Raw genomic sequence first — 72,089 nt, 5'->3', positions numbered from 1 at the left:
TGGTATGGAATATCCCTTTGGTCAGTTTAGGTCAGCTGTCCTGGCTGTGTCCCCTCCCAGCTTCTTGTGCACCCCTGCCTTCTCCTTGGCAGGGCAGTATGAGAGTGTGTTGGGTTTGCGTGGGAAGGTTTTGGTAGTGGGAGGGGCTACAGGGGTGGCTTCTGTGAGAAGCTGCTAGAAGCTTCCCCTGTGTCTGACAGAGCCAATGCCAGCCGGCTCCAAGATGGACCCACCTCTGGCCAAGGCCAAGCCAATCAGCGCCTCTGTGATAACATATTTAAGAAGGAAAAAAAACAAGTTAGGGGGAGCTTTTCCAGCCGGAGAGAGGAGTGAGAAGATGTAAGAAACTCTGCAGACACCAAGGTCAGTGAAGAAGGAGGGGGAGGAGTGCTCCAGGCGCCAGAGCAGAGATCCCCCTGCAGCCCATGGTGAAGACCATGGTGAGGCAGGCTGTCCCCCTGCAGCCCATGGAGGAAGGATGAGGGGGTGTAGAGATTCCACCTGCAGCCCGTGGAGGACCCCACGCTGGAACAGGTGGAGGCACCTGAAGGAGGCTGTGACTCCATGGGAAGCCCACACTGGAGCAAGTTCCTGGCAGGACCTGTAGACCCGTGGAGAGAGGAGCCCACACCAGAGCAGGTTTACTGGCAGGACTTGTGACCCCGTGGGAGAGACCCACGCTGGAGCACTTTGCTCCTGAAGGTCTGCACCCTGTGGAAGAGATCACACTGGAGCAGTTCGTGAAGGACTGTAGCCTGTGGGAAAGACTCATGTTGGAGAAGTTCGTGAAGGACTGTCTCCCATGAGAGGGACTCCGTGCTGGAGCAGGGGAACGATGAGAGGAGTCCTCCCCCTGAGGAGGAAGAAGCGGCAGAAACAACGTGTGATGAACTGACCATAACCCCCATTCCCCGTCCCCCTGTGCCGCTGAAGGGGGGTGGAGGTTGAAGCCAGGAGTGAAGTTGAGCCCAGGAAGATGGGAGGGGTGGGGGGAGGTGTTTTAAGACTTGGTTTTATTTCTCATTCCTCTACTCTGTTTTGCCTAGTAATAAATTAGATGAATTCCCTCTCTAAGTTCAGACTGTTTTGCTCGTGACGATAATTAGTAAGTGATCTCTCCCTGTCCTTATCTCGACCCATAAGCTTTTTGTTGTACTTTTTCTCCCCTGTCTAGTGAAGGAGGGGAGTGATAGAGCAGCTCTGGTGGGCACCTGGCCCCCAGCCAGGGTCAACCCACCACAGAGAGGCTGAAAAGTCCTTGACTGCTTGGCAACAATTAAAAACATGTGTGTTATCAATATTATTCTCATGCTAAATCCAAACCACAGCACTATACCAGCGGCTAGGAAGAAAGTTAACTCTATCCCTGCCAAACATAGGACAAGAGGTTACCTTTTCCAGGAAAAGCTGGGGTAATTAAGAGGGGACAAAGGGGATTTTTTTTTGAGGAAAAGATGATATATAGTGGTGACGTTTTGGGGGGAAAAGTTGAAGTATCTTAGAGGGTACAGAAGGGACATTTTCTGTGTGAAAAGCTTGGAGGGGACAAAGGTGATTTTTTGGGGGGGAACAGGTGGGGTAACTTAGAGGGGACAGGGGGGACATTTTTTTGGGAAAACCTGAGGTAATTTGAAAGGGATAACAGTGACATTTTTGGGGAAAACTGAGGTAACTTTGAGGGGGCAGAGGTGACTTTTTTGGGGGAAAAGCTGGAGTAACTTAAAGGTGACAAAATGAGCATTTATTTGACAGAAAAGCTGGGATAACTTAGAAGGGACAGAGCTGTGATTTTTGGGGAAAACCTGAGGTAACTCAGAGGTGATAGAGGGGGCCTTTTTGCAGGGGGGGAAAGCTGGCGTTAATCAGAGGGGACAGGTGCCATTTTTGGTGGAAAAAGCTGAAGTAACTTGAGGAGAGTAGACTTTTTTTGGTGGTGGTGGTGGGAAGCTGAGGTAACTTGATACAGAGGGGCCATTTGGGGACTGAAAAGCTGTGGTAACTCAGAGGGTACAGAGTATGCATTTTGGAGGGAAAGGGTTAAGTTTCTTAAGGGGGATAGAATGAGCATTTTGGAGGGGAAAGATGGAGGTGACTGAGGGGACAGGGCAAGCCCTAGGGGAGAGCTTCATCACTGATGAGAGTAACGTTGAGGTTACTTAGGATGGGGTAAGCATTTTTGAGGGTGACATCTTAGGGAAGACATTGGCAGCATTTTTGTGGGAGAAACTATGATGTTGCAAGATAGTGAAAGTAGCAGAAAGGATGAAGATTTTTAGGCCATGCCGAATGAGCTTCTTGGTTTGTGTACTTATTTTGCCTCTAGGCACTCTGGTCCAGGACAGATGAAGAGAGGGTCATGTAGTGGGATTTTCATGGAAAAGAAGCATCATCATGGGGACTGACTCAATTTAACAACTGAGCTATGACATTTTTCTTTAGTTAGAGTTCTGAAGCCCAAGAGCAAGAGAAACCCATGGAGACATTGTCTCTGGAGGAAGGGAGAAGAAGGATCACCAGCACCTTCCAATAAATTGAGCAAGATGTCAGCCTTCAATGTCTCCAGCAACCATTATCTTTTGTCTGGCAGTTACCTCAGAATCCACTAACTTACGAAATGGTACAGACCAAACCTCCAAGCTGGAGGGTATAAAACATCAGCTTACCCCTTTTGAAGCAGATTCAACAGCAGGTGGACTGCCGAGGCTTTTGTGCTTCCCTGCGTGATATGGGGGATGCCTGCACTGTGACGGATGAGGGAGGCTGAGCACTCTCACTGTTGGCTAGGTAACTAATTTTTTTCTTTTGTTCATAGGTGCATATTAAGAGTTTTGTAATTTATGAAACTTTATGACTTGAATAAGTGAGTTCACATGATAGACTAGTCTGGTTAAAAGGGGATTGAGCCCCTCCTTGTGTGTGTTTGTTCTATTTCTCAATGAGTTCAGGAAATAAAGTTTAAATCACAGAGTACATTGTCCTGTAAATTTGCAAGATCCAAATGGAGTGTGACATTTTATTGGTGGCAGTGGCGGGATCTCTCTTGGACACATTCTATTGGCAAGCACAAGCTGCTCTGCTGTGCCTGTTGAGGCAGTCTGTTTGATTCGAATACAAATCTGTGTCTCTGTGTTTGTGCTGTGGTAAAGAATGAAAAACCAGACACTGAGTGGCAACAACTGGGAGAAAATTTTGAGAGGGATGTTGAAATCCCAAGTGGGATTTGTCCTGGGTCAAGAGGCACTGCACGAATGCTGATAATATTTGGCAGGAGTTGCCAGATGGTGGGCTTCTTGTAAGTTAAAGAAGGAAAAAGAAAAAGATGCAATGTGCTGGCTATTAGGCAGCTGTCTTAGAGCAGCAATGGAAATGACTGATGAGTAGAAAGAGGAAAATGTACAGTTGGAAAAGGAAAATGGAAAGAATACTTTGGAATTAAGGTATAAGCAATTAGAAATGCAAAATAGGCTTCTTGACTCAACACTTCAACCCCAGATGATGGCAGAAGCTGAAGAGTGCAGGATGAGGTTGTTGGAGGCTACTATGGTAGACCAGATTAGTCTATTGTGCCATGTATGATGATGATTGGGATGGAGATATCTGGAAACAAGCAGATCGTGATAACCACCACTCAGGGCCAGATGATAAAGAGGATGATTCCCCGTTCCCTGCCCTCTTGGCTCTGGTAATCAAGACTGAACAGAGCATGCCTGCAGGGACAGAAAACCCACCTCCCTCCACAACGACTTGAGGGTTTACTGCCCTAGAGTTAAGAGCTCTGGAGGAGAGATACTGATCTTACCCAAGGGATTGACACCCATGGACTGGCTAGTGTGAATCTAGACAACCAGAGCCAACCAGCTGCAACTTACTCCAGCTGAAACTTGATCATTGGCATTAGGACCAGGAATTTTGTTACATACCGTGCGGCCAAATATTACCAGTCCCTTATGGACTTGTGCTTTGCACTGACCATGGGGGGAAAAGTGCATGGCCATGGAAGTCGGCAGCCAGCCTGCAAACTGCCCTGCTGAAAACTGCGACTTTAGCTGAATTAAAAGGACCGGCACCCATTGCTTTGGATGCTGGACACCCCCCTCCTGCAGAACTGCATCCCTGGGGGGTGATTTGGAGCCAGTACACTTCTGACCTACAATAAAGGGAGCCGAGGGAGTGTTGAAATCTTTAGCTTTGGCCACTAAGACAGGCTTAAATGGTATTACTTTCCAAGAGATCCTTCAACATATGCTAGCAGATTTACCACAGTACGCCCCATGGGATGAAAACCAGAGGAGAACCTCAAAATGTAATAGAAAAGAGACAGCCTGTCTCCATGCAAAAGACAAAAGAAAAAAGGGAAAACTGGGAAATGCCCTCGGTTACTACTGAGCATAAGAGATTATGGAAAATGTGTTTAGATAAGGGGCGCTCTCAGAGTCAGTTAGGATTGGAGTTGGCAGCCCATTTAAGGCAACTAGCCATGTTTCCCTCATTAACTTCTCATGACAGCCCTCTGGGACTTGTGTCAGGTGATGGGGGTGACACCCTAAGATCTAAAGGGATAATGACTAGGGAGCCAGAGGAAGCAAGGGAAGTGAGCTTGGGGATATATCCAAACCTATCAGCACTAAACCTAGACTGTGAATATGTGGGAAACTAGGGGTGGGGCTTGGTTCAGTGGCTGCTACTCCCACTGCTAAGGATCCAAGTCTGAGGTGATGGTCGCAGTCAATGAATGCTACCTTACAACATTCCTTATTGACACAAGAGCCCAAATATCGATGGTAGATAAGGACGCTTACAAAAGACAGCCTCTGCTTAGCAAGCAGTTGATTTCTATTATAGGTGTTAATGGGAAAATCACTAGTCACCCACTGGTCAGGGTTAAACTAATTCTGTCTAATGGACAGACAGTCCACCTGACCTTCCTTTTAGGTTCCCCTAATACATTAGGTATGGATGTATTGAAGGGTCAGTTGTGGGTGAAAATGGGAAATAGGGATGCCGCCCTCTTTTCCCCACAGTTTACCTACAAATGCATCCCTGACTTAATCTGTTGCAAATAGCTGCTCAAGGTTAGGGAGAAAGGATATTGGTGGGGACTATGGAAACAAGGGCCTACTGGTTCCAAAGAACTCCCTATTACTTTTGTCTCCAAATCATGGCAGAATGCTCAGCACAATTACTCGACTTTTGAAAAAGTGCTATTTGCAGCTTATAAAGGCCTGGTTGCAATGGAACCTTTGATTCAGGGAAGAAGCATAAAATTACATATGCCAATACCTATTCTTAAATATATTCTTGGTGGTAAACCGCTGCCTTTAGGTATAGCACATAAGATCACTGTACAAAGGTGGACACTGTATATCCACCATCATGTAACTGCAAATGGCCTAAGAACAGTTACTGGAATAGTGGAATGTATAGTAATGCCTACTGAATACATGGAGCCTCCGTGCTCTCTTATCCAGGATGCTCCTGAATTCAATTCCTATCAAATAGATGGTGTTTGGTTTACTGATGAGAGTGCTTCCAAAATACAGGGTAAATGGCAAGGAATGGCTGGTGCTGTATCTGTAGGTGATGAACTTGCAATAAGTGAATTAGTAGGAGGTTTTGCTCAATTAGCAAAGCTCTAGGCCATAGTATTAGGTCTTAGAAACGCACACTGATTCCTATGCTGTATGGGCTGGTGCTACACAATGGTTAGGAAATTGGGCAAAACACAATTGACAGTTAGGGAATCGAGATGTATGGGGAAGAATGTAGCTGCACACCAGAAAAATACTACTCAGGTGGTCAAATGGAACAATATGGCCACCACCTAGCCAGTATAAATCATAGAATCATAGAATGGTTTGGGTTGGAAGGGACCTCAAAGATCATCTAGTTCCAACGCCCCTGCTGCAGGCAGGGACAACCTCCACTAGACCACATTGCCCAAAGCTTCATCCAGCCTGGCCTTAAACACTTCCAGGGATGGGGCCTCCACAACCTCTCTGGGCAACCTGTTCCAGTACCTCATCACCCTCACAGTAAAGAATTTCTTTCTAACATCTAATCTCAATCGACCCTCCTTCAGCTTAAACCCATTACCCCTTGTCCTGTCACTGCACTCCCTGATAAACAGTCCCTCACCATCTTTCCTGTAGGCCCCCTTCAGGTACTGGAAGGCCGCAATTAGATCTCCCCAGAGCCTTCTTTTCTCCAGGCTGAACATCCCCAGTTCTCTCAGCCTGTCCTCACAGGAGAGGTGCTCCATCCCTCTGATCAGCTTCGTGGCCCTCCTCTGGACTCTCTCCAACAGCTCAATGTCTCTCCTGTACTGGGGCCCCCAGAGCTGGACGCAGTACTCCAGGTGGGGGTCTCACAAGAGCAGAGTAGAGGGGCAGGATCACCTCCCTCCACCTGCTGGTCACATCTCTTTTGATGCAGCCCAGGATACGACTGGCTTTCTGGGCTGCAAGCACACACTGCCAGCTCATGTTGAGCTTCTCATCAATCAATACCCCCAAGTCCTTCTCCTCGGGGCTGCTTTCAATCCATTCTCTGCCCAGACTATAGTTGTGCTTGGGATTGCCCTGACCCACATGCAGGACCTTGCACTTGTCCTTGTTGAACTTCATGCTGTTCACACGGGCCCACCTCTCCAGCCTGTCAAGGTCCCTCTGGATGGCATCCTTTCCCTCCAGCATGTTGACGGCACCACACAGCTTGGTGTCATCGGCAGACTTGCTGAGGGTGCACTCGATCCCACTGTCCATGTCGCCGACAAAGATGTTGAACAGTGCCGGTCCCAGTACCAACCCCTGAGGGACATCACTCGTCACTGTTCTCCACTTGGACACTGAGCCATTGACCACAACTCTAAATGTGGCAGGATTTTCCTAAATTTTTCCAAACTAAATGTGGCAGGATTTTACTCTACCTTGAGTATTGAATGGTTAGGTAAATGGCTGCATGAATGGTTGGGACACAATGGCACATATGACCTATATCAGGGAAAGGAAAGGAAAGGAAAAAGTCCTTTGGAGTACTTGGGAAGTTGACTACATTGGACCTATGACATGTACTGCTGAAAGATGGAAATGTATTATGACTGGAGTTGAAATAGTAAATGGTTTGGGTAACGTTTACCCTAGGTGCACTGCATCTGGATTGGCAACTGTAGCAGGATTAAACCAATGGCTTGCTGTGCACCCAGTGCCACAAGAGATAGTCAGACAATTGTTCATCTTTTAGAAATAAAATAGTACAGGAATGGTGTCTTAAGCGTGGAGTTAAGTGGACTTTTCACTTACCCTGTGGACCTCAGAGTAATGGTATAGTAGAAAGATGGAATGGGTTGTTTAAACAACAGCTGAAATGTCAATATGGTAATGCTAATTGGGGGAGAAACTTACGGGAAACCGTATGTGCACTGAACTCACGGTGGACTCCTACTGGCAGTCCACTATATGAAGGTTATGAACAATCCCCTGTGCTGAACCAACACCAGCAGGATGCTTTGAATACCTCCGTGTGGCATCCAGGAGATCTGGTGAGAATTTGACACCCATCACTTGGAAAAACGCTGGGTCACTTTGCAGCACTTTCAATGGAAAGGAATATGTGAAACTGTGGATGCTGTTGGAATGAAATTAATCATTACTGAGGCTTGGATATGATCCAAGATATATACAAAGCGGGTGATACACAATGCAATTTGCTCACTGACAGGAACCAGATCCCCAGCCCCTGCCTGAGCAGTGACTCTTCTTCCCTGGCTAGCTCCCCCCTTATATATTGAGCACTTTGGCTAGTTTAGGTCAGCTGTCCTGACTGTGTCCCCTCCCGGCTTCTTGTCGTAATTAACTCTATCCCAGATGAAAACCAGGACAATCACAGAGTATGTTGTCCTGTAAATTTGAGAAATCCAAACAGACCGTGACAGGGAGATGGTGAGTGGGAGAGAGATGTCAGAGGAAAAAGGAGAGGATGCCAGCATGGAAAATTACCCTTGATGCGGGCTGCAGGTAGGTCGCAGGCCTCACTGAGGGAGTGGTGCTCCATGAGTCAGTCCATCCCTGGGCGTAGCAGTTAGGAGTTGGCGCTTCTCAGTTCTTAGCGTGTTATCCTTCCCTTGTAGCAGGTGGTGGAGAATAAAGAGGCATCGTGTGGAACTGCGAGGCAAGAGTGAGCATGAAGAGGAGTGGTGCACTGAAGAGGGGGATGAGAAAGGCACCCTGGGCAAAGGGATGTCCCCATCACCAGGGCTACAATCTTGCAAGAGCACCCCTCTGGTTTTTTTGGCCTTTTGCCATGTTGCTCCTTTGGCTGCCTTGAGAGAGTCACAACCCTGTAAGGAGGGTCCCCAGTGTCACTGTCTCTGCACCTAAGTGGGAAATGGAGCTCTCTGGTCCCCAAGCCCACTCTGTAAGCAGGGGAGGGATGTTTCCCCAGTTGCTGGCGGCTTGGCCAGCGTGACTCCCTGTCATCAGGGGCATGTCATGGCATTTCCCCTTTGGCCACCTGTGAAGTCCCTTGGCATGTTGAGTGCTCTGGCCCCCATGCAGCCTGGGGGCAGGTCTGAGGCTCTCTTTCCTGGCTCATGGCTAGGACTGGGTCCCCAAGATGTTGGCTGCACTGAGTACTCTTTCTCCTTTGGAAAGTCATGATTGTCCCTGCCTTTTCCCCTGCCCCTGTCCTTGACCACGTTGGTGTGAGGGTGTGAGCAAGTGAGGTTGTCCTTTAGACCTCTGGTCAAATTGCTGCAGCTTAGCTTGACTTTCCCAGGAGAGAAAGAAGGGCTCTGCGCTGCCATGGGGGGGGCCCTCTCAGCCAGCCAGTGGAGGGAAAGTCCAGGCTTGCCCCTTCTTTTCCTGGATGGAGCCCTTTGGCTCCGTGGGTGTCCACATGAGTGTCTGTAAGTGGGCTGCAGGTCCAGGAGCCTTGGTGCTCCACTGGCAGCTTGTGTGGGGTGACCACCCTGTTAGCGGGGGTCCAGGTCAGGGTGCCTCTGAACCGCAGAGAAGGATCCTCTTTGGGCTTTGGCACCAGGGCTGTCCTGTAAGTCAGGGCGTGGCCAGTGCCCTGCAGTCCCGGGCACTTTGCAGTCCACGCATTGGCTCGAGCCCTCCGTAAGCAGGAGTGCAGCCTCTGCGACCGCTGCTTTGCATGCCCAGCTCCATTTGCCCAGGGTGTCTGTCTCAGAGCCCAGCCCGCTCCAGCACTATATGAAACTCTGCTGTGCATCACTTTGGTGAGAAAAGCTGATGGGTAGGGGATAAGTCAGTGGCCAGTAGTGCTGTGGGGTGGTGCTTCGGGGGTCAGAGTCCCTCTGTCTTTCAGGCAGAGGAATGGAGCTTCCCAGCTGTGCGTCCTCCTTCCTTTGCAGCAGCTGATGCAGAAGATGGAAGAGGCATCATGTGGAACTGCGAGGCAAGAGCACACACAACGTTATTCATGGGTACCCAATAAAATGCTGTAGATTTGGGGGTCAGAAAAAAACCTTGTGTTGTGGTTTTGGGACTAAAAATGCAAGCCTTGCATTTTGATCTTCTGAAAACAGAGATTAAGTGCTGCATTTTTGGGCCTTAAAACAAACTCTGGGGGCTGGTTTGGCACAGCCTTGTGTTTCTGATGCTCTGAAAAAGACTAAAGTCCTGCATTTGCAGTGCTTGAAAACACAGACTAAGTGCTGTGGTTTTGAGGCTCAAAAACTGAGTAAGCATTGCATTTCTGAAGCTCAGAGAAAATTTCAGCACTTGAAAATGCAGGCTAAAAGTCCTGCATTTCTGGGACTTGGGAAAAAACTCAAAGTGCTGCATTTTTGGGACTCGGAAACAGAAGCTAAGTGGGCTGTTTTCAGCCCGCAAAATGTAAGCTTGGGGAAAACTGTCCTGGTTTCAGCTGGGATACAGTTAATTTTCTGTAGCTGGTATAGTGCTATGCTTTGGATTTAGGATGAGAATAATGTTGATAACACTATTATTTTAGTTGTTGCTAGGAAATGTTTGCACCAAGTCAAGAACAAAGGGTAATAGGTTTAAACTGAAAGAGGGTAGATTTAGATTAGATGTTAGGAAGAAATTCTCTACTGTGAGGGTGGTGAGGCACTGGAACAGGTTGCCCAGAGAGGTTGTGGATCCCCCCTCCCTGGAAGTGTTCAAGGCCGGGTTGGATGGGGCTTTGGGCAACCTGGTCTAGTGGAGGGTGTCTCTGCCCATGTTAGGAGGGTTGGAACTAGATGGTCTTTGAGGTCCCTTCCAACCCAAACCATTCTATGATTTTATGATTCTATGATTCTATGACTTTTCAGCTTCTCATACTGCCTCACCAGTGAGGAAGCTGGCAGTGCACAAGAAGCTGGGAGGGGACATGGCCAGGACAGCTGACCCAAACTGGTCAAAGGGATATTCCACACCATATGATGTCATGCTCAGTATATAACTTGGGGGGAGCTGGCCCTGGGCTGGGACTGCAGCTCGGAAACTAGCTGGTCTGCGGGTGATGAGCAGTTGTGCTGTGCATCACTTGGTTTGTACATATATTATTTTTATTATTACTATTATTATTCCTTCTCTGTCATATTAAACTGTCTTTATCTCAACCCATGAGTTTTACCATTTTATTAAGCAGTAAGCATATATACGAACTTGACTTGAAGCACTCATCAACCAGAACTGTATGAAGCAGAAGTATCTGTTTTCTGGAGGGTCCAGTAGCCAGAGTTGCTGTGTAGAACTGGAGTTTCAAGAGGCAGGAGCTGAAATAACCTACGGCTTCAAATATTTTGAGCAGTAACATGCTGGAGCATCCATCAGCAGTAACTGTAAGAAGCAGAAGCATCTCTTATCCCAAGCATCTAGTAGCTGAAGCGTCAACAAAGTGGAGCTGGAATGAGCTGGAGCTGAAACTGAAACAAGCTGAGCTACCGTCAGCTACAGTTGTCAGAAGCAGGAGCTGAAATAACTTAGAGCTTCACATTATTTGAGCTGCAGTGTCCATCATTCAGAGCTGGAACAAGCTGGAGCATCTCGTAGCTGGAGCTGTTACATAGAGCTGGAATTGAAATTACCTGAAACTGAAACAAGCCTGAGTGTCCATTGGCAGGAGCTGTGACAAAGTAGCAGCAGTAAGAAGCAGAAGCATACCTTATCCCAGCTGTGCGGTAGCCAAGTTGCAGTGTAGAACTGGAGATTCAATGAGATGGAGCTGTAAGAAGCAGGAGCTAAAATAACTTGGACCTTCAAATAACTTGAGCCAGAACAAGCTGGAGCATCTTGTGGCCAGAGCTGCTATACAGAGCTGGAGCTTCAATAAGCTGGAGCTGAAATTACCTAAAACTGAAACAAGCTGGATCATCCATCAGCCAGACTTGTATGAAGCAGATGCATCTCTTATCTGGATAATCCAGTAGCCAGACCTGGAATGAGCTGGAGCTGAAACTGAAACAAACCTGAGCATCCATCAGCTGGAGCTGTAAGAAGGTGGAACTGCCATGCAAAAGCTGGAGCTTCAGCAAGCTGGACCTGAAATTACCTTAAACTGAAACAAGCCAGAGCTATAACAATTCCAGTGACTGGAATCGAAGTTACCTGAACCTGAAACAAGCAGCACCAGCATCTTTCATTGCAACCATGCAGGAGCCGGAGCTGCAATATAGACCCAGAGCTGTAAGAAGCCGGAACTGAAATTAGCTGTGGCTTCATGAGTAGTAATGTGCTGGACCATCCATCAGCAAAAGCTGTTAGAAGCAAGAGCAGCTCTTTTCCTGAGTGCAACTGTAACAGAAAGGAGCATCTAAAAGCAGGAATATCTGGCTGGAGCTGAAATTACCTGGAGCTGGGATGTCCATCAACCAGATCCATACTCTGAGGCAGAGTAGGCAGGGCTGTCCCCAACAAGGAGCTCTTCCCAGCCAAGAGCAGCAGGGAGGCAAGTTGTCCTTCTGCAAGCGGGGAGCCCAGCCTGTTACCCCCCAGCTCTCCCAGGGCAGCCATGCTACAAGGGGGTGCAGGCTGCAGGGTCCAGGTGAGGTGGTGGCACAAGGCAGTGATGTCTCCTCCATACCTGTGAAAGGGGAGAGAAACAGGTTGGTCAGAGCTCCTGGGGTGCACAGCACAGTCTCACAGAGCCCTGCATAACTCAGTGGAGGTGCCTGTCCCTGTCCTAGGCAAGGGCAACGCTTCCCTCCTGCCTGCCCCTTGCTTTCAGCAGAGACTGCCCAGCACCACACGCAGTAAACAGGGAAGGGAGGGAGAAATGACAACAGATCTGGGGACTCTGCCTGAAAAAACACATTTCTTCCCGGAAGAGCAGGTGAAAATGAACACTGTGCTAAACCCCTCTGCTCGGCAAGGAGCATTTCAGGCACAAGATGACATGGAGCAATACGGTGGCCAAGGAGGGGCTGTTCCCATCCAGGGCTTGGCCTGGCACAGCACTTGTCCCCCCCTGCTGCCACCAGCCTCACCCTGACCCTGCCTCGGAGCAGGACTAGGGGAGTCACAGGCTGCACTTCGCATCTTGCTAAATGTCATTGCCAAGCAAATACTAAACATCAAATAAAGCTGAAGCAAGCCAATTGGGTTTCAGGAGTGACCCAGAACAACCAGGAGCCCCATGGGGAGCAGGACACGTCCAGCCACAGCTGAGCGCCACATGAGCGCTCTCCAGTGCCCCTTCCCAGGAGTGGTGTCAGCTCCAAACCACCCCTCAACAGGACCGGGACTGGCAGCAGCACCAGAAACCACAAGCAAGGCATGTTTTCCTCCTCAAGCATAGCCAGGCACAGCTTCCTCAGCTCAAGTGTCACTATCAATTGTATTTGATACTATTGTATCAAACCCAATTGTTCACTGCTGAGACCACCCCAGGACAGTAAATGCTCTGTAGTGGTCTCTCGCCACAAATGTATCCCTCCTTTGTCTTGTAACATGCATTGCAACAGTGCAAGTGCTACTGCCACAGAAAAAGTTGAGTTGCTCTGCAGGCTTCTGAGCTTACTTGGTCCTGAGGGGAGCACGTTTTGTCCTGCCAGGCACAGGCCCTTGCCAGAAGGCAGGAACGTGCCAGGTGAGAGCTGCAACATGCATGTGCAGCCCTATAGCACCTGCTTTGGGTCCAAAGGGGCGCAGGGATCACCTCAGGGCCTCACCTTGCATCCTACTGCCCCAGCCAGGGAATAGGGGAGGCTGGGGAGGGGATGGAACTGAGGGCAGCTCCAGTTCAGGACTTCAGGTGCCTATGTGGGGACACAAGTCAGCAGGTCACGGCTGAGACCTGCTGCTGTTATGTCTCTTTGAATCATGAGCTCTGATGACAAATATAAGTTGCTTTGTTCTGAAATAAGAAATGCCCTCACTGAAAGAGGGGAAAGTACAATCCCAGCAGACTTGTATTTATTCCTTTAAGCACATCTGATTAAATATACTTATTGTTCTAAATCTATTGTTCTAAGCCTTTGGTTGAAATCCCATCTCTGTGGTCTTTCTGATTATATTTATACTCTCACTTGAGATTGGGTGGCAGTCCTATAAACACACTTCACTAATCCCTTTCCTCCTCCTCCAATATTTTCACAGTGCCAAAGCAATAAATTGGATCAGTTTATGACATTTGTATGAGTATTTATGCAAAATCTTTAACCAGTTAGCTGTTGTCTTTCCTCTTGATGGAAGAAAAATGCATTTTTGTAAAACTCTTAGATTGAATGTTCTTCAGAGTGGTGGGGAGAGTGAAAAGGCTTTCTCTGGTTTCTGACTTTTTCCTTGCACCTGACTGACTGGCCAGCCCTGCAATGGAAATGGCACATCCATGGTATTTCCCTTTTGAGGTGGTTTGTTTCCAGATGCTCTGCTCCTAGCTGCAAATTTCAGTCTCCCCCAGAGTTCCCCTTGTCCTTAATGTGGCTGCATCAGTTAAATTAATCAATTATATTGCCATTACTCCTTTAGCCCATTATACCATCCCTGCTGCCATCCCCTTCAGGAGACAGCTTTTTGTCCGCAATGAGCAGAACTTCCCTAAGAATCTTCCCGTTTCTCCTGCATCTACAGCAAGAGGACTTGAAGGAAATCTTCAGTGATTTCATTTGCAGTTTAATCATATATTTGGCAACTTAACCATGTATTTTCAGAAGAGAAACTGCTTCTTTTCTGAAACACAATTCTCAAAATGTGGCTGTGAAACCTTTCTGTCCTTACCTTTCCTCTGGAAGACTTCTGGCTCTTCTGCAGCATATGGGAAAGGCCTTTCCCAGATGTCCCAGGTAACCTACCAGATAAATTTTTGGGACCCTGTGCAATACAGTGTTGTGTAATGAGACCAAAACCTGATTTGTTGAAATTCATCCCTGTTTCTAGTCCAGGAAAAGAGGTGGTGCTGCGTATGACAGCTGCAGTCTTGCAATGGACAAACAAGAAGAAAAAACTAAGAGCTGATTAATCAAAAGAAGCATCTTAACAACTGTTAAATGCAAGTTTCTCTTTCCATGGCTCAGTCCCCTGAGGGGATAGGATGACAGCTTCAGCCAGAAGCACCAGATTTTACGATTAGGCTGGGTTATTAGTGATTTGTTGTTTGGGCTGGGGTATTTTGCCTTTGATTTTCATGAATGTTCATGTGATCACCTATTCAGGCAAATCTATTTTCTATTAATCTTACTAAATTATCTCATAACATAATTGTTCAGTCTAAGTCACTCAAAAAAGTAACCTTTGATGCCCATGTCAAAGCCGAAAGAAACCCCAAGCCCCAAATCCATGTACATCATTCACTATATCTAGTTATGCTCCAGCACTATTCTCCTTCATTGACTTAACCACTCTAATTTATTTCTACATATTTGAGTCAAAGGATTTCAGCCTGTGATTTCTGTGACAGCTGTGTTGTTGTGTGATATTTCTGGGATGACAGTAGCAGCCCTTGTCTTACATAGGCCAGGCCTCACAGTAAACTCTGCTTCAATAAAAATCCTAAGGCAGAGCCTTTTTCAGTTCTTTGCCTGCAAGTTCCACTACAGTAAGTGGTACTTCATTCCTTGTGACTCTTAAAAGGAAGATGGGAAGATCAGATGATATGTGAGTTACAGCTGAACACTGACAATTCTGGCAAGCATACTTTTAAACTATGGCCGAGTCTGTGCATCAGTTTCTGCAAACGACTGTTCTTTTCTACTGCCAGTTAGCAAAATCGCTGAATGACCAGACCTCCAGCTGATATAAATCTACCTTCAGTGCTTCCTGTAGAGGTGTGCTGATCTGCAACTTCTGAGGCTCTGGATCTGGAGGAAAGCTACAACCCAGAATAAATAAAAGAGATGGGAAAGATAAAAGCCTCGAATGCAAGACTTTCAGTTTGCTTTTGAAAGCACTTTTAATCCTAGCATTGCTAAAGGGACATGTCTTGCAAATGAGTAGTTTAAAAAACACTCGACTTTAATTGGAGGCTCCCTCTAATGATGTTATAGTAAAGCTATGTAGTCAGAAATTACTTTAAACTTGCTTTTATTGACTGAATTTCAAGTAATTTTAGGTATTACACCTGCCCCTGGGTCAGTTCTTGTGGTTTAAGAACTATGTTCTCTTCCTTTTCAAAATGCCTTTGTTGCGTTATGAAATGCCCATGCAAACGGGAAACCTGCACAGGGAAACCAGCTAGTCACCAACCGCCATCAGCATGTGAAAACCAGTAGGGGCCAAATTCTAGCCTGTTTGAGCTCTAGTAACATTAAGGGTCTTTTGTAACAAGAGCTTTAAAACCATTCAGGCAGGAGATGGTGAGAATGTGAGGTGGGTTTGTGGTTTTTTTTCTTTTTTCTATACCTCTATCAATAAAATGCAAATGGTAGCACCCGGTAGTTTTTAGGCAAAAGGAACTTGAAAACCATTAAGCTATTTGGGCAGGCTGGGCCCACATCTGCAAGCCTTCTCTAAGGCAAATAGGCAGGAGAAAAGTCAGACAATCTGTGTGCAAATCGGACATTAACTAGGAGACAAAAGCTATGCTTTTCTCCTGGCTGAAAAGACAGACAGTTGCAGGCATCAAAGAGCTTTCCACTGCTGTGTCTTGGCAACGAAAAAGAGCCTCTCTAGTATGGAGCTGGGGGGGTTCCTGTCTTGACTTTGAGGACAGTCAGAAGTAGTGATGTGTACAGGCTGACTGTACCATGGGGTTCACCTTCTAACCTATTGGTCTACTCCTGGGCCCGGTGTCATTAGGACATGTGGGGGATGCCACCTGCTAAGCTGGAAGCAAGCTCAGATTTTCAGTAGGCATCAGGCCCTGCAAGCATAAACAGTTGTTTCCAATCGTTGTCTTCCATAACAGCTGCATGAATAAATCCATAGTTGCCAATACATCCCATTTCTTTGTTCAAGGTGAGCTGACGGGTAATGAGTAACAGTCTATCACCAAAATAATTTCCTTTACAATATTTTTGATGCTCTTGAGTTGCACACCTCTTATCCTCAGTAGAAAGGTGAGAGCTGTTCTGTAGCCCTCGAGGGCTTGCTTTCTCCCCATGTTGCCTTCTGTTAGGATTACAGCATGTTGCTTTTTTAGAATAGCACCAGACTATATCTTCCCATATACAATGCAGAGGAGAAAGTACCTTGCAGCTTTCTAATTCCCCATGGGAGGGCTAAGGGGTTATCACACTTCAAATGAGACTGCTGACTTGGAGAAAGGTAATCAGTCCCACAGGAAAATATCTGCTTCTGGTGCCCAAGTCAATGCACCCTGAGTGACTGGCGATGCACAAGCTGAAGGAACTAGGACACAGGTACCTCTCGCTTTGTCCCCAGCAGGATGATGTGCCACAGAGGACATAGTTCAAGATAAGATCTGGCATGTTTCTGTTGCTCTTCCTCTCAGTCAGGGAAGCTGATCAGAAACACCCCTAAAGTAAGCTCTCAGCAGCCAGGCACTACAGCAGTGTAACTGTACAACATTGCTGCATGCCCTTTTGAGTCCCATTAGGGTGGGTTTCAGCTTTCTTTTTCTGGAATGCTTTTTGCTTAGCAAGACAGCATGGAAAACAATCTTCCCAGCAATGGACTTTGCTTCCCTAGTGACTAGCTAGACTATTCAGCAGCTGTGCCTCCTGCTATTAGCCCCATAATTTAATTGGAATATTCATTCTGTCTTTTGCTGTTGCTGTCCTGCAGCTTGGTGCGGGTAACAGCTTTTGGCTCTGCAAGCACATCAGATAAGCTTTAAAATTACATTTGCCACTTCTCAGCTGCCACACATGGATGAAATACTGGCTAGTGGATGTCAGCCACAGTATACCCTTGACTTCTGTGGATCAGGCGTTCACCTTATTTCATTAGCTTTGTCCCAACTCCCACCAACCAGTGATGAGCCACAGCACATCAGGAGTCACAATGAGCTCACATTTGGGAGTTCTGCCGAAGGATGCACCTGAACACTGTCCAGGTTTCAGCTGAGATTGAGTTAATTTTTCATTCTAGTAGCGGGTATAGTGCTATGTTTTGCATTTAGTATGAGAATAATGTTGATAACACACTGATGTTTTTCGTTGCTAGGTAGTTGTTGCATCTACACTAAGTCAAGGACTTTTTAGCCTCTCATGCTCTGCCAGGTGCACAAGAAGCTGGGAGAGCACAGCCAGGATAGCTGACCCAGACTGGCCAAAGGGATATTCCCTACCATATAACGTCATGCTCCGTATATAACTGAGAAGGCTAGCTGGGAGGGAGATTCACTACTCGGAAACAGACTGGGTGTCAGATTGTTTTATTTTCCTGTCGCATGTGGTGAGCAATTGCATTTATGCATCACTTGTATTATTATTGTTATTTTCTCTTCCTTTGTTATCCTCTTAAACGGTCTTTATCTCAACCCACAAGTGTGTTTCTGCATTCTCCTCCCCATCCCCTTTGCGGGGAGGAGTGAGCAAGCAGCTGCATGGTGCTTAACTGCCGGCTGGGGCTAAACCACAACAAAACTGATGTAAATCTTGCTGCTGTCTTACTGCTATCCCCAAAATAGACTCCTGGGCAATATTTGTGTGGCAAACAACAGATCATGGATTTGCAAGAAGATAATTACCCACCTTTTTTGTGGCTGGTGTGAAAATCAATTTGCTCTGAACCTGTAACTCCCTGTCCAGCATCATCTTGCACACAACGTACAGAAGAATGAGGCCCTCATCTCTTGCCTCTGATGACAAGCAGGTGACAAGAGCAGAGACTCTGACTCCCAAGGGGAAAAGACGCTCCTGACTGCTTGATTGTTCCCTGCTGGCCCAACCTACTGAGTAAATTTGTGTTAGGTCTCAGAGTCCCTGTCCTCTCACCTGGAGGTGACTCAGGTTCCCAAGCCACAGGGACATAAAGGTTCAAGGAAGACAGGTCACGACTGTGCATTATTATGGATGCGTTTAATTTCACATCTTCACATCTGCTCTCTGCACAACCTCCTCCTTGCTTTCCACCTTTGAGAGGAATTATCTGGTTTTACTGACGCTGCATTCTACCTCTTTAGCACTGCCTCCCCTCTCTCCCAAAACTGCACCACATGCAAAATAAGTTAATCAAATATGGTGCAAATCCATTTTCCTTGGCCTTTCACCTCATCAGATCTTACACACTTGAAGAGCACCACATCCACAGGAACCATTTATCTGAGTGTGGACATGCAGCCACTTCAGTGGAGAGAAATGAAACTAGTAAACAATGGTCTCTAATAGGCATAGTCAGGTGTGCACACCTATCTGTATCTCTTGATTTACTCCTGCTTGCTCAGCCCTAGATCAAGAAGTAAAGTCAATCAGAAATGCGCAAACCCCTGCCAGGAAACAAAATAAGCGTGCTACAACATTCAAGCACAAGGAACTCAAGAGATACAGAGCACCAGTCTTGTGCTGCCTTGCAAAAAATGGGAAGGGAGGATGAATTTATGGTAGCATGCTACTCTACAGTTGAGAAGACTGGCTTTAATTGTCTTGAGCGATAATCTTGAGGAAGCCAAATTGTCAAACTGTCAAAGATGTCTAAACTCAAAACTAAACACAACTCTCTAGAGGGACTTCAAAAGTCACCAAGGGGCTTAAATCTCTCAGGACTTCAGCTCCCACTTTGTCAAATAAAGATAAAAGTTCTTCTTGCCACTACGCCACAAGGTCCTTGGGCACCACAGCAGGAGAAGGTTGTATCTGTTCAGAGATAGTTTGTTGAGTAGTGGGAGGAGAAAGGGATCTCAGATGCTTTTCATTCCAAGTGAGACCTGTTAAATCTTGTCTGAAATCACAGGATTCTCTAAATGTCAGGACAGCAGTTTCCTCTCATTCAATGCAAAAATTTTACAGGCTTACACTCTCTAACAGCGACCCCCACAGCCCTTTATGTATGAATTCAAACATTTGAGGCACTGAGGTTACTTCTTCCCCTTTCTATTAACAGATGATGCATTCAGGCATTGGGGTGGCCAACCTCACCCTTCTCAAAGCCTGAAGAGGCAGCTGTGAGGATGTGGTGAAAATTCATCACTTGCACTAAAAACTGGATGGAATTATATGTCTGGGAATTTTCTGTTTCACTCTGCTGCTGCTCCTGCCTACATGTCTCTTTGAAGTGCTCATCCACATCTCCACTCTGATGTGGTAGTTGCGGAAAGGCGCTTCCATTTACCAGTCCAGGCTAACAGCTCCTCATTCTCTGTAAGGAAGAACTGTCATCCCTCCTGCCTCCTGAGGCACGTTCTCTTGTGGCAGAAGTATAGGGAAAAAAGCATAGCTATAGCTGGGTCTCAGGGAGCCACACAATAAAAGCAAAGCTGACAAGATAGAAAGGCAAAAAACAAATAGGAACACCAAGGACAGAACTCAATTACTAACATATCCACAGCATGCCCAAAACCTGAATGTCAATATCTGGTTTTCACTGACCTTAAATTAGAAAATGCAACAATAAACATAATCTGATCATCATCATAACTGTTCAGTCAATTCTCCCATGATCTCCTGCATTGTGAAACTACTTGAGCCTGAATCGCTTATTTATCTTGTTTTACAACAGCTACACTGGTGCTGAGCTGAAGTCTGAAGTTCATCTGTACTGTCTGTTAAAGACAGTTTGAGTTAGTTCAAGTACTGTTCAGCCTGTACCGTATCAGCTTCTGCTTCTGTTTCTGGAAAACTTCAGCTCAATCAACTGCATAAATGACAGAAATAAAATGAATCAAATGTACATGGGAACTCTACATAAATACAAAACAACCTGCGACCTCATTTATTGTAGCTTCTTCTGCATTCATTTTCTCAATAGTCACTAGGGAAAACAGTCTGAGTGGGAGACATGGTGCAAGAAATGGTATCAGCGACTCTCTCCAGGCTAGTCTTTTCTACCTCAGTCTCTCCTGAATCATGTGGACAAGAAGTATAATTCAGGGCTAAGAATCTGGACTGCTGTATGGAATGTGATTGTAAAAAATGAATGTCCTGTCCATTGCACTGTTAGCTTACTTTATTTGCACATACTGCAAGTTAAACAAGCCTTATAAAGAAAACATATCCCACAGCTGCACAGACAATGCTAACTGCACTAAACTTACCATATGGCTATTTCTTCACTTAAAAACCATGTATATACTTATATATATATATAAGAAAACTACCTATAAATACAATGGAAAAATACATTCAAAAGGTTTTTATAAAACTTGGCGCAATATTATTTTTACTGTAATAAAAATATTTATGAGAGAAAGACACACAGAGAAACACACATACCTAATGTCTAGTGCTTGTCCAAATCCTGAAAAGAAAATCAGGTCTTTGGTATTGCTAAACAGAGTTAGTTGCAAGTGTCTAAAGCATCTACAGTCCCAGCTTACAGCCTCTGCTCCACCTTCTCTGACTGTGTATGCTTACCATCTTTTGGTACAGGCTCTGCTGCTTGCAAGTTTCCAGAATAGTTTACAACCATGCAGGGAAACAAAACCAGCTAAACTTGTAGTGTCTTCCTCCAAGAGCTTAATCCAACTTTCATTTGATGCAATGGAAAATATTCTACTGTCTTTATTCGGACTGAATGTTATACAAAATATTTAAATTGATTTGCTGTTAAAGCGATGGCCACTCAGCCATAAAAAAATAATTGTAACCATGGAACTGCCCTTATGGCAGTCCCTCCATCATGCAGTTGGGATAAGTCATGACCAGCAGCTAGGAATTCTAGCCAGCAGTCATGGGTAATTAAACCCTGAGCACACATTACAAGTTACCTGGGAGATTTTCCATCCAGCATGTGAAATGCAGTGTGCTGTGGCACCTTCAATATGAAAATTTAGATTGGAATTTGTCCCAGTGGGAGGGCAAGAGAAACAAATCCTAGTAGAGGTTGTAGTGCCTCTAACCCCATAAGCTTGTATGTAGTCCCATAAGCCCAGCATGACATCCAGGAACACCCCTGTTGCTTACAGCAGTTGTGGTTCATAACAGAGCGCAACAGATTTTTTTCTGTATAAACCATGAATGCACAACATACAATTGCATTTATTAACCAATCAACATTTCAAACTAATTCCCCTGTTCTAACAATTTAAAGGTTAAGTGGCAAAGCCCAGACATATATAAACTCATACAGGAACATACATTGTGCTATATTATACAAACAGCTGACAGATAAAAGTAATTCCTAGAATGACAGAATCACTCGGGCTGGAAAGCACCTCGGGAGGTCTCTAGTCCAACCTCCGGCGCAAAGCAGGGTCAACACTGAATTCAGACTGGGTTGCTCAAGGCTCTGTCTGGTCCTGTCTTGAAAACCTGCAAGGAAGGAGACTGCAGAACCTGTCTAGGATCCTCCTTCACTGGGGAAACACTTTTTTCCTTCTGTCAGCTTGGCACCTCTTCTGTTCCAATTTACTCCTCCTTCCTGAGCAGCTCCATAAACGGCCAGGCTCTGTCTTCTCAATAACCTCCCCATAGGCACTGGCAGGCTGCTGTAAGGTCCCTGCAAAGCCTTCCCTCCTCCAGGCTGAGCAAGCCCAGGGCCCTCAGCCTTTCCTCACAGGGCACATGCTCCAGCCTCCTATCTTAGCTGTTTGCCGGACTCCCTTGCTCAGGTTGTTTGGCAGTTCTGGTTAGCAATTTGTTTACCTGTACTGAAGCAGGTGAAGACAGAACTTGAAAAACTGAGCTACAAATCACAATTATATTTTTACATTGTTTTTGAGAGCTTGGAATTTCTTACCTTTCTAAACCTCATTAGTAGCTATTAAAGAGAAGGGAAGGCAGTCAAAAGAAAATAGAATATTTAAACTGATTCGTGAATAGAATTCCTTACAAGAGAAAAAAGTCAAGTTTTTGCTCTCTTATTCTCCCCCCCATATGAGTAGAACTCAGAATAATTATATGTTAATAAGATATCTGATGAAATATGACTTGAAATGATAGTTCACATCTAGTGATATCAACTGGAACATTGAAATGGGTGGAAGTTTTAGCACTGATGGGAACAGATGTAGTATTTCAGCAAAATATCAATGAAAACAATTGGAAAATATATTTGAAGGAAAAAATATGATTCTATACTTACGTATTTTTTTCCTGCAAGGTAAATGCTTTTTGTCCATCTATTTTATCTTCACACTACATAAAAGCAAAATATTTTAAGAAATGGACATCTCTTTGAAGCAGTATGGGAAATACATACCACAGTCTGCTTCTCCAGGCAACTTCTGCTATGTGTATACCTTGTTTCCTACTGAATTTTCATTTGACCTATTATACCCTGTCTCACATATTCAGCCTGGTGCAAAACTAGACTAACAGAGAGGCAGCTTCCACAGTGATATCCATTTACGTGCAGCATCAGATCAAATCAACCTTTCAATAAAAGTCTCTTTTCTACATACTTCTGGATCAATGCAATGCTAGCCATTATGGGGAAAAGTGAAACACACAGCAGACTTAAGATAAAATGAAAAATCATTGCCTATAATGTCAGTTGTTGACAAATGCCAGAAAGTTATTGGCTTCCAATACTCATTCGCTCCATAACCCTGTTAATACCAATGTATTAGCTAGTGGTATTTCCAATGGCAAAACCATACATCCCATCCATAGTGTTTGAAAATGCTCATAGAGACATAGTGTATAAAAAACCCTTCAGGTTACATCTGCTGACTGAATGCATGCCCTTGTTATAAACAGATGCACACAGATTTTGGTGTATCATCCAAACTAGTTCTGGTTGCTGTACTGTCTTCTGTCCTTCAAGGAACACTGTGTTTGTCACAAACCTTGTGTAATTTGTTTTAAGCAAGAAACAAGAGAGCAGGTTTAGAACTGATGCCTATGAATCTCTATAAATGCTCTGGAAGAAAAAAATATCAGAAATCCTTGTCCCAGCCTGAAAGTTCATCTGGAGGGGTTCCCTCTTCAGGTGGATAGCTGTCAAAGTAGCTGTAATCAGTCGGTCCAGACAACTAGGACATTAAAAACACAAACAAATGGTTGTTTCAGAAGGTAACTTTGGAAAATAGTCTCCATTGATTACGCATAATTTTTATTGCTACCAGTGGAGGAACAAAAGACTAGCATGATATGGATGACTTCTTTCAATGGATGCAATTCCTTGTTCTTTAAAAGACAATCCTCCAGTAATTAAATTGTACAACAGAACAGCGGCATCAGCCTCCTTACACAAAACCACTCCTCAAATACTATCAAATCCTAGATTTCACCCAAAGCCCTATAAAGTCAGTAAGAAAACTGGGCCACACTGCATACAATTTTGATTCAAATTTATTTAAGACCAAATCTACTCAAAGCAGATCTCTGAATTATTTTTTTGTTTCAAATTGAGTTCAAAGTGAGTTTCAAATTCTTTACCCTCAATATTTTTTCATTTTAGGGCAAAGACAAATGGGCCATTTAAAACAGGAAGCTTATTCAAGGATGCACTGTAACTCAATAATAAGAAAATACAGGGATTAGTACTCCGCACAGTAATGTGAACAGTGCATCTTAATAATATGCCCAGTACAGAGGAAAATATGGTTTTTTCAGTATTTGTTTCTGACCAAACACCATTTTTTCTAGTAATGGCGAAAATCTAATGCAAAGTACACAGGCAGAACAATATTTTCATTATTTAATAGAATTTAATTTATGTATTGCTGTCTCTCTTTCATTTGATTTTCACTAAAAATGGTGAGCTATAATAATTCAAATGCATCTTTGAGAAATTTTGCTTTTGCCATCAGTTGTTTCTCTGTAGCCAGGCACCTATATATTAGTAAAGCATTATGATATTGAAAGCCAAAGCCAGTACCTCTCTTTTTAAAGGCGATGTTAATTTCCTCACTTTCAAACCATCCCAGTTAAAACCACTCAACCACCTGATTAAAAAGAAATGAGAGACAGACAGGGAGAGACCACTAGAGAAAGACAGATTTTTTTCTGTCATTATACTATTAACAGCTGAAAAACATGTGAACTAGGGCTAGAAGACTTTTTTTCATGACAACTTCTGTCCATGTGACAACACAGTTTTTAGGACGAGGAAAGTTGAGTACTGTCATTGCCATACAAGGGAGTGGTAGCAGGGGGAGCTTCAGAACCACCAGATACATTGCATCTCCTCTGTACAGAAGTGCCAAAGTGACAGGCAGGTTAATATATGTGTAAGCACAGCCAAAGATGTATGTGTCCATTTGGAATTCCACCCTCTTTTAACAGCATGAGAAGAGAGAGACAAGCAGAAAAGTTAAAGCACTTCTTTTCCCAAGCACAAACTGCAGGGCTTAGAAACAACTCAGATAAAAAGAAAAAGCAGGAAATGTTTAATTCACAGATGCTTAATCCTTCTTCATTAGAAGAAAGAGGACAAAACCTTAATATTGCTCTGGAGCTCTTAACCACCATTCTTAAAAAGCACCAGTTTAAGTGGTGGGAGGTCTAAAAGGCAGATGCTGAATTGGCATCGATTTCTCTCAGAACTGAATTAAACTCCTACATCAGCAATCTGTGACAAAACCAGTAAACAACAAGATGTTTCTAGATAATCATTCTAAGGATTTATGTTTATATCGTTGCTTGCTGTAGTCACAAATATACTCAATAGCAACAGAGATCTCTCTTATGCAATCTGTCTGGAAGTGCCTGGAGCTTTATGGGTTTACTAGACTGGGTTCTAAAAATTAACCCCCAAATTTTCTTCTTGGCAGTCTCTTTCACTTACCTGTGCTTCTTGATGTCATTAATTCCATTCCTCAGATTGCCTAATCTTTCTGTAGGGTTTTGCCTTAAAAAAAAGAGAAAAAGAATAAGGATAAGAATTTAAAAAATATTGTTATTTTTTAAAAGAGCATTTATAGGTCCTAACTGCTTGCATTTAATGATTACACAGGGATGGAGCTTACATACAATATGTGGTCTCATAAGGAGACACAATGAGGTGTTTCTCACTGCTCCTTTCTTTTGAGGATGGAGAAACATTCCGGGAAGCCAAAATAGTGTCACTCTGCTGTAAGAAGCAGCAGAGAGAAATCTACTGGTTGAATTTTACTTGTACATCTTTTTTTTTCTTGGCCAGCAGGTCTGGTCATGGGTTGCAAAGGAGGCAGACCAAAATTTGCAGCTACAAAGATCCTTTCAATCCTGCTGCACAAACACAATGTACACTGTTCCTAGTGCCATGGATGACTTCTCACTGGAGCTGCGAGTTCAAAGACAGCAGTGTCACCAGCCACAGGTTGTGCATACCACTATGCACTAATGCTTCTGAGTTATGCTGGCCCTTTAGAAACACCACCTTTTTTGCATGTTTTCAAGGGGGCTTAAGTCGGTCTTTAAGTGCCCTACATTTTCTGTAAGAGCTATATGCCTATGTAATTTTGGAAGCATTTTTAAAAAATGTTGCATTTGATAATAAAATTAAATTCTTTAGCTCTTTCCTCAGCCTACACTTAATAAATTTTCCCTAAGATGTGTTTCAGAAAAAATTCACAGCTACAGAGAAAGCCTAGAGCCTGCATCATAGATGATACCTCTGCAGAGTAAGAGGTGTGACACACACTCAGAAGTATGCATGCGTACTGTATATAATCAGAACACACTATGCTAGTCATAACAGTTTTAAATGAAGTTGTCAGGAATTCAACACTGTAGTCTGGATCTTAAATGGCTCGATCTGTCTACACCCAGGCTCTGACACAAACTGCCTCTCCTACCTGCAGAGCCTGCGTATCAAATCTTCAGGACGCCTTGTTACTATTTTAGGAAAATCCAGCTTTTCAATGCCTTTGAGAATCAAATTATATGTCATCATTTGATCAGCCCCAGAGAATGGTGGACTAGAAAAAGAAAGCAACAGTGATAAATGGAATGGCTGGCAAGAACAGATGTGGCCATTTCTCATCAAAGCAAATATTTGAGAATATGGACCGTCCCCCCCGTCCCCCCTTCCTAGCTTTACAACCTTCAACCTTTCAGTCTGTTTCAGGTATTAGAAAGGTTTGAAGCTGAGAAGCTGCCTATAGGTACGAGGGAAAATGCATGATCATATGTGTCCCTCTTAAGCTAGCTTTGCCTCTAGCCTAACTTGGAGCACCTTACATGTTGTTATACCATTGAGCGTTCACAAAGAGTTGTCATTAAAGCGTGCATGGAGGCAAAGAACAAGCCCTGCTTACAGTTCACTCACCCCACTATACCCTGGCACGCACTAAAGGGGAAAAGGACAATCTGTTGCCAACTGTTCCTCACTGGAAACCTTATCATCAGTTAAAGGTGCTCTGCACCAGCCACTTATAGCCAGTGTCTGGCCCTTTCTTGGATGGATAAACCAGAATTAAGAATATGTCCCACACATTGTCTGTGGTGTTTCTGAAATGATGGAAGATAAGATATGCATAAAAGACAAAAGAAACATCATTTTGCAAGTCACTCCTGTTTACTGATGGGAAAAACCCCAAACTGTTTATTTTAAAACTAACCTTGAAAACGTTTCTAAAACCAAACAAAGAAAGTAAGAACTTGGAGTATGAGGCACTTACCTGCCAGTAAGGAGCTCATACACAAGAATCCCAAGGGACCAAAAATCCACACTGAAGTCATGGCCTTTACTCAGAATGACTTCAGGGGCAACATACTCAGGGGTTCCACAAAACGTCCATGTTTTCTGCCCTGATCCAATCTTCTTTGCAAATCCAAAATCAACCTGATCAAAATCAACATATGCTGTATAATGCAGAGATGTTTTGCACTGGGAAACCTTAAAGTCTTAATTGCTTCCTCACCTCCTGCAAAGATCTCAAGAGTTGCCAGTTTACAGCTAAAACAATTACAGTGTTGCTGTGAAGGAGAAAGAAGTAATTCCACTGGCTCACCGAATGTTATAGAACACATCTATTTATTCTCACAAGTAATTTCCTGAATTATTTTCCTTTTGGATAGAACAACCCATGCTTTCCTTGAGGACAAGAGATTTACAGCCCATGTAAAACAGTGGGTTGCTCATTGTCCTCAGAGTGCACATTTCAAACCCTTTGAAGGGTAGTCTCTTTGCACTTTTCCTGGTCACAGTCAAGTATGGCAGGAGCTCTTTATTGTGTTCCCTCTCTACAGAGATAATGTAGAAGATTTGCTTGCTTGAGGATGGACAGGGAGGCAATTCTGCACCTGTGAAATGTGGTTCTTGCCTTTACATTAGAATTGGCTGCTGGGAAAAAAATATTTTTGCTGTTTATACTGTGACATAAGCTCTCAGAGGCTGCAAATCCTCACTCTGTCTGTGGCTTGCAATGGCTTTGCAATGCCTTTGTTTCTCACTGTGCAATGAGTAGCCTGCCCTCTTTTCTACTGAAGCTTAAGGGTTCTTAAACTCTGGGATCCTGGTACTATAGTTACATGCTGTCTATTTATATCATCCCTGCAAGGAAACAGGATACAGGCACAAAAGGATAACATTACAAAAGGATTATATCCTACCAGTTTTATATATCCTTCGGCATCCAAAATCAAATTTTCTGGCTTCAGGTCTCTGTAGATAATTCCTATGTGATGTAGATAGTCAAAAGCCTCTGTCACACACCCAACACAGAACTTGGTAGTGGCTTCATCAAAGCTGCCTCTGGAACAAAAATAATCACTATCCTTGCAGACAATTCACTTCTAAAAATGCCTTGCTCATTAACCAGATAACATATAACACCCAGAATATTAACAGCTTTTTTGCACTGACATTCATTACATCACTCATGTAGTTAAAAACTGAACCAAACATCTTTTCATCGGACAGCCCTTGAATAGAGAACCTACTCAGCGGACATATGGAGCTGACTGGTGATTTTAAAGGACAACATTCCACTTTGTTTGCTGTTACCTGTCTCTCAGCAAGCTCCACAACTCCCCTCCAAGGCAAGCCTCCAGAAGCATGTATACGTACTTACTATCTTTGAATGTGCGATATAGTCTGTGGAGACAAATGGCAGCAATTTAGGAAAAGCAAAATAAAATGAGACACTTACAAAGTCTTTTCTCCAGAACTCATATATATGCCAAACCTCATTCTTAATAATGCTGTCCAGTGAGTCAACTGGGGGTCAGCTTTCAAGGAAACCTTATGGTCAACTTACTTTACAATGAATGGAGAACATATCTGCTCGAGGATTTTCTTCTCAGAATAGATATGCTCTTGTTGTTTGGTGTCCACTATGTGTTTCTTCTTTATACATTTCATAGCAAAAGCCATGTTCTCATTTTTCACTTTAACCTGTGAATAAAAATGATGAGCACATGTGAGGCAAGGAAAGGATGTTTTACCAATCTGTTCTCAGTAGGTACACTGACACCCATCTTTTTCAACACAGCACAGCACTGAAATTGATGACTGTAACGAGGGACAAATTATAGATTTTCTGCAGAGCTGTTCTGTATAATTTTAAGTCAGTCAAGCATCAGGTCTCTTTAGTCCCCACTTGTAAAATGAAAAGAAATGTTCCCTGGGTTCATTTTATGTATACAAAATATTAGCAGTTTGGATAGGTACTGTGTTTTACAATGAGTTTATACCTCAACAGGTCCTAATTTCAATTTAAGATTTCTAGACACTAGCATAGCACAAAAGAACAAAAAGCAGATGCAGTTTATGAAGAATGTTTACAAATTATTTTGCATTACACTGAAATATTATTCAATATGTAATGAAGAGATGGAAGTTAAAACAGGGCTTCCAGGAAACCAAGGAAGTAGCTTTCATCTAAGACAGAGAACTACTTGAATGTTTAAAACAAACCCTTACAAGCTCAACCCTTCCGAACCCACCAACACCCAGAGTTGTGACAACTTCTAAATTCTGGAATGGGGAAGGAGGTAACTGGGCTACTTTCTCCTTCAGCTCTATCATCTCCAAAGACACCTCTTTGGTCAACTGTCCACAGAAAGATCTCCCTCTGCAATAAGAAAATTAACATAGGTTAGTGCTTTTCTTGCCAGAAACTTGTATCACAGTACTATAAAGTACTATTAAAAAAAAAAAAAAAGCCCCCCCCCAAAAAAAAAAAGCCTTGTTATTTTCTTACAGAATCTTAATTTTATTTTATGCAGAAGCACTTTCTTTCTGGACATCCTATGGGAGTAAATTAGAAGCAAAATGCTACTGAAGTTCACTGAGTACAATCAAACGTATTTTTATCAAGAGCCGATCCATGGTGAGGTTCCTAATTATGCATTCAGCTGCAAAACTTTGAGCACTCCAAGTCGGAGAACCAATTTCTGAAGGACTGTGTACCAGTTCTCGTAGAATGATCAGAGATAAAAATGCAGCTATATTTCTAAACAGAAGTAAAACATACACTGCTAATCTTCCAATAGCGCTCAGGTTGAAATCAGAGGCAGATAAACTAAAAGTGTGGTCCACAGCTAAAAGCAAACTCTTTAACAGCACCAGTGCTACACTGAAACATTAAAAATAAATGATTTCTTTCATCTCTGTTTATTTCTATTTGAAATGGCAATTAGTCTTTTGTACAGTAATGCTGTTTCATTAACTCAATTGGGAGGTAAAGTTGACCTTTAGGGGTTTTACCAGTCAAAGTATTTACTATCATAATGCAAAAAATTATTTGAGCACACTTTCACTTCTTTTCTGTGCTCAGTTTTCTTGGGATAGAGTCGATTCTTGGTTGGAAGTCAATATACTGAGATTCTAATTTGGTTTCAGAAAAAATTTCTTGGACTCCATAAGCATATCCAGACAGTTTTATTATAGTGATTGGGGCCCATCTCCATCAACTACCATCCACAATTTTACTTACATATGTCTTATTCTTTTTTATGATTAGCTACTAAAGATGTGGTTAACAAATGATCTGACTTACTTTGCATGTCGCTTTTCATCAGCCCGGGCCAGATTAGCCACATAACCTTCAAGGTAAGTTTGGAGCTCCTCATAAGTTCCAACAGTTTGATTAAATGTCCTAAAAACATGAATGAAACAGTATAAACTACTAATACAGTGGAAAGAGAAAGTAACTGCTGCTGCACCAAGGCTTTACATTGCCTTTAAGTCATGACCCAGACTGAGCTTTGCACTATCAGTTTGACAGTGCAGATTTTAAGAGCTTTGAAGAGGGAGTAACCAGCTGAAGTACCAAACTTGGTTTCCCAGAGAGCAGGGGGACAAAGTGCCTGATCTCCTCAGGTCATTTCATGTTACGTTTAAATGATTTGGGGCAGGCTGGGTGTACTTTGCCTCCCACACACGCTACGGTTATTAAGTGTGGTTCCACCACCCCTACCACAGCAAACAGCTTGGCATGAACCCAGGCTATCAAGTCCTTCTGTCCCAATGGATAGAGCCGTTGGTACACAGTGCAAAAGCATTTGAGATCACCTCTCCTACTTCACAGGTGAGTAATGGCACTGTGGGAAGAATAGACTTAGAATAGACTAGTTCAGTTGAAAGGGACCTACAGCAATCACCTAGCCCCCAACTGCCTGACCACTTCAGGGCTGACCAAAAGTTAAAGCATGTTATTAAGGGCATTGTCCAAATGTCTCTTAAACACTGACAGGGATGGGGCTCTCTAGGAAGCCTGTTCCAGTGTTTGACCACCCTCTCGGTAAAGAAATGCTTCCTAATGTCCAGTCCAAACCTCCTCTGGCACAGCTTTGAACCATTCCCACGTGTCCTATCACTGGATACAAGGGAGAAGAGATCAGCACCTCCCTCTCCACTTCCCCTCCTCAGGAAGCTGCAGAGAGCAATGAGGTCACCCCTCAGCCTCCTTGTCTCCAAACTAGATAACCCCAAAGTCTTTAGCCGCTTCTCATAGGACATTCCTTCCAGTTCTTTTACCAGCTTTGTTGCCCTCCTCTGGACACATTCAAGGACCTTAAGAGCCTTCTTAAATTGTGGGGCCCAGCACTGCTCACTACTCAAAGTGACACCACACCAATGCTGAATACAGCAAAATAATCCCCTCTTTTGACCGACTGATTATAGTGTGTGTTTGATGCACCTCAGGATGCGGTTTGCCCTCTTGGCTGCCAGGGCACGCTGATAACATACTGAGCTGCTGTCAACCAGCACCCCCAGATCCCTTCCTGCAGGGCTGCTCTCCAGCCACTCCTCTCCCAATTTATACTTGTGCCTAGCGTTACTCCATCCTTGGTGCAGAATCCAGTACTTTGACTTGTTAAATTTCATCCCATCAATCACTGCCCAATGCTCCAGTCTATCTCAATCCTTCCGCAAGGCATCTAGTTCCTGAAAAGAGTCAACAGCACCTCCCAGTTTGGTATCATCAGCAAACTTGCTAATGGTGCATTCAACTCCTGCATCCAGATCGTTGATCACAGAATCACACAGTCACAGAATGATAGGGGTTGGAAGGGATCTCTGGAGATCATCTAGTCCAAGCCCCCTGCTAACGCAAGATCACCTAGAGCAGGTTTCACAGGATCACATCCAGGCAAGTTTCGAGTATCTCCAGAGAAGGAGACTCCACAGCCTCTCTGGGCAACCTGTTCCAGTGCTCTGTCATCCTCAAAGTAAAGAAGTTTTTCCTCATATTCGGGTGGAACTTCCAGTTCCAGTTTGTGCCCATTGCCCCTTGTCCTGTCACTGGGCACCACTGAGAAGAGTCTGGCCCCATCCTCTTGACACCTGCCCTTTAGATATTTGTAAGTATTGATGAGATCCCCTCTCAGTCTTCTCTTCTCTGGGGTAAACAGACCCAGCTCTCTCAGCCTTTCCTCATAAGAGAGATGCTCCAGTCCCCTAGTCATCCTTGTAGCCCTCCGCTGCACTCTCTCCAGTAGTTCCCTGTTTTTCTTGAACTGGGGAGCCGAGAACTGGACACAATATTCCAGACGTGACCTCACCAGGGCAGACTAGAGGGAGAGGATAACCTCCCTTGACCTGCTGGCCACACTCTTCTTAGTGCATCCCCAAGATACCATTGGCCTTGGCCACAAGGGCACATTGCTGGCTCATGGAGAGTTTGTTGTCCGCCAGGAGTCCCAAGTCCTTCTCCGCAGAGCTGCTTCCCAGCAGGTCAACCCCTAACCTGTACTGGTGCTTGGGGTTATTCCTCTCCAGGTGTAGGATTGCTGAACAGCATTAGGTTCCTCTTTGCCCAACTCTCTAGCCTGTCCAGGTGTCACTGAATGGCAGCACAGCCTTCTGGTGTATCAGCCACTCCTCCCAATCATCAGCAAACTCTGTCCAGGTCATTGATGAATACATTGAATAAGACTGGACCCAGTACTGACCCCTGGGGCACAACGCTAGCTACAGGCCTCCAACTAGACTCTGCACCACTTATCAGAACCCTCTGAGCTCTTCCTTTCAGCCAGTTCTCAACCCACCTCACTGTGCACGCATCTAACCCACACTTCCTAAGCTTACCTGTGAGGATGTTATGGGAGACAGTGCCAAAAACCTTGCTGAAGTCAAGGTAGACAACATCCACTGCTCTGCCCTCATCCACTCAGCCAGTCATGCCATCATAGAAGGCTATCAGATTGGTCAGGCATGATTTCCCCTCAGTGAATTCATGTTGACCACTCCCAATAACCTTCTTTTCCTCCACACGGTTAGAGATCACCTCCAGAATGAGCTGCTCCATCACCTTTCCAGGGATGGAAGTGAGGCTGACTGGCCTGTAGTTTCCTGGGTCCTCCTTCTTGCCCTTTTTGAAGACTGGAGTGACACTGGCTTTCCTCCAGTCCTCAGGCACCTCTCCGGTTCTCTCCTGTTTATATTGATAAATATATTGAACAGAACTGGCCCTAGAATTGAACCCTGAGGAATATCAGTAGATACCAGTTGCCAGTCAGATGTAGCCCCATTCACTACAACCCTTTGAGCCCTGTCTTGTAGCCACTTCTTCATCCAGAGCACCATGAACCTGCTTATCTCACAGTTGGACAACTTGTCCAGAAGGAAGCTGTGAGAGACAGTATTGAAAGCTTTTCTAAAATCCAGACAAACGACATCCACTGGCTTCCTTTCATCCACTAGGCAGGTGACCTTGTCATAGAAGGATATTAAGTTAGTTAAACAGGACTTTCCCTTTGTAAACCTATGTTGACTGTGCCTGATGATTGCATTATTCTTTAAATGCCTTTCAGCAGTACCCAGGATAATCTTCTCCATAATTTTTCCAGGAATTGAGGTTAGATTAACAGGTCTGTAGCTCCCTGGGTATCCCCTCATGCCCTTCTTGTAAATTGGAATAACGTGGGCTATCTTCCAGTCAGCAGGGACTTCCCCAGACTCCCAAGACCTTGGTAGATGATCAAGAGGGGTCCTGCCATAACATCCACTAGGTCCTTCAGTACTCTGGGATAAATCCCATCAGGCACCATGGACTTGTGAACATTCAGCTGATACAGCTGGTCCCTTACAGTTTCAGTGTCCACAAATGGAAAGTCACCCTTCCCACACTTATGGTCCTCCAACTCAGTGGACCAGGCAGCTCAAGGTCTATCAATATTGCTAAACAGTGAGGCAAAAAGAGCATTGAAAGCCTCTGATTTTTCTTCATCCATATTAGTCAGGTGACCATCTTCTACAAGTATCAGTCCAATGTTTTCTTTAGATCTCTTGCTATTAACATATTTTAAAAAGGCCTTCTTGTTAACTGACACAACACTGGCCAGTTTCAACTATATTTGAGCTTTGGCCTTTTGTGTCTTCTCCCTGCATATACAAACCACAGCTCTGTAATCTTCCTGTGAAGCCTGACCTTGCTTCCAAAGATCACACAATTTCTGTTTCCTCTTCAGCTCCATGAGGAGTTCCCCATTCAGCCCAGCTGGTCTTCTGCCCTGCTTGCTTGACTTACAACACAGTGTGATTGCCTGCTTCTGTGCTTCTAAAAGATGGTTCTTAAAGACTGACCAGCAATTGTGGACTCCTAAGCCCTCAGAAGCAGATTCCCAGGGTAGTCTGCTAAATAGCTCCCTGAATAGCTTTAAGTTTGCTTTCTTGAAATCCAGGGTAGAAACTCTGCTGTCCTTTTTTTTTCATTACATCAAAAATTTTAAACTCAACCATTTCACGACCATTGTGGCTAAGACAGCCACCTACCATCACATGCCCCATGAGTCCTTCTCCATTCACAAACAGCATGTCTAGGCATCTTTCCTAGATCTTTCTTTCCTCATCTTTCACTGAGTACTTGTGACAAGAAGTTACATCCTACAAACTTCAAGAATTTCGAAAACATGCTTGTCACAGCAGTATCATATTCCCAGTTAATGCCTAGGACATTGAAATCTCCCATAAGGACAAGGGCAATCGATCCAGAAATTTGTCCTAATTGCCTATAGAATAACTCATCAGTGCTTACATCCTGGCTGGGTGATTGGTAGTAGACACCTGCTACAACATCTCCTTTGTTTTCCATCCCCCTAATCCTCACCCAGAGGCTGTCAACCACATCATCACTAACTATAAGGGCTGTACAATCAAACCTCTCCCTTACATATAGTGCAACATCTCCACCTCACCTGCCCTGTCTATCCCTCCTGAACAGCCTGTAGCCCTCCATCCCAGCACTCCAATCATGGGACTCATTCTACCAAGTACCATTCAGTAATACCAGTGATATCGTAGCTCTGGGAGCTGACCAATGCTTCCAGTTCATCCTGTTTGTTTCTCATACTGCATGAACTGATGTACAAGCATTTCAGCTCCATGCTCCCAGGAGCAGTGTAAATGATCCCGCTAGTACTGCCACCCTCTGGCGATGCCATGCCAACCCTTGGTTTACCTACTGCAATCCTGTTGGTATCCCCTTCCCCTAGAATGCACCAGCTTCGGCATGCTTCTCTGCAACCTATTTAAACAAGCTAAAGAAGAGAAGAGGAAAATGCATTCACAGCCCAAGATGCCATTTCCTGGGTTGGGGTAGAATCTTAGCCCTCAGTAGGAGCTCTTGTGGGATTCAGGACAAAGAGGTTAGTAGCTGTGCACATTCCAAGTAAGCATCCTTACAGCTAGCCCTGAGCTGTTTCACTTTCCACTGGGAGCTTCCTTTCTTATATCTTTCATGTGTTCCGTTCTTTTCCACTTTAGGAAGTGTAAAATTGGCCTCTACCTGACAAAACTAGGAATTTGGCTGCGTGTAAGGTGCACAAGTCCATGGGACCTGACGAGTTGCATCCGCAGGTCCTGAGGGAACTGGTGGATGAAGTGGCCAGGCCACTCTCCATCATATTTGAGAAGTCCTGGCAGTCTGGCGAAGTTCCCGCTGACTGGAAGAGGGGGAACATAACCCCCATTTTTAAGAAGGGAAAAAAGGAAGACCCAGGGAACTACAGGCCGGTCAGTCTCACCTCCGTGCCTGGCAAGATTATGGAGCAGACCCTCCTGGAGACTACGCTCAGGCACATGGAAAATAAGGAGGTGATTGGTGACAGCCAACATGGCTTCACTAGGGGCAAATTGTGCCTGACAAATTTGGTGGCCTTCTGTGATGGGGTTACAGTGTTGGTGAGTAAGGGAAGAGCGACTGACGTCATCTACCTGGGCTTATGCAAAGCATTTGACACTGTCCCACACAACATCCTTGTGTCTAAATGGGAGAGACATGGATTTGATGGATGGACTGCTCTGTGGATAAGGGATTGGCTGGATGGTTGCACTGAAAGAGTTGTGGTCAGTGGCTCAATGTCCAAGTGGAGAACAGTGACGAGTGGTGTTCCTCAGGGGTCGGTACTGGGACCGGCACTGTTCAACATCTTTGTCGGCGACATGGACAGTGGGATCGAGTGCACCCTCAGCAAGTTTGCCAATGACACCGAGCTGTGTGGTGTGGTCGACACGCTGGAGGGAAAGGATGCCATCCAGAGGGACCTTGACAGGCTGGAGAGGTGGGCCCGTGTGAACAGCATGAAGTTCAACAAGGACAAGTGCAAGGTCCTGCACGTGGGTCAGGGCAATCCCAAGCACAACTATAGGCTGGGCGCGGAATGGATTGAAAGCAGCCCTCAGGAGAAGGACTTGGGGGTATTGATTGATGAAAAGCTCAACATGAGCTGGCAGTGTGCGCTTGCAGCCCAGAAAGCCAGTCGTGTCCTGGGCTGCATCAAAAGAGATGTGACCAGCAGGTCGAGAGAGGTGATCCTGCCCCTCTACTCCGCTCTTGTGAGACCCTCACTGCATCCAGCTCTGGGGGCCCCAGTACAGGAGAGACATTGAGCTGTTGGAGCGAGTCCAGAGGAGGGCCACGAAGCTGATCAGAGGGATGGAGCACCTCTCCTATGAGGACAGGCTGAGAGAACTGGGGATGTTCAGCCTGGAGAAAAGAAGGCTCCGGGGAGATCTAATTGCGGCCTTCCAGTACCTGAAGGGGGCCTACAGGAAAGATGGTGAGGGACTGTTTATCAGGGAGTGCAGTGACAGGACAAGGGGTAATGTGTTTAAGCTGAAGGAGGGTCGATTGAGATTAGATGTTAGGAAGCAATTCTTTACTGTGAGGGTGGTGAGGTACTGGAACAGGTTGCCCAGAGAGGTTGTAGAGGCCTCATCGCTGGAAGTGTTTAAGGCCAGGTTGGATGAGGCTTTAGGCAACGTGGTCTAGTGGAGGTTGTCCCTGCCTGCAGCACGGGGGTTCGAACTAGATGATCTTTGAGGTCCCTTCCAACCCAAACCATTCTATGATTCTATGTACCCCTTGACAAAAGGACATCCTGAAACCAGGGACATGCAGAGGCTTTTGTTGTTCCCTGAGCCAATGAACAGCACTTAATAAATGTGAAACATCACCAACACAAGGAAGGAAAGAAAAGAATAACTCTGAAATACTCTTAAGCTTCTGTGCTCCTGCACCTTCTGTTGGCCTTTCTTCACTACGTCTTTGTCTAAAGCACAGCCACAGGTCAGTATTCTAAAAGCATAACCACTTGTTCAGCATTCACTTAAGAAAACATTGTGATTGTGCCTACAGTGAAGTCACATCTTACTGTTAACCTACTGAAAGAGGATGCAAGTCTTTCATTACACTGTACCATGATACTTACTCTCTGTCTATAACGAGGCACTCCACATTGTATTCATCTGCAATAACGTTTGCTGATCTGACATCATCACTAAGAATTGAAACAGATTAGAAGAATTCAGAAGCATATAAAAATCCTCAAAGTACCTCACACTGTACTGATAGAGTCATAGCTGCTATAGATGAAACTCCTCGAAGGCCTCTGCAGCCTGCATCTGGATTAATATTGCTGAACCAAATGCACAATTATAATATTTACTAGTCATTGTTGTCTAGCACAGTATTTTTTCCAGTTTCAATGGGGTTTGGGTCATGACTTCCTCTAGCAAATTTGGATGAGATGTAATAAGCATTACATCAGGATTTACTATTAATTTCTGAAATGATCCTCAGATATAAAACATTCCAGAGACCAAACGATCCCTACTCAATCACCCACATAAACATGTGCTATATAAGCTATTTGGCTCATAGGTCCTATCTTCTCTGTACTCCTTTTCTCTGTTTCTTACTATCATGGGCACCAGCACAGAAACAACAGCTCAATCCAGTAATGATGGAACTTATCCATGCTAGAAGTCATATAGACCCCTTCACAAGTTTTCATCACAGCTTTTACTGAAATATAAACAATAAGCAACAATGCAGAGAGGGCCAGCATTTGACTTTTTCAGGGAAAACCAAAGGTAGATGACAGTGTATACTTTCAAGTTCTCTCTGCAAAACCTGAAACATTAAGACAAATTCAATCATTGCTTTCATCTGCTGACTTTACAATCAAAACAAAGATTATATGCAAAACAGCCATGCATTGTATAATCCGACGCATAGTGATAGGTGAATTGAAATACTACACATTGTGAATCAGACAATGTGAACTAACCTGATGAGAGCCTTTTCTCCAAAGTAATCTCCTTTATGTAGATTTTTAATCAGCTGAGGCTGTGAGTGATCTGCAGTACTCTGGGTAACTATCACCTGGAAAGCACAGGAACGAAAATTTAGCAAGGTAAGTTTCAAAGTATTGCATGGTTTCCCCTTCTTTTCTGTGTATTTCATAAATGTCTTAAACTCAGTAATGCCGCAGAAAGAGTTACAAATATATATAATTACTCCCTCCTCTCAAAAATTAAAACCATCAAACATTCCCTGACACCTCTCTGATTTTTGCTGAGATGGAAAAATGAATATATTCATTATTACCCACCCCCCAACATTTTCCCCTCATACCTTTTAAAACAGAGCAAAATAAATCGCATTTTAATGAAAAACTGAAGAATACTTCAGTTCCCACAATGTGTAGGCATCATATGAGCTTTTTGTCTTCTCAGCTAAACAGATAGCCCCCAGAACATTAACTAACATTTCCCCCATCATGAAACTGTCCTTCCACTGTCGCACACATTCTCCTGATGCCCACACCTGTCAGCAAAAACCAAACCAGAATATTGCCAGACACAGACATATTTTGGAAACCTGAAACTCCTACTGGAAGTTTATTGATGAAAATTCTCCTGATTTGATTCTTTAGAGTCCTGTGTCAGCCTCCAACGTAACAGCTAATGGATTAAGGCTGCTGCCTTACTCCTCCAGGACTAACAAATGAAAGGAATAGATCCTGAGTCATGAGGCCATTCTCCATTAAACCTACAACTCCATTATTTCTTAGATATTTCACAAGTCTATGTTTTGCCCATCAGATACTGAAACATCCAGGAGAAGACATAGGATCAAATCTCTTTTACAAAAAATTGACTTTACATTTCTGCTACAGTGTCAAGAAGCTTCAGGACATACATTAATTACATTATAATTAGAACAGTGTAACTGTTCATTGTGAATGAAAATTAGGCTCCCTGAATCTCTGAAACACTGCTCCAGGCTTTTATCACAGTACTGTGAACTTAACAGCATCCCCAACAACTCTCTGCACATATTTTACTGAAGACCACACCCCTCAAGGTAGCTTTTGAAATACAGGTGTTTGTATATGTTACTTTCTAAGTTAGGTTTATTATATCTTACCTTTCCTTTTGCTATTATAAAGAAGGTATTTCCTTCTTCTCCTTCCCGAATAACATAATCTCCCTTGTCATAGTATTCCTGTTGGGGGGGCAGAGACAGACAATATTGTCCAATATATCATTAGCGTCTTTGAAAATTCTGATTACTTTGCAGAGTTCTTAATACACCTGGGTGTTCCAATGATATTCAACTCCCTATCTACTGCATATGTTGCATCCTGTAATAATTTGCAAGCATTCCACTATATAAAGCATGGTGGCCAATCTAACATCTCTTAAAGCAGCAGAACTTTATTTGTTTAAATAAATATTAACACTGGTATCATCCTTATGAAGCAGGGGAAAATGAGGAAAAAAATATCAAAAGCTCTTAAAAGAGTTCTAAATCAAAACCCCATTTCCAAAAGTAATTTTGGGCTTGACACCTCAGTGGGAATACCTAAATCATCTATTGCAAGCTACCAAAGCACCAACTTTTCTGTCTCTGCTAAGGAACCTTGCCTTCATTACCCAATTGTTTAACTTTCAATCAAGCATTTTTTCCATGCTAACTTTCAACTTTGTGATCTATTCCTCTTAAACAACAACAACCCCATTTTTTTTCTCCTCTGAGTGTTTCCTAAAAGTTCTCCCTTGCCAGGAATTCCTCCCCAAAATGTCACTTCTTATGACACTGCTGTGCTAAGGCCATTTGTCATTCCACATAATCAACACTCTGATCTCCTCATCCCCTTGTGCCATGCATTGCTCTTTCTGCCTCCTCCAACTTGGGACTGAAGCTTAGTTTCTGAGGGACTTTTGTTTTCCATCTGCAGAACTGTTCCAAGACTGGGGTTCCTACAGACCTTCTCTATACAGAAAGCTACAAATAGCTACCACTGCTCTTGGAAAACATCACAGCTATGACTATATATCAAGCCTTTACCTCCAAAGGCTGCTGGCAGATGCAGCCCTAAAATACACAGATATTTGTCTGGTTTCATATGTTGAAGTCCTAAGGCCTTTTTCCCCTTATATTTTGCAGTGTATGTGGTCCAAGGCTTATGAAAGCATTACATATCCATGTTGCAAACAGGTAAAATGTGATTACCAAAAAAGAGTCAGAGACTTGGACAGCAACTTTGCGCTTAATCTTAATGAAGGCTAGATTATAGATCCTCTTACCTACTTGCTTGACTCCTTCAATGCTAAAGATATAACTTACTTTATGCCACTAAATGTTATCATTTGCTGCCAAACCAGAATTCCACTCTGACCACTCCAAAACCACTGTCATATTATAAAAAGGCCAAAAAAGCTTGGTTGTTTTTTTGTTTTGTTTTTACTAATTTATTCTTGTTATTTTAAAAGCTTACTGAACACTATTTAGAAAAACTTAACAGTATCTTACCACCTCCAGGCAGTCCATGATCTTGGTTAATTTATCCTCAGGTAAGTTTTTCAGCAGGGACACACTTCCAGAAACCAAAAATGCAAAACAAAAAAAAAAAAACCAAAGTAGCTATCATTAACACTTTTTTCATTATCTCTTCTCATCTATACAATTTGTACAACCACATTTTATAACTAGCTAAACTGATGGTGCTATAAAAACCACTTAATATAAAACTAAATCTTAATTTGGAAGATTTAAGCATTCTCATCTTGTTTTTTAGATAAACAGAACTTGCACATCCTACAACTTAGAAATGTGGCAAACTGATCAGTTTGTAAATCAACTTTGTATTTCAGTGGGGGAAAAAACTCTAGCGGGCACATAGAATAATTTCAAAATTCAGTCATACGTAATCCATTAATTGCAAACCAAGACATTATAGTAATCCAATAATATATTTTCAAATGCACTGCAGAGTCTGCAAAATCAGAAAAAGGTAACGACTTCAGTACGACTTGTACAACTAGAGAATCCAACTACAGTGATGACTTAGTGAGTTTACTGGTAAGAATGAAAAAACTTCCCATCCTGAGCATTCAGACTTGTAAAAGTTAGGAAATGATAAAGCTCTAGCTACTCAGGCTCAGCAAGGAAGTATTTATAGAAATCAAAGATGGACATGGATGCAAAAATACGCAAGACACTCTATGCATTGCCAGGCTTGAGATCTCGATTTGAAGCCGTAACAGAATGGTCATTCTTTGTTAAAGAAAGAAAATATGACATCAGCTAATTATGTTTTGGAACCTCTAATTTGACCTTCTTCCTAAGAAAAAACAGAGTACAACTCTCAGTGTTCCCTGCAGGAGAGAGACTTATTTTACTCTCTGCAGATGTAGTAATTTATGTTGGAATTAGTTCACAAATTGAGAGACATGCAGTTCTCATATTCAAGTCTCCAAGGGATGAGGAATATTCCTTAATCTACTGCAGCAGCAAATTAACTTCTAGTTGGAGGATTTATTTAACTCTATTTAATATATTGTTTTAACTTCTAGACATGTAACCTTCCTATACATTTGTTCCATTACTTAAAAGCATTCAAGCACCTATTGCTGTTTCTTAATGTAATACAGAACAAAAACAATAAAAATGAGAAAAATGATTTTGTGAATCCTAAAAAATCAAAAGCGGTAAATATTCAGGTTTCTGAGGCCTTTTGCATTAAGAGCGTCTCTTTCTCTCTTTATAAGACAGGTGCAGTATTGTTGTGCACCTTAGGAAGTAGCCCAAACCAGTCTTACAAATAGAAATGCGTTATATTTACCTTCTAAGGAAGGTTCTGTATTGCTCTTGTCTTGTTTGTGCTGTCACTCTCATGATATTTTGGAACACTTCTCTGTCCAATGCCCATGTTTTAACATTGGTGATTGCTTTAAGAAAACAAAACCCAACAATATCCACAATGTTTCCGAATGATTGATGGGAAGATATTACAATATCAGGTCATGGAACAAGACAGACTAGCTCTTCCAAAATGCCCAAAGCCAAATTTTAAAATATCCAGCACCTATTGCAGTCGGACTTTTAAAAGAATTCAGCTCCCACTTAAACAATGCTCACTAAAGGAAGGTATAGATTTCCAAATGCTCCATGGACCACTTTCCATGCAACTCCACAGGCTGAGTAACCTTGAAAATGTAGCCATTTACTATTACCGCAAACAGAGCTGAACGCTTGTGAAAATCTACTCTTAATCATGGACAGTCATTACACTCAGAAGCTGCAATGTAATCTGCAAAGGAGCTGATTTGAAAGAAACAAAAACTCCACTGATGTTTTTCAAAACTTATGAGGTAAATGTTGAATACTATGGCTTCAATCCATCTCTAATTCACATTACATGCAAATGTTTGAGAGCTATGCAATAAGATAGAAATAACAGAGGTCAAGAAACAGCATTTCATTTCATTTCATTTCATTTCATTTCACCCTATGATCCTCACACAGTTTTCCTCCAATGTAGCCATTTTATAAGGCGATAAAGGGTGATCAAAACATTATTATCTTTTGAAAGGTAATCAAAATATTAATACAGTAAGCATGCATAAGATCCAGCATCAAAGATGCAAACCACTAAGCAGCCTCTGTGTGCAATCATTGACACAACAGAACATATTGCACTTTTTATTTTTTTAAGCAAAATAAGGTGATTCTATTTAATTTAATATCTTTTTTAAAAAGATGCCACACCATATTCAGCAGTTTTCCTGCTGTCATAAGAAGGAACAAAACTGTTTTCTCTGGCATAAAGAAAAGCTAAGAAAGAAAAAAATTAGAGCAATTTATTTCCTAAATTTGTCACAAATAGAATCATTTTTATAGGAAATAAACATTCCAGGTTTAAAATGATGCACAGTTATTGGTCTTTGTACTTAACCCTGATATACACATATGCTGTTAATGGCTATTTATCAAAACAGCTCAAAAATATTTTTGGATGCTGGGAGAACAAAGTTATTGCTTTAGTTTTGTTTTTCTCCTGAATAACATCTTTAACACTTCCAGGGATGGGGCCTCCACAACCTCTCTGGGCAACCTGTTCCAGTACATCACCACTCTAACAGTAAAGAATTTCTTCCTAACATCTAATCTAAATCTACCTTCTTTTAGTTTCAACCCATTACCCCTTGTCCTATCACTACACTCCCTGATGAACAGTCCCTCTCCATCTTTCCTGTAGGCCCTTCACTTACCAGTTTTCAAAGACTGCAGGTAAAAGGTGTCAAGCATCAAGAAAGGGTTTTCACATATGTATTTACTAGTCATGCTCAGTTATGGCATTGTACTGCTCTTCTGCCACAACAATCACAGGAAAGCTACTGGGGAGGGGCAGGTTTCTGCAGTGATTTTAAGTATTCAAACACTCTTTCTTGTCCATAATTGGACAATTCTTGTCCTACCTCAAAACCAATTAATGTTAAAAAAGGTCTAAAGCAGCATGACATCTTACTATGCCGAAACACTACTTTGTAAAGCTAATACTATACAGCAGGCAAAAAAGTAAAATAGGGAACATATTCAAGTAGAACAGTGTGCTAGTAAGAAAAGTAATTACATTATTGATGCTGTTCTGTTTATCAGGCAGCAACAAAAACAGATTACATGTAATAACTTCCATCTGCACAGCCAGCAGTGATTAAGTGCTTAAAATGGGTGCAGGAAGAAAGACCAGAAGCTTTTGAAGTAAACAACTTCTTGGTTTATTTAATTTGCTCGTTTTTAAATCAACATGAGCTCTTCATACTTACTGGTGATTCAAAGTTCCTGCAGATTTAGATAAGAACAGAAATTAGCCTTCAAACACAAGTAATATTTATGGAATGGTGAAGAGTGGAAAAATGATGAATTTAATCATATTTGGTGACTTGCTGGTTGTCACAGAATAATTATGGCAGGTTAGAAAAGGAATCAAGTGGTACTTAATGGATGAATACACAGTCTTACGCAGAAAGAGGGATATTTGTATCACACCAACACTCAACAACTCTATTCTGGTTAGCCCATAAACACAAAGCAAGAGTCAGTATTTGCCTCAGAGATGCAACACATCTCACCTAGAGGTTTCATCTCTCCCACTACCACATTTGAGATCAAACTCAAATCTTCTCCCAAGGGCCAGTTGCAAATGCCAGGTGCAAATGGATCTTGACAGGACTCAGTAACTTAATGACATAGAACTAAAAGAAGTACAAAAGCAAGTAATTCCTACTTATTTTATTTCTTGTTGAATTAGGTTTTATCTGCTCTATTAAAACCACCATGGTTCTAATATCTTCTTAAACTCACTGTAATTTGAGCCTCAGAGTTGCATTTGACACAAGAATGTAAGAGCCAAAGACCATTGCTGCTACTTAATCATTCAACGTAATTCTTCCTTAGCAGTTAGTTTGGTACAGATCTGGCTAACCAGCATACTTTGGAGATGCCTAATTGCTTATCAAAGGTCATGCTAGTGATGGAATTATATTCACAGCATAGTACTATTAGAGTTTCCAAGCAGAAAGAACTCAAAGAAGGAAACATAATCTTACTGTAGATAATCAGAACATGCAGACATCTATTAAATTAAAACTTCAAAGAAAATCTGGATATAACAGGGACCTCACCAAAGTATGTAGTTTTCATTTTGAGCAACATTGTTATAATAAACCTTAGGTACCTTTCACAGAGGCTGTTCGTGTGCAGTTGTATAAAATGGCTAGTTCACCAAATGCTGTCCACACAGGTATTGAGGAGAGTAGTTTATTCTGCTGAAAGACTTCCAGACTGCCCTCTGTCAAAAATCATCAGGATAATAGGTATTAAAACTGAGCTCAACTGCACAGAGTCAATAGAAAAAAAATCAATATATTTCTGACTTCACCACTCCCTGGAACACAGGAATGGGAGCAGTGATGCAAACGGTGCTTTGAAACACAAGTACAAACCAATAGAGATTTTATTTTTTTTAAAAAACGTATTGCTAATCTACAAATCTGCTTTGGAAGGGAGGGAAAGCTGACAGAAACTTTCCAACACAAAAAAGGCCATGAAACAGGGGTGTTCTAAATCCTGATGGGATAAACCCTTGCTACAAGTCAGTACTGGTTCAGCTAGCCTAGTGTGGTGTAGACAAACAAATCTTAAAATAGTGATCACAGGAGAAATTACTCATGAGGTTTGTCAGTTCGTACACATATATGCATATATACGTGCAGAATACAAAGGAGAGTGCAGAAAAACGGAAAGTACATTAAATCTTCCTTTAAGAAATTGTTGTTGAGCCTTACTACAAACTTAGCAAAAGTCAAAGAAAGTCTGAATTTCTTCATAGGTTACAGCCCCAAAAAAATTTCCCTAAAACATGTTCTGAAAGTTTGGCCCTCTTCTCTCCAAGACACCCACTGACTCCTCAAAAAAGATCTAATGTGCCAGAAAAATTTTTAGGTGCACAACTTCTTCCTCATATTTCATCTGTTTTTCAGAATCTTATCATTTTGTCTAGCAAGAATACGGCTATTCGTTACAAATTCTGCCTCCTCTTTCTCCTTGCACCATCTATGTTATCCTAACACAGCTACCATCAGTTTTTCAAACCAATCCATCCATATGAAGACAGAAGACAGAAGATGGGCTTTCCAACATATAACAATATGCTCCTGGCTTAAATATTCCTGCCTCAACAGAACATACTCCTTATAGCATGAGCTCTAATTCATGGGCCTTCTACTGGTCCAGAATTGAAGTAGTATGCAAATTAACACAAATACTGATTTTTTTTTTTTAATGGTGAGATGATGAAAGAGATTATTGCTGCTAGGAGCAACTTTCAGGTGTTAAACTTGGACTCCACTATGGCTGATGTGTAATTTGAGATTTGAGTGTAAGCACAGTAGCAGTCTGCACAGATGACTGCAGTGAGATTACTTCAATCCTCTTGGCATTATTTTAGAAAAGTATTCTTATCCTAAAGCTTGTTTTTGGTTTTGCTAGGGCTTTTCCCCAGAAAAAACAAGGAGCTGTTTAAAAAAAAAAAAGTCTAAGCTTTGAGAACAGTAAACTCAGACCTCATCTCTCAATTTCCCATACACAGAAAACTGATATAAGCTCTCACGAATGTTGAAAAGTAAGTTTATTTCAGAAGTGGCATCACCATTAACAGTTTTCTGTATTTTTAAATTATACCTGCTCTTCCTTTGGAGAAGAAAGGGTTGGCTGTACCTGTGCCTACAACAGAAATTATTTGCTGGCCTCTAGGCTTTCAGAAATGAAAGAGGTCATGAAATAGTATTAAATCAAGGTTCAAGTTTCTAAGGTGCTTTTTGTTTCATAAAAGTCACAGGTAAAATTTGCATTGCCCTCAGCAGGGCCAGTATAAATGATTGAAGAGCACAATTGTGGTTTTCTGCAAAGACTTCTAAATTACTTTGCTGTTTCTTGCACTTGTGTGTTGTACAAGTAAGCGGTATTCACCTTTGAGCACAAAAATGTGATTGCCTGGCTCTCCCTGTCTGATGACGTAACTCCCTTGCTGGAAAGTCCTTTCATACATACATTCCACCATATCTCGGATCTGGTGAGGCTCCAGTCTCTTCAAGAATTGATTTTTATTCAGGGCATCTGTGATAAGCTTCTTCTCACTGGTTTCAAACAAAAAAACAAAGTTTAAAAGATCCAATATGGTTGGGGTATATTATTCACCAGGCATTCATTCCTCTCAAGATGTTTCCTCACATTTCTAACACTTACATGACCAGTACTACTCACAAAAGTTAGAATCCTTGCAATTGATATGCATCGCATTAGCTGTGCCACACTGTGGCCCTCTCCTCCCGTGTGACCCTGCCTGCAGAAAGCATCAGGTTAGATGTAAAAAGGCTCCCAGTAGAAGACATGCTCCTCAGAAAGTTTTGCAGTTCCTCACCATATTCTTTTCCCATTGCCTGACTAAGGTATATAGCCTTGCTTATCTGAAAGAAAGAAATGTGAGAGGTATGTCTTCACATACCACTGCCTGTATAGGAATGACAACTTGTTATAAAATCAGGTCCACTCTTCTAACATTCGAATACATTTTTTTTAATATCCAGCAAAAACACAACACCTATTATAGTAATAAGGTTAAAGCCAACATTGGTGGTACTAAGACCTCATCAAGAGTTTCTCCTTTGTGGTGAGGAAAGATGCAAGGAAAGAAAAGAATGCAAAAACATGATTAACAGGTGTTGCTGTTAGCACAACGTTAGAATACATTGGTGGTGGGAGAAACGAAGCAAGTTGTAAATGAATGTGATTAAAAAACTGAGTACAGATAACTACCCTTGCACCTGCAAAATAATATTGATCCTGTGGCATGCCCTGATCATAGCCATTAAGCAAATTTATGATCTGGACATGATCACATGGCCAGCTTGCAAAGTACCTGTTGAACATTGTCCCAAAATTCACAAAGCAAGTCCAGGATGCAGGAGAGGTGGAGGTGGAGAGTTAGTGCTGATCCCTCCCATACCACTCTGCTGTGCCCAATTCCTTTGCACAGATGACAACAAACAGCATAAATGCTCCTACCTCAGTAAAAATCCTGTAGCAGTCTGCTCATGTGGGATGCCAAATATACTCTGTCTCCTTAAGAATGAGCAGACATGAAAGAATCTTTCCAAAGTGAGCCCTTTCCTCTACTGCTTTTAGGAATTTTTAGGGTATAATCAGAAGTAAAAATATAAGACAAGGGCTTGTGGATATCGGTATGCAGCCATTAATGCTGACCTCTTTGCTTTCTGAAATTCAGCATTCAGGGAAATAAACATATTCTATTTCACTTTGGTGATCCTATAGCAAACTACAGGAATCCCAAATTATTTCGTTAAAAAGTCTTTGGAAAAGCTTCAGTGTGTCAGTAAAAGTCTGACAAAAGGCAGGTGAAGTAGGCACATTGGTGATCAAGGACTAGCCTGTCAGGGCCCTGAGGGCAGTAATAGGCCTTAACTACCCTGATCGGCCTCATTTGGGACCACCAATGGCCATCCTCTGGCCATTGGCCTGTATACTCCATCTAAGCTCAGGTCTGGGCATTCAATTCTTGCCTGAGTTGTTATAGAAATAATTGATTTTGGTTTCATCTTCTGGATGGGTATTGGCCCAAATATTGTAAGCACTTTGTTTCTGTCTCTTGGTTAGAGCTTGCATCTGATTGATTTCTTCTTCTGTGGGACTCCTGGTGGACCCTGTTATCACCATCCTGCTCTGCCTACTCTGTCCAGACCTTGTGGGATGGTGCCCTGGTTAGTGAGGGCATTGTCTGTGCTGTAGTCACATCCAGGTCACTTACTCTTGTGGAGCAACTGTGAGACAGAGCCTCTGCATCACTTCCTGCAGTAGTAAATACATATAAATGGATGAGTTGTAAAGACAAGAACAATCTATTTGAGCTGTTGGTGGAAAAGCCCAGTGGTTGGCTTTTAAGAAGAAGAAAATGTGGAAAAATCAACTGTGGATGAATCCACTAATAATGACTAACTAACTGAGACAAAGCTGGCTATACATACGTACTGGGCAATCTATGAGTTCTGATTAACTTGCATATGTTCTGGGTCAAGTGTTTCCTATAAAGCAGTGCCTTGAATCCATGCCAGAAATGAATGCAATTAAATAACTGATGGAGCTTTTATGGACCTACTGAGTAATTTTCCTTTACTGCTGAAATGACTGCCTTTAAGTCCCCATGTTCCTAATGTGCATGTGTAAGGAAGCTACATAACAAAATAAACACCCTAACAGCTTTCTGTGGCATTTAAGGCTCACTCTTGCTTGTATTCATGAAACAATGCAAGGTTATCATCAAAACTAGGTTATGTAGGAAAATCTCCTGAGGAAAATCCAGGAAGGAACAATCAGTTAAGGCAAGTAAGTAGACTTACAATGTTACTAGCCATATAATGACTAAAAATAAGTAAGAGTAATGAGATGAGAAGAAAAATAAAATCAAGTACCTATGGTGAGGATTGTGTTTAGAAATAGAGATCATAACTTAGCTTCTGCTGAAAGCAACAGAGTTATTAGAATATAAGCTCTAACTTCGTTTTCTGCTAAAAACAACCTTGCTTATTTAATTCACCCTGGCCTGCATCATGTATACAATACTGCAATAAAAAACAGTAATGGCTCATAAACTGATACTTAAAAGGAGCACTAAAGCTTCCAGAACTACAGAATAGGAGACTATGCTGTTTTCAGAAAGTGCAGCTGGCCACAGAACGAAGGACACATGAGTATCATAACCATGGCTCAGTCTCTTGAATCAGCTGCTTGCTCATTTCATGGATACCCAGCATGGTATCTAACAGTTTTCTCTCTGTTGTTTTCCTCAGCTTCTCCTGCACCACTTCTGAGAACTGCTGCTGGAAATAACTAGAAGTCCTGAAAGGACAGAAGACATTTAATCCTGTACTTGTGCCAGTCACCCTCCTGATGAATACTCCTAAAAGGCTAAAAAGGGGTTGCACAGCTCCACACAACTGTTCTGGTAGTGAAGAGTCCTGGTCCCATCGCTAGTAGGATTTTCTTCACCACCCGGGGCCAGCTTTGCCATAGCATCCTTCTCCAGGCTTTGTTCCTCTGCTGTTAGCTCTTGTGGAAATGTTCCCCCTGCCCCTTTCAATACATTCCCAGTCAACCCCTAGAAATACACTTGACACTCTGAGAAGGGCTTTTTGGGAACAGGATTGGGAATTTACTCCCATCATAAGATAGATGTCATCTCACAGGTAAAAGGGTACAACATATACTTTGCAGAGCCATATATATCTCTCTTAATAAATATATATCCCTCTTAATATACTTTTCTTCTACTAATGAGAGATTTTTGGTTATCTGCTGGCATTGCCTGGTAAAAGACATCAATGTCAACTGTGAAGATAGTTCTTCCCCAACCAGTAACAGCTGGTAACAAAACTGGGTCATGATCCTGAGCCCATAATGGGAAGAAACCTGATATTGGCAGCTTAAATGCTGCTGATGGTGATAGCATGCTCTGGAAGGACTCAGAAAAATGGAGAACTAAGTCCTACAGACACTGAGACACCTAGATTCTCAACACTGCGAAGGATAAAAGATTAAAAAAATTTCCATTTGAAAGACTTGTTTGACAGATCTGCTTTCACATACCATGTTCAAACTCTAAATTCTTCAGGCTTTAGTTAAATTTTCAATGCTCAAACTCCCATTAAGGAAAAACTCATATTTTTGGAAACTAAGATGGAATTATCCGACTAGCTCAAGAGATGAAATATATACATGAGAAAACATCCACTCATACGGGATAGATAAGAACCATTGGAAGCTTCTAAAACTTTCATTAAAATCATTCATGCCGAGATACTCCAAACAAAAGTATGGCAACGTAAAACCCTGCTAAATGAATAGCATAAAATTGTGCCATTTGTTTTACAAACGTTTCTAAAATGGACTGGTAACATTCTGGACTCAATGCAAATTCAAGAGCATAGCATGGAGCTTCCCTTCCTTCTGAAATATCTCCTTTCACAACTGCGTAGCAACACTGTGCAATTGTCTTATGCAGAAGTGGGGCTGCATTCAGTCCTCTCTCTCTGTAAAGGGGAGGCAGCTACTTATATAGCAACTCTAAACACTTCCACAGACACTGTTAGGCTAAAGGATGAGTATTTTTAACTACAGTGGACAGAATTCTGTAGACAGGGAAGGTTAGATGTTGTCCTTACACGTATGCCAACTGTCTGAATTTGACCTACTACAGCAGTATTTACAGCCCAGGTAAGGAAAGCAAATGTTTGCATCTTCCAACATTTGGTTGTCTCAATAGCAAGGTGATGGTGGCTTAAACAAGTGCATGTGTATCACAGGCTTATCTGAGAGGCACAGAAGTGCTATGTCTAAAACAGTTTTGTGGTGGGTTTTTTTGCATTTGTTTCCTTTCAAAGTATTTGGAAGATCAAATGATACTTTGGCCTCTATTGTGTCAAAAGATATATCTGCCCCCACCCCAGAATTCTGAGCAAGATCTTTCACTATTACTTGATTTGTTGGAGGAAGCATCTGCTGTGGGATGGAGAAGAGAATCGCAAGAAAAAGGTAAAACTTGTCGGTTGGAATAAGGACAGTTTAATAGCATAGCAAAGGAAGAGGAAAATAACAACCACAATACTAATAAAAGTGGGTGATACACAATGCAATTTGCTCACCACTCAGTATCCAATGCCTAGCCCATTCCCAAGCAGTGACTCCTCCTCCCCAGCCAGGCCCACGCCCTTTACATACTGAGCATGATGTCATATGGTATCAAATATCCCTTTGGCTAGTTTGGGTCAGCTATCCTGGCTGTGTCCCCTCCCAGCTTCTTTTGAAAATTAACTCTATCCCTCCTAAAACCAGGACATCATCCACCCCTTACTTCATACCATCTACGTCATGCCCAGATCCTACACTATCCCATTAATCACCATCACTTTTCCTATCTTTGATATACATATATACAGATGTATATATAGATATCATTCTGTTAGTCTATGGGCCATCCCTCTAAAATGTCTGTTGAGTTCATTTAAGCCATGACTTTGGGCTCCATCTGTCATAACCATCTTTAAGGGCAGGAGAGATGATGTGTGGTATTGGATTGTTGCATGCTGCATTCGGACTTCACAGCTGCTGTATCTGATGTGGCCTGTGCCAATGGTTTACAAGCTCAAGATGTCAATTTCAAGGAGGCTGCTGGGCGCCGGTTGCTAAAGGCAGTTCTAGTTCCATCACGACTGCACTTCTCTTGGTTTCATTAAAGTTCATTCTTCATTAATTTGGGTGATTCTTACTGTAATACCACTGATGAGGCATACAGGAATTTTAGTAGGGGTGACGTACAATGGCAGGGTTATTTAGCAATTATCATCCTACAATTTAATTTATTGGCTATACTCACCTAAAATCAAAACCCCTTGAGGGACATCAGACACATCGGACTTGCCCATCCTTCTGCAAGTGCACCCAGGTCCTTGAGCAAAAGCAGTCCCACAGATGGCTTTACCTTTGTTCAAAGCAGTGCTAACCCAGACTGTCTTCCACAATGTATTCTTCATGCGCGCTACAGGGACTTTATCTCCTTCTACAGTATGTGGAAGCTTTAATTGGGCAGGGCCAGCTCGATTGCTAGACCCCCTAGTGTTAACTAACCAGGTGGCCTTTGCTAAATGTGTATCCCAATGTTTGAAGGTCCCACCACCCATTGCTCTCAGTGTAGTCTTTAGCAGTCCATTGTATTGTTCAATTTTCCTGGAGGTTGGTGCATGATAGGGGATGGGATACACCCACTCAATGCACTGCTCTTTGGCCCAGGTGTCTATGAGGTTGTTTCGGAAATGAGTCCCGTTGTCTGACTCAGTTCTTTCTAGGGTGTTACGTCACCACAAGACTTGCTTTTCAAGGCCCAGGGTAGTGTTCCAGGCAGTGGCAACGGGTTATGTTTCTAGCCATCCAGTGGTTGCTTCCACCATTGTAAGTACATGGCGCTTGCCTTCGCGGGTTTGTGGGAGTGCGATATAATCAATCTGCCAGGATCCTCCATATGTGCATTTCAGCCATCATCCTCCATACCAGAGAGGCTTTACCTGCTTGGCTTGCTTGATTGCGGCACATGTTACACATCCGTGGATAACCTGTGAAGTAGTGTCCATGGTCAAGTCAACCCCTTGATCACAAGTTTATCTATATCTTGCATCTGTGTGACCTGCTGGGAAGCAGCTCTGCGGAGAAGGACTTGGGACTCCTGGTGGACAACAAACTCTCCATGAGCCAGCAATGTGCCCTTGTGGCCAAGGCCAATGGTATCTTGGGGATGCACTAAGAAGAGTGTGGCCAGCAGGTCAAGGGAGGTTATCCTCTCCCTCTAGTCTGCCCTGGTGAGGTCACGTCTGGAATATTGTGTCCAGTTCTCGGCTCCCCAGTTCAAGAAAAACAGGGAACTACTGGAGAGAGTGCAGCGGAGGGCTACAAGGATGACTAGGGGACTGGAGCATCTCTCTTATGAGGAAAGGCTGAGAGAGCTGGGTCTGTTTACCCCAGAGAAGAGAAGACTGAGAGGGGATCTCATCAATACTTACAAATATCTAAAGGGCAGGTGTCAAGAGGATGGGGCCAGACTCTTCTCAGTGGTGCCCAGTGACAGGACAAGGGGCAATGGGCACAAACTGGAACTGGAAGTTCCACCCGAATATGAGAAAAAACTTCTTTACTTTGAGGATGACAGAGCACTGGAACAGGTTGCCCAGAGAGGCTGTGGAGTCTCCTTCTCTGGAGATACTCGAAACTTGCCTGGATGTGATCCTGTGAAACCTGCTCTAGGTGATCTTGCGTTAGCAGGGGAGTTGGACTAGATCTCCAGAGATCCCTTCCAACCTCTACTATTCTGTGATTCTGTGATCTCTTCCTTGATGGCTGGAGGTGTCATAGACCCACCAAGCTGTCAATAATTCACCCTTATGTTGCCAGTTCAAATCCACCTGACCCACTTCAATCTTAGAAGCCTGATCCACCTGCTTAAAACCCAAAAAGCCAGAAGGATCATGAGGCCCCACTTTCATGGTCTGTATCCGTTACTCATTTCTTGTAAAAATGACTTAGAAGTCCCTTCAGGAGGACCGTAAGTACAAATAGGCCTTCTACTCAGTCTGGGGAACTGCGCACTGGAAAGTGGAGTGGCAATTTTCCTGGAAGAATCCCTATTTGTGTTTGTTTTGCCTTGCAACTCACGTAGTCGTGCCTCTAGGGTCAAGATTTTTCAAGGTTTTCCTTCCCACTTCCTCATGTCCTCTCTGTGGTCATGTAGGTAAAACCACAGGGTGCCTCATGGTGCATACCCTCTATATCCTTTCTCTTGAGCAGATGAATGTGTACTCCTAATAGCTGAAATACAGGTCTGTACAGGTGGGGAGTAGGACATATTCTTTTTGAGTTGCTGGACCTTCTGGTTCAGTTTCTCCACAGCCAAGATGAGGGAGGAAGAGAGACTTTGTGTTGCAGGACTTGGCCAGCCACTTCATCCACCATTGGTATATCTTTGCCTTTGCAGTCCATTACTGCCAATGAGCTGGCATACGACACTGGTGTGCTCTGTACAGACTTCTGCCATGTGGGTCAGGTACATTGGACTTCATCAAGATCTGTGGGTAAGTGTGTCTTGTTCTGGTCATAATAAACCATCTCCTGTACAGCTAATTCCCTCAGGTACTGGATACCTCTCTCCATGGTGGTCTGCTTGCCTGGATGGCAGTTGAAATCTTTTTGCCTATCTTGCAGCTCACTCAGGGACAGGGATCAGGTGATTAGTTCTGCCTCTTCCTCCTGGTCTCATGATGGTCCTGGTTCATCAACATCACTTACTAAGCAAACTGATTTTTTTGGTGTGTATTTCTTCTTCTGTATGTGGGTGACTGATACCAGGATGGGTTGTTTTTTTGGTTCAGCTGCAGTCCCTGTCACACGGGTTTAAGTAGCCACAGTGCCTGTCACTCTGTTTTCCCTCTCTTCCCCTGAGGGTGCTGCCTACTATCGAGCAGTGTTTGGTTGATAGTGGCCAGGGTCCAGCACAGGGTGGTAAGTTGTGCCTCTTTGCAATAGCCACAGCATTTTCCTTTCAAATATTCTATCACTTCATCAGGATCCTGTAGCTGCTCAGGAGTCAAGTTCCAAACTGTTGGAGGTGAGAAGTTCTCTAGATACCTGCCCATGTTCTCCCATATGCCATGCCACCCATGACTATTCAGCCTTGGGGCAGATCTCTGGGTGGTATTGTTGAAACAATTTTTTGTTACCCTAAACAAGACCTGGAACATGTTCAGGAGACCTAGCAATAGAAGCATGCTGGCTTGAACATCCCAAGGGTATTCAAAATTCTCAAAAGCAGCTGTAACCAGCCTGAAGGGAAAAGGGGAGATGAAAGAGTGGGAGACATTGTTCACCCCCGTCTTCCCCACAGATTGGGTGCGATTATTAATCAATTCGGAAAGATGTCATCTGAGGTATGGAGATGACAGCAATGCTACGTACAAATACCAGCTTAAGCTCATGACCATTGATGTCATCATGTCATAAGTTGATATTACACAGTATAGCAAAAATGAGAATCCTGACCCCTCTCCCAGAGGTGATAAACAGCATCACAGGGAATACATACAGCAAGTAGGATTTGTGACCAGCAACTATTTACCTAATATAATAAATGCATATAACAACTTTGTTTTTACACACTCTGGTCAGATCTGTTGTTATCTCAACCCTTCAAGCCCCACACTGGGTGCCAGAAAGGACTGTCATGGTTTAGCCCCAGTCGGCAACTAAATACTATGCAGCTGCTCACTCACCCCTCCTCCCACTGGTGGGATGGGGAAGAGAATTGGAACAAAAAGGTAGAACTTGTGGTTTGGGATAAGGACAGTTTAATAGGACAGCAAAGGAAGAGAAAAATAACAACAGCAGTATTTAGAATATACAAAACAGGTGATAGACAATGCAATTTCTCACCTGACAACTGTACACTCAGACTGCACACTCAGAGCATTTGGCAGCCATACTGCCCCTCTCTGTGCCGCCCCTCGTCCTGGCTAGCCCCTATCCCCTTTTTTGAGCATGACATCATATGGTATTGAATATCTTTTTGGCTTGTTTGGGTAAGCTATCCTGGCTGTGTCCTGTCTCAGCTTCTTATGAAAATTAACTCTATCTTAGCTGAAAACCAGGACAGTGTAAAATGCAGGAAGATTGCCACTTTATTTCCTACCAAAAGCCAAAGCTAGAAAATTTTTAATTGCATAAAATTAAGTTTAAAAACACTGGGTAAAACAGGAAGTTGAAGATAATTTTAATATTCTAAGAAAATATTTTTTTAATGTCTGGAATGATCTGTTGGATACTTAGGATACCCTAGAAATCACTTTTTCTTAATTCTAGCCCCTCTGATGATTTACTAATCAAGAGATCAACTGTAAGATGACAGAGGAAAAGATGGGCAAATTGATTTGCGTTGGAAGGTACCTGAAAAGACCATCTAATACAGTGTTCCAGACATGGGCAGGGACATCTTGCACTACTGAATCAGTTTGCTCAAAGCCCCATCCAACCTGGCCTTGAACACTTCCAGGGATGGGGCATCCACAACTTCTCTGGGCAACCAGTGTCTCAATGTAAAAAAGTTTCTTCCTTATATCTGATCTAACCTACCCTCTGTCAGTTTAAAACTGTTGCCACTGGTCCTGTCACTACTGGCCTTGGTAAAAAGTCTTCTCTGTCTTGTAAGCCCTCTTTATATATTGAAAAACTGCAAAAAGATCTTACCAGAGTGTGTTGGATTTTATGTGGCAAGGTTTTGGTAACGGGAGGGGCTACAGGGGTGGCTTCTGTGAGAAGCTGCTAGAAGCTTCCCCTGTGTCTGATAGAGCCAATGCCAGCCGGCTCCAAGATGGACCCGCCCCTGGCCAAGGCCAAGCCAATCAGCGCCTCTGTGATAACATATTTAAGAAGGAAAACAAAAGAGTTAAAAAAAAAAAAACTTCTGCAGCCAGAGGGAGGAGTGAGAAGATGTAAGAAACTCTGCAGACACTAAGGTCAGTGAGGAAGGAGGGGCTCCAGACACCAGAGCAAAGATCCCCCTGCAGCCCGTGGTGAAGACCATGGTGAGGCAGGCTGTCCCCTGCAGCCCATGGAGGAAGGATGAGGGGGTGTAGAGATTCCACCTGCAGCCCGTGGAGGACCCCACGCTGGAGCAGGTGGAGGCACCTGAAGGAGGCTGTGGCCCGTGGGAAGCCCACGCTGGAGCAAGTTCCGGGCCGGACCGGTAGACCCGTGAAGAGGGGAGCCCACGCTAGGGCAGGTTTGCTGGCAGGACTTGTGACCCTGTGGGAGAGACCCCACGCTGGAGCAGTCTGCTCCTGAAGGTCTGCACCCTGTGGGAGAGACCATGCTGGAGCAGTTCGTGACGTAAAGGACTGTAGCCCGTGGGAGAGACTCCATGTTGGAGCAGGGGAATGTTGAGAGGAGTCCTGCCCCTGAGGACAAAGAAGCAGTAGAGACAATGTGTGCTGTACTGACCGCAACCCCCATTCCCTGCCCCCTCGTGCTGCTGAGGGGGGGTGGAGGTTGAAGCCGGGAGTGAAGTTGAGCCCGAGAAGATGGGAGGGGTGGGGGGAGGTGTTTTAAGACTTGATTGTATTTTCTCATTCCTCTACTCTGTTTTGCCTAGTAATAAATTAGATGAATCTCCTCTCTACATTCAGTCTGTTTTGCTCGTGACGGTAATTAGTGAGTGATCTCGACCCAAGCCTTTTGTTAGACTTCTCTCCCATCCCGCTGGGGGAGGGGTGAGTGAGCGGCCGCGTGGCACCCAGCTACCGGCTGGGCCTAAACCACGACACACAGGCTTCTCTTCTCTAGGCTGAACACCTCTAACTCTCTCAGCCCTCTGATGATTTTCACAGCCCTTCTCTGGACTTGCTCCAACAGGTCCATGTCCTTCTTGTGCTGCAGGCACCAGAGCTGGACACAGTACTCCAGGTGGCATCTCCAGAGTGGAGTAGAGGGGGAGGATCACCCCCCTCAACCTGCTGGCCATTCTTCTTTTTATGCAGCCCAAGATATGGTTGGCTTTCTGGGCTGCAAGCACATGTTGCTGCCTCATGTTCAATTTAACATCCACCAGTATCTCCAAGTCCTTTCCTGCAGGGCTGCTGCAAGATAATTTTTCTTCAGTTGTAATCCTGACTCCCATGAAAGATGCTTACATGAGCTCTTCAGTTAGTTAAAACTCATACATTTATGTTAAATTAATATTTTCATATTAAAAGTTGAAGATTTGGTTGTATGTCCGAAACTGTTTTTACTTAGTTTCACAGTGAAGCTTAAGGAGTAACTTTTTTTTTTTTTTTAAAAATAGAACACACAGCAAACTCTCTAAGCTAATTGCTCTGGCCAAGTTGGTACACTTCCTAGCACTAGATAATCAAGCAAATGATGAGTTCCACTTCACTTTCAAATTATTTACTCTAAAGACAATAATTAGCAGACAAATCCAAGTTTAATGACCATTGTGGAAGACAAGAATTTAAGTGAAAATTCAAGAATGTGCAAGTACTGAAGGGAAGAAAACAAAGGTACAAACAGAATCGTAGAAAAGCTGGAAATGATGGGGGACAGAGCGGAGGATGGTGTGCTCTTAGTGCCCATGCAGTGCATACTTAAGCAGTCAGTTGTTTCCACAGGAGTAAATATCAGAATAAATTTAGGAATGGTATGTTCTAAATTGTTATGAATCTATGGGAGCCTTAGCAGAAACAATGACAATCTCTGAACCAGATTGTAAGAGATGAAAGGAGGGAAAAGGAAGAGAACTGCTCCTTTATCCTGTTAAATTACACTAAATCTTTCAGAAAAACAAGAAAACAAAGATGGCAAACAGCAAAAAAAAAAAAAAAAATTTTTAGAAGTGCTGAGCCACTGAATCAAGAAGGAAAATTTCTAGCTCTGTTTTTATTGCATGATCAGCATTACATTTAGATTACTTAAGCTGTGATATTTGTTTTTGTTTTGAACAGCAAAGTCTGTGCTGCTCTTGTCTAATCAACTGGCTCTTCTCTTTGCTTCAGTCTCAGTGCCGTTACAATGCTGTCTCTGAAAGCACCCTAGAAAACCATGTGGTGGACTGAGTACAAGGATCATGCCAAGGAGAAGACATATAATTACAAACACTCCTAAAACAAGCAATTATTTAAACTGTTCAGGTACTTGTGATAAAATGTTAGTATAGTTCTCTTACTCTGGAAAAACACTGCTAGCCAAAGATTTCAGCTCCTTATGGTGACTCAGGCAGCCTTTCTCGTTCACAAGACAGCCTCTAATGTGCAATGCTGGACATGATGGATGAGAAATCAAGTCTGATAATTCTCAGGTCTACTACAATACAGACTCAAATGTGCCATGAATTCTTAAGACAATAATAAGCTCCCCACAGATATGAGGTACTTAAGGTGCTGGCTGAAGCCCTTAGATAGATTCTGGCTACCACCATGTTAAAACAGATACTCAGGTTATGTCTACACTGCAAGGTAAAAGAGGGTCTAAGATATGTTTAAGGATACCAGTCTGATACCTCTGTTCACAAGGTCAGCTGCGACCACAGATATTTCTGGCTCTTGCAGAGGCTAGAAATATAATTGGATTCAAAGAGGAACAAGCAAAATTAGGTTCCTACACCATGACTGTCAGAAGCTGGAGGGTAGGAGGAAGCTGCTAAGAGGATAATCACACCATACAAAAAAATTCATATTTCACACCCAACTGACTTGAAACTGGGCTTACAAACTTCATACATAGCTCAGAATCAGTGTCCCTATTGCATTTGGAAGAGTTGAGCTGGGGCCACCTGCTCCTTCCCAAGCCATCCATGCTATAGGAATAAGAATCCTGAAGTCATGAGCCTTCTGCTCATCAGTGCTCCAGAGTACAGCTTAAGCTGCAAGCACTAGGCAATCCTCCAGAGTACAGCTTAAGCTGCAAGCACTAGGCAAACCTAGACCCGAGAAGAGACTTAGGTTCTCCTTAGCTGGCAGTAAAGATAAATCCCAAAGATACTATAAGAGTCTCCTCAACTAAAATACAGAGGCTACCCACCACTCTTAATTTGAAGTCTGTGGGATACAGGTTCTTGGTTAAAGTTACACACAAACTCAATCAGCATCTAACTATGTCAATAACAAAGCCTATATAAAAAAGAGGGATACTTTTAATCTTGATTTATCATGAGGAGAGGATATCATTGTGATAAAAGTAATATCCTTGTAACACAAGCATATAATCCCCCTGGAATGAGCTTACCTGGAATCCTTTCGGACTCTTGCTTTTTCAAAGGAAAATGTAGCTTGCCTGTTCAAATCATACAGCCGTGTTGTTGGCTCTGCAGATACACCTTCCTTGGCTCCTCTCCTCCTATCGGCAGAGACTTGAATCCTTGAAGCCACTTTAAACGGAGAAAGCTGAAGAGAGTGCTCTCCTTGAGTGCTAACAACATCCTGCAGCTTGTTCAACTGTATACACTTGCTCTGAAGTTCCTTGGTGAGTTCTGCTATGACCTTAGTCTGCATAGCCAGCTGTTCCTGAAGCTCAGCAACACAACTTTGACCCTCTTGCAACTCTTGATCTTTTCTCTTCAGCTCCTTTTCCAGTTCAAGCACCCTGCTGCAAAGAACATCAGCTTGCCCATTGATCGCACTGATGCCTAGACCTGGGTCCTTCAAAAACTTATGGTTGCCAGCACAGCCAATAGAGAGATTTGCTACATGTCTATCCGGCCACCTCAGATGCTTGGGTTTCACTGATCCATTCCCCATTTTGTCCAGAGACCTAGCTGAGAAAATAAATTTGCAGTTTTATTTCATTCCCCAACAAGAAGAAAAAAAATAGTCATGGAATAGCAAGTAATGAATTTAGTATTTAACTGGTAGATGAATTTGAGATATATAACTATAGTAAACATAATCAACTGCTTTTATCCTTTCCAGTCCTGAAAGTCAGAGGAGTAAAGGACAAAGAGAAGAGGTACGTAGGTTGGTGGATGGAAAGCAAAAGATCTGATGGCTACCACCTCTTTTTTGTGAGCAGAAGAAAAGGTGTGTAAGCACCTATCAGCCTAATGAAGATGAAACAAACAGCAGGAAGGAGAGAAGCTGCTGCTTCTTGCTGAAGCAAGAAAATTGTTAGAAGCAAAAAAAAAGTTGGGTCACTTTCCCACTGAGGAATAATTATTGAGTACACAGACTAATTTAACCAGTAGGTGCATATCTGCCTGGCATAAAGGATATGTGATTATTAAGCATATGTGTTAATAATATTTTTAAAAACCCCAAAACTTTAAGGGTTATGACCATAAAAGAACAGTCATACTGATCAGAACAGGGGTCAGGCTAGATTGTAAACTGTCTCCAACCATGGCCATAAGGAGATGCCCAGGAAAGGGTATCAACAAGATGAGCATACATGCTGATTTACTGAAATACTGTCTGAAACTTCAGATTTGCTGAGCCCTATATGCTTTATTTAATCCTCAATGGATCTCTAGTCCTTGTACTTGTCCCATTTCCCTTCTAACCCCTGTAAATGTCGTATCTGCAGACCCTGGCAGGACCCTAGCAAGGAATTGAACAGGTCTGCTTCTTGCATGAAGAACTACATCATTTTATTTGTGTCTTCCAGTACAAACCCCGAGATATCAAGATTAGGAAAAGCCAGCTTCAGAAAGACTTGTGTCTATTAATCTTTTCTATACTATTTTGTAAATTTCTGTCCTACCTCTCTGCTGAACATATGCCTGAATGACTTCTTTCCCAGAATGACAAGTCCTAGCTTAGTCCTTCCTCATACAGACATCACTTTAAAAGTTTGATCAACCTTGCTGTCTTTTGCTGATGACAAATTCAGAGCAGTACAAAGTTAGACCTAATTTACTCCTACCAAGAGCAGGCAGCTGGCACTGTTTCTGCAGCTCTCTTAATAATTTAAAACTGGCTCACATTTGTTAATGTAACAGCAGCTACTGCTGTCAAGGAACAATTACCTTTTATGGAGAATTACCTCTTTCCATTCTCTACTCATGAAAAGTGACTGGGAAACAAAAAAAGAGTTCTGACTTCTGTCAGAACACTTATGCTCCAAGTACTTGCTGCAACTAGCAGCCTTCAGTAGATTTGCAATGACCCACCTTCTTCCCTGGACACTATCTTTGGCATATTTTATTGTCTCATGTTAAGAGGAGCAAGGAAGAAGTGCCTGCTGCTTAGGTCAGACTGTATTAAATGCACAAGTTAAGGGGGAAAAAACCCTAGCATGTTGCTTTTGGGAGACTAGTGTTCAATCACTAACCCACTGTACCCCAGAACTAGTCTCGGAGAGCAATGCCTGGCTATAAATCCCATCTGGGGGCCACAGCAGTGCCAGGTTACAGTTTGATTTAGTTCAAGCCTAAGGAGACCTCCACCAGGAGAGAAGAAATGAACTTAGGGCTGTATTGTCTGGGCCTTAGCACCATATAGAGCTTTTCCCAAAACCCTGCTTGGGCTATTGATGAATCCTGTTCAATTGTATCCTGCTATTGCAGAAGACCACAGCACAGGAGATACCTACCTTAGATGAAACAGACAATTGTTTCCTTGGACTTTGATTTTTGTCTCATCAATAAGCTATTTTAATAAATTTTATAAAAGTACTGGTACACTAACCAGGCAATCATGCTGCTGTTGTGGTCAGTCAGCAGTAGGCCCAAAGTAGCTATTGGTCTGCCTTATGAATGAAATACAACTTTTTTTCAGGTTGAACCCCAAATGATGTGTCTTAAGCCAATCTCTTTTACCATTTTATTGGAACTGGGTAAGAACATGCCCCTGACAATGTACATTTTATTGGAACTGGGTAAGAACATGCCCCTGACAAGGTACCCTGATCAGACAACAAGAAATAAATTGGGAAGCTTCAGCAATATGCTTTTACTGGCTAGTATAACCATACTTTTAACAAATGCACAATTCTGTTCTGGTTTGCAGCCTTCAATGGGTTAGAATTGAAATACTTGACAAGGTAGCTCACATTGCAAAACTAGTTTTCCTTAAAATGGTCTTTCTTCTCAACTCTGTCTTGCTTATTGTGACTTTGTATAATATTTTTCTTTTGCCCCAATTTCCTGGAAGCATTTTGACAGCTGGTGCTTCAGTTCAATAACAGGGTAGTATGTCAGAAATAAAGGTAAATCTGTACTGCACAGGAGAATTTAAACACATTGCACATCAAGGTACCAAATCAAATAACTCTGAAGGGTGTTCTATGTGTCACTGCACGTGACTTAACCAAAGATCTTAACTCAGCATACAACCATATTAAAAAAAAAAACAAACAACAAAACAACAACCCACCTAAACTAAATGTTACAATATAGAGAATAAAAATGGAGATTACAGGAAATCTGTCATCACGCCCAATACAGTGGCAGCCTCTGCTACTAAACGCAGTGGCAGTCACCACATTTCAAAAAAAGGATATCACAGACATTTTAAAATGACCTTTACAAAGGGATAGAGTGACTGCCCCAGGGCACCGAAAAAAACTACTGTTTAGATTGTATCCAGAAACAGAACACGTTTACTGTATAAAGACATGATTATTAAAGTTCATAATATAGCAACCGCACTAGAGTGAAAACATTAGAAACTTCTGTCTTCCCATTGTATATGCACAGTTAATCGTCATTGTACAATGGAACAAGCAGTCAGATCTGAAAGATCCTTATTTCCACATGACACCCTTTATTGGCTACTAGCATAGGAAACCTATGGCCAAGTATATAACAGGAATCAAGAAAAGACTGACAGGTAATTCAGCACTATAGTAGTTAATTCTAACACAAAACATAAAATCTTATGCCTCCAAGGTCTTACCAATGTTTATCCATAAGTAATGAGAAAAAAACAAAAATAGAGCATGCTCCATGTTTACTACAGGGCATCTCACATGCTCTTTCGAGGGGTCTGCCACTGGCAGAGACACCGCCAGGAACCGGGCAGACTCAAAACCCACCCAGGAGAGAAGAGGATGCTCCCGCCCGCCTGCCCACCTGGCGTGGGCTTCTCAAGGGATTCAGCGCAAGTCGGCGCTCCTCAGAAACAGGGTCCGTCCTAGGACCTAGGGGTACCGGTGCTGCCGGGCCAGCACCACTGCCCAGACCCCCGCCCCGCCGGAGCCCTGCGTCACTCCGGGGAGGCCGCAGCATCTCCAGACTCCCCGGCCGCCGCGGCGCGGTCCCGGCCTCCCCTGGTCCCCGCCCGCACCCGCCGGCGCCGCCCGGCACCTCCGCCTCGATCCCGGTCCCGCGGGGCTGCACTCACCTGCTCGCTCGGCTGGGCCCACGGCCCCGGGACAGGACGGGGCCGGGCGACGGCAGGGACAGGCTGATGCTCCCGCGCTCGCTGCGGAGCCGGGGGCGGGCGGAACCGCCGCTGCTCGCCTCGCTCGCTGCCACTTACTGGAGGCCGGGGGGTGCGGCGGGGGCGGGAGAAGGAGCGGCCGCGGCGGTGCCCGTCCGTCCCTCCCTCGGCGGTGTAGGGGCTGCGGGGCCGTGCGGGGGCTGAGGGGGGCGCTGGGCTGTTCCCTGCCCAGGGACAGGCAAGGGCTTGCACGGCGTGGGAAGCCTCCGGTGCGGTGTCTCGGCTCGGCAGGGAGGCAGATGTCCCGTCCCAGGCGGGCAGGGTCAGGAGCCGCAGGGACAAGCCGGGCTCCTCAGCCCATTCCACTTCGCAGAGAGGTAAATGCAGAGCCTAGCTCGGGCCATGCTGACAAGCGTTTGTCCTGCTTGCTTTCCCTTGTCCTTTGGAGAGGTCCTGGCGTGACTATCGGACACACAGCTGAGCTGCAGCAGAGATCCTGCAGCCCTTGTTCTCTGAAACTGATCACCAGGAACCACTGCACAGCCCTCCTGCAAGGCACCTTCTCATGTCCCAGGATCTGTCCTCACTCAGGCTGGAGCACCACGGCTTGCCCCAGAATGGAGCATTGCCTCTATGTTCAACATTGACTCTTGGTAGAGTACAGGTTTCACAAGGGCTGTTCTCTCCTAGCATATATCTTTATGGTGATTCAAAACAGATGTCTTCAAATCAAGGATTGTTAGACCCAAACAGCCTGCCAAACCATGAATGAAAGGATTTTACAACAGCCAAAGAGCTGCATGCACAACTCTCCTACTGATGCTGTCAAGCAGACTTGGTCTAACCCCAGCCTCTAATCTCTAGGATGCTGGCTCTCCAATTTTCTCCCCTACACATACCGTCTCCTTTTGAGACTGTCTTTACATTCACCCCAAATTCTTTCTTGTCCCACTCACAAACTTAAAATTGCTGATCAACAGTGCCAGCACTGGAGGGGAAATACCAAAGGCAGTCCCTACAGTCTTTGCTGGTATCCCTCCTATATGCAATTGCTGGCAGCCCCACTAGTGAAAAATCTATACAAATGCATATCTATGAAATACTCCAGGCAACTCCATCACATGCACCAATGTCAGTTTGCCTATATATGAATCCTCCTTTGGCTTCGATAGACCTCAGTGTTCAGCATGGTTTCCATAATCACTGCCTACGGCTGGGATGAAGCAGCTCACAAAACTCTAACAGGACCAGCCTGAGAAGGGCTGTGCGTTCTTTTACTTACAATGGAGTTCCCAATTACAAAAGACAAAATTATAAATAGATGTTGGCCACATACATTTCACTGACTACTCAATACCTTGAAACACAAATATTATAGTGATAAGATAAGCATGTGATAAGAAAACATGTCCCAGCAACTGCTTCCACTCTGAAAGGGAACTGCACTGGGAAGCAGTAAATCCATAGGATTCCCTCAGGCACAAGGCTGTCTGTCAGCACCCTCTTTTCCTGTTGCAAAGGTCCACAAGAAATGCAGTCAGGAGTCTGCAGACTGCTCCCTAATTATGGTACACCAGGGCTGTATAGGGTCTTGCTCTTTGATGGTAAAGTGAAAAAAGTAATGGATACCCCTAGTTAACCTACCAAGAGCCTTCAGAAATTTTCTCACCAGCAGCCCAATAATCAGGAAGTACACAGCTACAGTGGATATATCCTCTCATTTAAACTCCTGGATAATAAGCGTTACAACTGAGCTATTGCTGATGCAGCTTTAAGGACAAGTCCCATTCCCATTGAAGTCAAGGGCAAATTTTTATTTAACTTGTTACATATTTTTTAGTACTGTTCATGGCATGTAAGTTACATTGTTAGAAAATTCTTTCATTTTAAAAAACCCACTGGAGATACTACTACAGATTCCAACAACAGTCTGGAACTTAAAAGATGTGAACAATTCACACATTAAGGATGTTACCAACTAAGATTTTTGGTAAGGAAAACCTGGATAACAAGGCATGACTAGAAGAGTTAAACTGAGATTTTGTGGGGAAAAAACCAAACTATGATGTAATACTCAGCACTATTCTCTGCTTTCATCTCAAATGCACAAAGAAACAACCCTGCACTAGTATTTTTAAAGTGAGTTGCAAAGATTGAGCTCTTAATAAATTGAGACGTTTCATGTATCAGTTGCAGTGATAGCCTCAGAGCAATCCTGAACACACCTGCATATGCTGCAGCTGGGGTGCTGGGCACAGGCACATTGATTTCACAGTGTTGTTGCTTGGGATTTTTTTTTTGTGTGTTGGTTTTGGTGGGGTTTTTTCTGTTTGAGCAGGTTAGTGTGAGTGCACTATAGCCCAGGATTTGTGGTTAGATGCTGTACTGTGGCATGACCTGCTTATGGGTGACTCGCCTCCACTGAAAGTCACCAAGGAATATGCAGCTTTCTATGCCAGAACAGATGGAAACTGATGAAAAAGCTGGAGCTAGAAATCAGCACCCTAGGCTGTTGGGTTCAGCAGTTCATAAAGTTCTGAGGCAGCATGAAGCTGCAGAAACTGAACACAGCCTTTCACAGATGTTGTTAGTGGAAACTGGTTTACCAGGAGGTGGGTCCTTTCAGAAAAAACTGTAAGTACATTCATGGCTCAAAGATGTTTTCATGGAGAATGAAGGAGGAAGATTTTGCTTAGCAGAGGGCTTGCTTTCCCTTCTGTATAGGAATGTCAACCAACCTCACTACTATGCTGTAGTACCTCTAAATTAATTGTCTTCAACTTTGATGTGCTCACTGAGTGACCAGCTGTGCAATCTGCAGTGAGTAAGAGATCTCATCCTGGATCAAAATAAGCGTCTTACGTCTGACTTAAGAGGCTGTGATTTCTTGAAAGGCAAGGCAGAAGTTAAGTGGAGGGCTGCACTCCACCCAAAGAGGCTCCTGGCTAACTGTGACAGTAGTGATGCACAGGAATCAGCTGGGAGACCTGTTGAAGGAAGGTGAGAAGGCAAAGGCAATGGCCACCATGGGAAGTGTGCGTGTGTGGGGTAAACAGGGAAAAAAAATATTTCAACCAGACCTGCAGGTGTCAGTGGTTCTTTGTAATGAAGTAGAGAGTGATCTAGCAGCCTCACAGGGGACCTAGAGGACTTTGAGAGCATGTACATAGCAAAGCAATTCACTGCTACTGGCCACCCTGGGCATTCACAGAACTCCTCTAAGCCACTCAAATGCTCTCGAAGCCTCTACAGAGGTGTCCTGGTTTCGGCTAGGACAGAGTTAATTTTCACAAGAAGCTGTGAGGGGACATACCCAGGACAGCTGACCCAAACTAGCCAAAGGGGTATTCCATACCTTATGACATCATGCTTAGCATAAAAGGGGGCTAGTCAGGGAGGGGCGAGGCAGCTCCGGGATGGTCTGAGTGTGGGCTCAGTGTCCAGTCAGTCGTCGGGTGAGAAATTGCTTTGTTTTATACATTCTGTTATAAGTACTGTTGTTACTATTTTCCTCTTCCTTTGCTGTCCCAGTAAACTGTCCTTATCCCAGCCCACAAGTTTTACCTTTTTCTTCCCATTCTCCTCCCCATTCCCCCGGGGGGGGAGGGGTGAGCGAGTGGCCGCATGGTGCTCAGCTGCGGCTGGGGCTGAACGATGAGAAGAGGGATGTGCCAGCAGACAGCCTGGAGAAGCAGAAGGTGCAGGAGGGATGCACCAGCAGGCAGAGTCAGAAAGCATTCCTATGCCTCCTCATAATAAAATGGAGAAGGAAAAGAAACCACTCTGAAGCAACTCCGCTCTTGCTTTCTGTTCTTTTCTGGACAGCATGTACTGAAAGAAAAAGCTTTACAATCATATTACACAAGCCCTATAGGCTGTAATTCCCACTGTCTTCTCTGCAAACCGCAGGGGCAGCAATTAACCTACAAACCACAACAGGAGTGTCCTGTTGTTAATCCTTTCCATTTGTATTGCTGTCTCTTAACAAGAAAGGGATGAGACATTTATTATCATGAAGTATCGAGAAGCAGAAACTTCAAAAGATGGGGCTTTGGATTGTGCCTTGCTGCTGCAGAGTTCATGTTTTGAAGCAGAACAAAATTGATGGCATTAAGTGTTGGGATTTTTTTGTTGTAGGTAGGAATCAAACAGGTAGGGATTATACAATAACAATGCTACTGCTTCTTTCATGCTTTGAGAAATATTGCTGTATTCTAAGAATTTTGCTCTCAATTTTGTGGCTAGCCTGTTGAATCAGTAATCTAGAAGATGCACTTCTACCTGAAACATGACATGCTCTCACTTGTCCATTGTAATCCCAGAAAGAGTGTTTTATTTGGGGTTAGTGCCTTCTTCCCCCCATATAAAAGGTTTTTTGCGGGGGTAGTGGTGTTTTTGTGGTGTTGGCTTATCTAGTACCTCAGGGCACTAACTATTGTTAGAGTAGACCAATAATTAAAAAACAAACAAAAACATTGTTTGAAACCTAAAGTTCTAACCTCTACTCATGTCAAGGAAAAAAAAAGTGATCGTACGGGTTAAACTTGTATGTACTGCATCATCACTGATTTTAGGGGCTGTCTGGCTTTGATGGTCTGCCTCATTTCCTTAAGCACAAAAACTTTGTCAAGTGAAACAGTCAAATGAAGCTTAAGCTTTCCTGAGGTCATACCACACTCAAAAGTACATTTTCCTCTTGTTTGCTCTTTACAAAGTTTGCTTTTGAAACAGAACTACTTGTCTGAGACCTGAGATCAGAATCACAGACAGCACAGCTGTTCTCTCTTCTTGGCTAGAAGTAAAGGCAAACAAAAATCACATCCCCACATTTGAAATAATAAAAGGTCTGGTACCTGACACGTGAATAGGGAGTGCAGCCACACTAATTATCAGCAGCTTCGGGCTATACTTTAATGTCTCTTATTCCTCTCTGTGCTTTTGAAACCAGCGAATGGCCCAAATGGGCAATAGCAAGATTTGTAGTAAATAAAATCTGCAAGTTTTTATTTAGAAGCCCCAGTGCTGACTTTCAGCAAGGTTCCTATAAGCAGACACCACTTGGCACCAGTGATTTATCACCACAGGTATACTCCAAGACACCATCCCCCACACACTTGGAAGCCCTCAGGCTGCTGGGCTCCCCAGGGTGTGTGCTGTGCCCATAGAGCCAGGTTGCACTGTAGCTGCTCCACCAAAATTCATGGGCTGAAAGGGGGAGATGCACAAAGAGCAGCAAGAAAGCAAGCAGAAGGGAGACAACCTAATGCTTGGGTTCTTTCTCCACTTCAGTCATGTCAACCAAATATCCTTCAACCAAATTCAGCCAAGTGGGGCAAAAATACACATTAATTCTGTTACAGTGGTCACTCTAAGCTGGAATACATAGGTACGCTTGGAGTCCTGAAAAGGCAGTTGACACTAATTATTAATCTGTCTTATAATAGCCTCCCACAAGCACTAGAGCATTTACAGTCTCACTTTTGCTCAGAGCTTTGTAAATATGCCCAAAGATTTATTTGTGTACAAAAATTCAAGAGAGATACCTGCTGCCCAAGTACCCTGCAGTCTATGCACCAGGACACACCAGCGCTGGTGGGGACAAAAGGAAGGGCAGAAAAATAGAGTTGTTTGCCCATGGCCATCCAGCAGATCAATGACAGTCCAGGTGAAGCACCCACGGTCCCACTGCCAGGCCCCCCTCACAGTCCTACCACTGCACACACCGTGTCCTACCCCTCTCCTTGGTGAGAGATGTTGCTGCAGTCCCAGCTTGAGGCCAGGCTCACAGCAGCAGTTGTTCAGAGCACAGCAAGTACTGAGAAAGATCCTGCTTTTCTTTCTGTCGCTGTTTGCCAGAAAAATCTTCCTCTCTTGCCTTGTAGGAAAGGCAGATTCTCATCCCCCTAAAAAGATCACCACGCAAAGTTCACCACATTTCACCACCTCTCTTTATAATTAATCAACTGACTGAATGACACTAATGCATCTTGAGCAATCTCTTTCTAGGATATGATAATAAAGTTTATGGGATACAAAAAAGGGACTGTACAAGAGAAATGGCATTGCTTAATTCCCAAACAGAAACCAGTCATTCGATTACATGAAATAACAGATATTTACTTGCCATCTTTTCCCCAAATAACAAATAAGTATTTGAACGCTCCCTTATTCAGTGTTGGTTTACTCACCAGGCTAGCTTCTGTTAGGCCACAACTTCCTCTAGCCAAGAATACTCTAGCCCTTGGAAATGAAAGCACAGAAAAGGCATGTCTGGCAGCAGTTTGACAGGATTTCTGCACAGGAAAATTCTTGCCCCAAACCCTCAGGTTTCACTACTCTCAGTTTGACTAATGTAGGATGAATGCTGCAAGCTGGGGCAGGACAAGAAGTGAACTGCAACAGAGCTCCACCTGACACGGGACACTGAGCCCAAAGTCAGCTGCTACCAGCCTCAGGTATGGACTGTGAATATGGGCAGCCTGCACAAAGCAACAGAGGGCACTGGTTGCCTGTGCTGGTATGTTAAAGAGCTTCTGTCTGGGCCACATGCAATCATTGAAGCTGAAAATAGTGCTATTAGTTCTCAGAAACAGCACCACTCCCTTTCAATTGGAAGCATTTACATGCATATATGTATAATATGTGAGAGCCCTTTGAGCTGGCCTTCTACATACTGACTCTAGATTAGTTCCCGCTTGCTGTCCTGCCCCACCACAGATGAAGAAGATCTCAAAAGCAAGAAGGGACACAAGTTTTGTATATTCATGCAGCAAGAGTCAGGCAAACTCAAAAGGCTTTTAGTGGAAAGACACACAGTAGCTACTTTAATCTGGTATTAGGATGCAATCAGGATTTAGGACACATGAAAAGGAACACATTTTTTCTAGTTCAACTATCACATTCTGAAGCATCCTACTTTCACTGCTACTTTTTGCATGCATACCTTTTCTAGTTTTGACCTGGGTCTCATTTTTACATCAACTCAAGTTCTCATGTGGGACCTGCAAGTCATGCATTTGAGACAAATGGCTAATTAAAAAGTAACAAAACCAACAAAAGACCGATAGACCTCAACTGCCTGTGCAGTGTTTAGACAAGCCAAAGAAAGGCTCCAAGTTCTCATAGCTGCATAGGCAAGCTGATCATCCGGCTGGGATTAGGAGGGTTGGCATAGCCCATAGTGCTACTGCCGTGGGCTGTTTAGCTCACTGGGCAAGTTTTGGGTTCCTGTTAAACATCTATCATCAACAGGGACACTGAACTAAAAATTGTCCTGTGGTGCTACGGAGAGATGGCATTTTCTATGTTCTTAATGTCCTTCAAGGGGCAAAAGTTACTAATTTATATCCCTGACCAGCCTTTCAAAATTGAAATTTCAACACTGAAAATATTTTAATATGAGTTTTGTGATACTTCAAAACTATATTGTATTTGGCACTGGAAGGAAAAACAAAATGATAATTTAAACAGAAGATTAATATTATGGAAGAAATATTGTCTTGATAACTTCAACAATACATCTGTAGCCTGTCTAAAGGCACTGTGTGACCTTAACAATAGCAATCTAATTAAAATGCTACAAGAACATGTTCAAGGCAACTATTTAGTTATTAGTTTTGTAACATGAGACATCATTACTCATGACCATTTACTGTGGCAGAGAACGTATCTTGATTCTGCTGAACCTTCTAAGCAAAATCA

The 72,089-nt window shown here is 43.3% G+C and overlaps 1 protein-coding gene across 1 annotated transcript; it reads right to left on the bottom strand.

Annotated features, from left to right (window-relative positions):
• Positions 1-23,123: 23,123 nt before the first annotated feature.
• PRKG2 (protein kinase cGMP-dependent 2) lies at positions 23,124-70,707 on the bottom strand. The gene is made up of 19 exons (XM_054823656.1): positions 70,577-70,707; positions 60,298-60,826; positions 46,885-47,051; positions 45,092-45,205; positions 42,197-42,302; positions 40,885-40,948; positions 39,496-39,573; positions 38,354-38,448; positions 37,493-37,561; positions 30,337-30,435; positions 29,259-29,409; positions 28,594-28,730; positions 28,341-28,430; positions 27,947-28,088; positions 27,013-27,176; positions 26,188-26,310; positions 25,197-25,259; positions 24,288-24,354; positions 23,124-23,439 (listed from the first exon to the last, which is right to left on the bottom strand). Exons 2-19 carry the CDS (start codon positions 60,807-60,809, stop codon positions 23,344-23,346), a joined length of 2,337 nt encoding a protein of 778 aa, XP_054679631.1. The 5' UTR covers positions 60,810-60,826; positions 70,577-70,707; the 3' UTR covers positions 23,124-23,343.
• Positions 70,708-72,089: the final 1,382 nt, after the last annotated feature.

The sequence above is a fragment of the Grus americana genome, chromosome 4, assembly GCF_028858705.1.
Source record: "Grus americana isolate bGruAme1 chromosome 4, bGruAme1.mat, whole genome shotgun sequence".
In the NCBI taxonomy this organism is placed as follows: Eukaryota; Metazoa; Chordata; class Aves; order Gruiformes; family Gruidae; genus Grus; species Grus americana.
This window is presented reverse-complemented; position numbering and strand designations above follow the sequence as displayed.

Bases quoted from the DNA above. Each gene is read 5' to 3' on its own strand.
- PRKG2 (XM_054823656.1), bottom strand. From the start codon at position 60,809: ATGGGGAATGGATCAGTGAAACCCAAGCATCTGAGGTGGCCGGATAGA. The intron at 45,206-46,884 runs GTGAATACCGCT...GATTTTTGACAG, and splicing joins TCACATTTTTGTGCTCAAAG to AGGGCAGTCTGGAAGTCTTT. The intron at 24,355-25,196 runs GTAAGTGAAAGA...CTTTTTAATCAG, and splicing joins AATGACATCAAGAAGCACAG to GTGGTTGAGTGGTTTTAACT.